The following is a 72089-nucleotide window of genomic DNA, read 5'->3' on the forward strand; positions in this document are numbered from 1 at the left end:
TGCATGCACAAGTGCACACATGAAGAACTACATGTCAATGTTTGTGTGAACATAGCTCTCCGCCACATGCTTATGCATCGGAGTCAAATGAATAGAGTTCCTTTACCGCCATGTTTACAGATATTTATGATTTACAGAAGCTAATAGGTAAAGTATTAATAAAACTTGGATATAGTTGTCCAGATGTGCATAATTAATGATATTATTAATCATATTAAGCTAACGGATAATAAGGGATGTGTGGATGTGCGTGAACATGATGAAAGGCTCTTTATTTGGAAAATTGACAAAACAATTAAATTGGATGAAATTGCTAAATGTATGTTGAAATTATTATTTGCGCAGTCTGTGTGTCAATACACATGCAGACATAGTTTTTTTTCACATGATGATTTTCACATCCCAATATATGGCTCGATTCACTAAGACCACGTCAAATCTCTTTTTGTACTTGATTAATTCCACCACAGATCCTGGAAAAGGATCAGATTCCACAAAATTAAACCAGTTCTACATTTTTTTTTGTAAATGAGAGTACTTAGCAAATAAAAATGTCTCAGCAACTCATGGTTCACAAAACAACTTAAAACTTATGTTGCATATGATTATGACATAATACATTGGGCTATTCCAGAAAATAAGCGCACACCCCCTATAGAGGAGTTCGGATATCCGGACTTTTCTATCCATCAAGCTCGGATATCCGGACTTTTCATATAGAGGAGTTCGGATATCCAGACTTTTTCTATCCATCCAAGCTCCGGAACCGGACTTTTCAAACATTTTCCTACATAGTACCGCGCTTTCGACCTATAGAGGAGTTCGGATATCCAGTCTTTCTATATGCATACAAGCTCCGGAAATCCGGACTTTTCAGACATTTTCCCTCATAGCCATACACGCTCGACCTATAGAGGAGTTCGGATATCCAGACTTTTTCTATGCATACAAGCTCCGGAAATCCGGACTTTTCAGACATAGCCATACGCTTGACCTATAGAGGAGTTCGGATATCCAGACTTTTTCTATTGGAAATCCAGATTTTCATCTTTTGAGTCTGGACTCGGACTTTTTTTGTCGGATTCGGACTCCGACACAAACAGACTTGGCTATACTCACACTCGGACACAAGGGGCAGTCATTTTCTTCGGAAAGGGAGGGGTCAGTGGGTCACTGTTTTTACTACCATCAAGAAGACAATTTTTAATCAATGTACATGTACAAAATAATACAGATATCTGGGTATTTGTGTCTGTGAATTGAAAGGGTCGTACAAATGTCTGGTATCTGCAGGGGGTGGGTCTCAAAACAGGGAAGATTATAAAAACAGTGGCCATGATCTTCTAGTAGCCAGAAGATCATAAATATAATAATAAAAAAAGGGTTAGTATCCCTTTTTTATGAAATAGGAGATGACCACCTCCCCTCCCCCACCACCACCCAAAAATATGACTCAAACTTGGAGCCGAGTCATTTGATCATTTGATCCTAAATTGGTTGGCTTCACTTATTTGCCAAGAGGTCTATATTAAGATTTATCTGTCACAATAGTTGAATCGTAATAATATTATCAATTAATAACAGAATATTTATTTATAATCATAATACATATTTTGCCTAGATATATCCCACTTCAACTTCTCACAAAGTTTAGGGACCGTTCATTATTTCTACTGGAGGGGGCTAGCAGACAGAAAGTCACTGCCGAAAACTATATGACCCCCTTCTCCGATAATAAAAACCATATGACCCCCCCTCCGCGCTACATGAAAATCATATGTCCCCCCCACACACACACACATTAACGCCAACGTAACAAGAAAAGGCATTCCCGCAGAGGGGGTGTAATTTTGATTACAGGGATGTGCCAGGCATTTCTCTAAACCATTTTTCACCCTGATATAACAGTGATGTCGGTGTGCATTTCATTACACAGCTTCATGTGCTTCACAGCTACACAGCTTTATTTATTTATTTATTTATTTATTTATTTATGTAGCTGGTGGACGCTTAAAGTGCTGGCATACGCACACACGTGATTAAAGATGCGCAATAGATGCGCCGCATGGATCAGCCGCATTCGTCACTGACACACAGGCCCGTACGCAGGATTTTTTTTGGGGTGCTGATTTTGAAAAAGTGGATTTTTTTTACAAGGGGGGGGGGCAATTTTGTGAAAAGTGGACTTTCTTCCCCAAATTTGGACCTTTTGACCAAAAAAGCGTAAAAACCTGATTTTTTGCTCATGAGATTCTGAAATTTTGGGACTTTTTGTATACTTTTTGTATACCCCCTCATGCGTCGGGCCTGCTGACACATCAGGCTGAAAAATTGTGCCTACTTCTTGCTGCTTTCGCCGACGCGGCTATGAGTATTCCAAGTTTTCACAAAAAGCACCCAAATTTACCCTAATTTGGCACATCCCCCCCCCCCCCAAATATTGGTCTCCACTGAATACCAAAATCGTTGAAAAGGACCCCAAAATCATGGCATATCCCCACATACCTTCAACCAGGTAGAACCCCACATGGGGTATTTTACTTGTTTTAATACAATATTATTTGTTTCACATGCAGTGTACACAGATTTTGGTTCAAACTGCCACCCTGTGCTCCAGCCCAGCAGCTCTGATGCTCCAGCTTTATTGTGTACTTCAATACCACAGGTCCCTGAACAAACCACATGTGATATTGATTCAAGTTACAATTTTTTGCATCAAGTTGGCAGGTTTGGAAACTTGGGGTCAAAATTATTAATTCAATTTTTTTTTATATAATTAGGCTAAAACGGCTGTAAATTGATTGACAATTTAGGGTTGGATGAAATGCTACTTTTAATGAATTTAAATCATTGAGTTCAAAATTTCTTTTGTAAAGAGGTTGTAATTTAAACAAATCATACAGAATATAAAAAATCAAATAAGTTTTAATTTCTTCATTTATCAAGCTATCAAGCGGCTGATTTATAATTTTTCAGTCTCTTAAATTGTAAATATGCATCAACTTCTCAATATACCTGTTGATACTGGGTGAAGCACAGCCCGGTACACAGTGAAGTTAGGCAAAAAAAAAATGTTGTGTTGAGTTTTTTTTAATTCCCTCAAATATTAAATAATGCTTCTTCAATTAGGGACATTTGTCAATTTTGACTTCTGGATACCTGTTAGACATCAAGTAAAGACTAGTCTTTCAATAAAATATTAATTTTAAGTGAAAAACATTGATTGTTTGAACAAATCTGTAAAAATCATCATTCAAACAAAAAATGCCGACCCTGATTTTTCAGGATTTAGGGTCGGGCGGTTGAGGGCAACACAACAATTTTTTTTTTTTTGCCTTATGCCAGTCCTTTCTCAACATAATGTAGCTTGCATATTGAATAGTGTAAAATGAATGAGTTGCGAAATCTACTTCTAAGTCCGGACTCGAGTCCACTTTTTGTTGGACTCTGACAAAAACAGACTCGGCTCGGCTCAAACTTGGACACAAAATGTCCAATTAAATCCATGTAAAATGTGAAATGATTATCTAAAATTGTGAAAATATATCTCAAATTTGATTCAAAATTGTTGACTTCACTTTTGCCCATTTTCCTAATTAATTGGGGCTGTCAAATCTGTGATCTGTCATAATATCCTACATATCCACCAAATTATTTAGATTTATCTGTCACTTCCCAGAATCAATACTGTTATCTTTAATGGAATAATTGATAATTATACAGAATTTAATAAACATTTTGACTGTATAAAAATATCTAAAACTTCTTTCATGGAGCTAAACTCTTGAAAGAGAGAAAACATGCACACAGACATGTACACCCCATCCATAGGGCTAGTGTTTGTGTTCACTACTTACGGGCAGTCACTGAACATTTGTCTGGGATATTTATCCAATTTAAGAATTTTAAAAAGATGTTTAGAATAATTGATTAATATCACACAAAACATATTTCTGAAACGGTGAATTTCTATAAGTATTAATATTATTATGAAGATGATGATGATGATGACAATGTATGCTGCACATGCAACCTAGTGACACTTCTCTAGTACCTGGCCACTTATATGTAGTGTGTGTCACACTAGAATACTTTGGTCACAGCGAGAGCATGTTTTAGGCGAGTTACAATATGGGCGAGTTAGGTAAAAGCGAGTTAAAAAGGCGAGTTACCCCCCCACAGAGTCAGGCTATTTTGAGATATTCCCATGGGTAACACTATGAAGTCCCAGTGGCGAGTTACAGTAACACTATGAAGTCCCGGTGGCGAGTTACAGTAACACTATGAAGTCCCGATGGCGAGTTACAGCAACACTATGAAGTCCCGGTGGCGAGTTACAGTAACACTATGAAGTCCCGGTGGCGAGTTACAGCAACACTATGAAGTCCCGGTGGCGAGTTACAGTAACACTATGAAGTCCTGGAGGCGAGTTACAGTATTGAGTAAGTCCCAACAGTGAGTTAAAAATGTCACAGTGTATTTTTAAGTACTGTTTTTGGCTAGTCCAAAATCAGCAAAATCAGTTTCCAATTTGCTTGAGTCCTCATTTATCATATATTTCTCTCGGCTTGCAATGATCTTGGGAATTAATAGAGGCAGTGCTACTGTTGCATGTGCATAGGCTGCCCTCTTCTTCTAGTATAAATAAAATCCAAAAAAGTTATACAAAGAAAAGTTATAAAACTTTTTAAACATTTTTTTAAAACTTTTTAAATTTTTAAACACAACACAAAGGGGCACATAATCAGTCAATTGATTGATTACTCAACTATTTTATGTACCATGAAAAATATAAACAAAATGTGATAAACAAGCAACCACTAATATAAAAGAAACCTAATCATATCTCACTACTCTTGAAATAAAAAGTCATACAAATACATTTTCCTCAACATCATTGGCGGCCACTGTGCATTCTACTGATACTGAAATTCACAACTCGCCACATGGACTTTCCGGAAATTCAGAACTCGCCGCGTGGACTTTCCGGAAATTCTCAACTCGCCACGTGGACTTTCTGGAAATTCACAACTCGCCGCATGGACTTTCCGGAAATTCACAACTTCGCCGCATGGACTTTCTGGAAATTCACAACTTCGCCGCATGGACTTTCCGAAAACACTGCAGGGGTAACTTCGCCATTTTAACTTCGCCTTTTTTTAACTTCGCCTATTTTTAACTCGCCCATAACCTGTTCTCGGTCACAGCGGACTGTTGACATGTGATACCGTACATGTAGTTTTTACCTTCGGAGTTACCTAGGGTATGGAAATGACTGTGACACTTGTGTGGGGTGGGGTTTGACAGTGGGTGTGTATAGGGAAGTCGGGGGGGGAAGTGGTGTGGGGTGGTATAGTTGTCTCATTGTAAAAGAACAGAGAAGAGTCTGACCACAGCATTACTGTGCAGCAGCTTGTGTTTACAGTGACAGTGTACATGTATATTTATGGAATTTGTTCAAAATTCTCTATTGGAATCTTTGCTATAAAATTATAACATTATAACTTAATATTCGACATGGATTTGGCAGGGGCACTCAACTTTACAAGTGACAGGTAGGGGAGACCGGGCGTGTCTGCCCTATTTTCTTCAATCTCGCCTAGAGAGGGCAATTCTCATGTTAGAAGGCTATAGTTTTTACATTTTTAAGCTGTACACTATAGCTAAATACTACCACATTTCAGTAACGGCAGGAGAAGGGTAAATAAAAATCATGATGACAGGGCGGACTTGCCCGTGCTGGGGCAAGTCCGCCCTATGGTGGGGTAAGTTCCCCCTGATAAAAAGAAAGGTTATAATAATGCAAAACAATTATAAATTTAATGCAAACGTTTAGTAAAGGGTATATTAGGCGCTCACTCTCTTCCAAAGAGTCTACTAAATTTAATGGAGGGGTATTATAATGTAAGCTAATAAATGTAGGGGACCAAAATGAACAAACCTTTATTTACAACTTCGACATTTATGGTTTTAGAGCATAAGCGGTGGTATGAGTAATACTGATACCACTTAACTTAAAAAATATGCTTGCATGTAGTTTTACCGTTCTTAAAGGTATTATTATCAATATTTTGCATATCGCCGATGGGGCAAATCCGCCCGAGTCCGCCTCATGGAAAACACAGGTCGGACTTGCCCTTCACATACAGGGCGGACTTGCCCCAACGGTACTTTTTTTTCTTTACCATGTGTACGCCTACTAACATGACTAAACACAATATGTTGATCTTTTAATTGCATAATATGTTCGCAAAACGTTCACCTTCCAACTGAATTTAAGAACCAAAACCGTCTCTGTAAGGTCTTGAGATTATTGCAATATTACTAATTTTTAAAATGTAAACTTCCTCGACTCAAAAATGTTTTTTGACGATAATAATAATATTACTCTGGCGAAATGTGTCGGACTGTCTTGTTTTCTTGGGTACTTAGCTATGATGTGTGCCAGCTTATTACATCATCATTGTACTTTTCCAGCAGTCACGAGATCAGAAACATGGGGTGGGCGGACTTGCCCCGAGGCCGACTTGCCCCGGTCTCCCCTACTATGAGTCTGTCACTATAGGCTCCATTTGAGGTTGGCTATCTTTCTATAATTTTCAAAATGCCATAAAATATAAAGAGGAAACTTTCAAATTCTCTTATTTCAGCAAAATCTAGAATTTTTCTCCATTGTTTGGAAATGTTCTACCAAATGACCCATTTTTTCAAGATGTTATACCAAATTACTCCTTTTTCATTTTGTTATACCCTGTGACCCCTTTTTAGAGCATCATTTTATACAAATAGGCCCCTACTAAGCAATGCCAGTAGACAGATACCTGTCACATAAAGTTAAATGACTCCCAACACCAAACCCCGGCATGGACTCTGACTGAGTCCACCGGACTCGGTCTTATTTTTGTTGGACTCGGACTTGGGGCACCCCGGATCGAGTTGGACTCGAGTCTAGACTCGGACACAATAGGACTCGTCTCGGTCTCGGACAAGCTGGACACTTTATTTCATTTGCCGTGTAACTTACTGCATGTAGGCCTAGTATTGAAATGTAATACAGCTTGGTCAAATTTTGTAATTGAATTTCAATAGGACCTACCGTATTCATTCCAATAAGCGTGGGCGCTTAACAAAGTCATTTTGGGTGGGCGCTTATTTTTTACCTAGTTTACATAATTTTTTTCGTAAGAGGTGTTGAATAGAGACAAATTTACGTATGTTTTAAAAGAGTCCTGAGACGTTCTAGCTAGTAGCTTTTCTGATGTAGAAAATGTATTGCAAGTTTACACAGGACTTGTAGTCCTCCAGCCATGTCACCGTATCGACGTCTATTTGTCACTTCAACATTGATGGTACCCAATAACAAATTGGAAATTTCCTGGGTGGGCGCTTATTAGGGCACGGGCGCTTATTGGAACGAATACGGTATATGTATTGGTAAAAATTGACATTATCATGATTATAATAATTAGTTACAATTACAGAATTTAGTCCCTTGGTGGTGCCAAGTGGGTGTAATTGTGAACTTAATAACACAGAAATGCATCCAAATCAGTGTAGTTTTGGTGCAAATGTATGTGAATTCACACCATGGCAGGTGAAAAACAAGCAGATTCCTCCAAGGCCAGACATAAGTCCTGACTAGGAGTGTCAGTGTTGGGTGGGGACTGGGGAGTAACACATGGATCCCGATAGAAAGCTATAGCAAGTGCCCTTAATAATTTTATTTAAGCTTGGTCCATGGCCCTGAAAAAGATAAACCCAGCCCTGGCTCCACAAAATGGTCATGAATGCTGCTACACTGTAACAGCCTGTGCACATTTGCCACCCATATTCATGTATCATATATGCTACATGTCTCATTCACACAATGACTGATCAATTAATACAGAAAAAAACCAGCAAAAAGATTTGTTCTTTTGTGGGGAATTTCAAGTTATCATGTTAAAATATCATTATTATATAGCTTTTATGTTTATTAATCATTTTGATATTCCCCATCCAAATACACTCCACTACTTGTATGCTGCACACATGTGGAACTACATGATAATGTGACTGGTGTGAGATTTTCTGCCAGCTAGCCACATCACATGTATTTTTTGTGCCCAGGCTTGGACTAGTGCATCTGAGCCAGTGTTGAAGGTCTCGAGACCGGCCTCGGTCTCGAGACCGGTCTCGAGACCAGCTAGGCCTGGTCTTGGTCTCGGTCTTGGTCTCGAGACCTGCTGGTCTCGGTCTTGGTCTCGGCCCTCCTGGTCTCGAGGTCTCGGTCCGAGACCGGGTTCGAGACCGGTAAAATAGCACCATTCTGGTCATTTAGTAGCCCTTAATTCTGCTTAAACAGTTTTCATGAATTGAATCATAAAAGTTAACTAAATCGTCAATCATTCTAATTCTAACCTCAAGACCTACACTCAATTATTTATAATTACATGTAGGCCCAATTATTAATTGTTTAAAATATTGTATAAATTCATCATAAACAAATTCAATCTCAAACTCCAGAAGGACCAGAATCCTGTAGATTATATTTACAGCTCCGTTAAAATCTATTTTAAGCAGCACATTATAGTTTGTTGCATATGCCCAAATAATCGTAATATACATCATTCAAAAAGTAGTAACATTACAGTTAATCCCAGCAAAACATAAATCCTTCTTGGTTTTCTTCATAACATTTTAAAAGACTCACAATGGTTACCAGATATGTTAAATTGTCTACTTTAGGAAAGGTTATGAAACGTTTTGAAACCGAACAAAACATGTGATTCCCTGACCTCCCCCCCTCCACCTCCTAAATGTTAATGCGTGCGGTACCATTGTTCACTGATTATATTACTTTGAAGTCCGGTCTCGGTCTCGGTATTGGTCTCGGACCTGCCGGTCTCGGTCTTGGTCTCGGTCTCGGACCAGCCGGTCTCGGTCTTGGTCTCGGTCTCGGACTGCCTGGTCTCGGTCTCGGTCTTGGTCTCGGATAGGCCGGTCTCGACTACAACACTGATCTGAGCACAGACCCTAGAAGGAGGGTCTGTGATCTGAGTCAATGAATACAGAGGTCCTTACCATATACAGAAATTTGGGGTTAATAGGAGATTTATAGGGGTTTTAAATACGGTATTAATAAAACACGGATATAATAAACTGGATGTGCATAATTAATGATAATAATTATGATTAAGCTAATGGATAATCTGGAGGATGTAGATGTGCATGTCAACTGCATGAATGATTCCACTTACTTGGAAAATTGTGGACAATTAATGTAATTCCAATTGATGTTTTGTGATAAATAATTTTTCCACATTGTACATGGATTGATTGGACTGGAATCGGACTCGGGGTCGACTTGAACCCAAGTACTTTTTGCAGAATCCGACCGAGTCCAGCAAAAAGTGATCTTGAGTCCGAGTCCACACTCGAAAGCTACATCACCTTTACCCATGGCCCGTACCCGTACCCATATTGGGAGCCGTACCCATACTCAAGTCCCAATTTCTGTACCCGCATTCGTGCCGTACTTTCAGTACCCACGGCTTCGGGCCCGTACCCGTACTCATGCCCTATTTTGACTTTGGACCCGTATCTGTACTCATGAACTGGGACCCATACCCGTACCCATGGCCTGGGACCCGTACCCGTACTCATGGTCCAAAACCCGTACCTGTACTATAAGTCTGTTTATATTCATTTAAATTTGCATTTTTTGCCCAAGTAATTCTCAGAACGTCTTGTGGCTTTAATTGCCATACACTAGACCTTTTTCGCAGTCCATGTTAAATTTTGGCAAATGAAATATAGGCTTAGCTAAATCCTGGCCGTGACAATCAAGACCAGCCTTGTACTAAAACCAATTTCAGGTTATGGATTCTAATTTTCAGAAAACACAATTTCTAAATAAAAATTATATCTTTTATTCTCAATTTTCAAAATTAACATAAAATATTAAATTTATGAACAAACTCATAGCCTATACTCAAAATTTTGAATACATAGAATTGAGCTTTGAATATTGTGACTGCAATTGTAAGAAATCATGCAAAATTGCATGTTTTTAGCCAATTTTCCCTCAAATTGCAAAACTATTGAAATTTGACTTTTATTGCCAGTTAAAACTAACTAAAGGATTAGGATTTAGCCGGGGGGACTCGAATATGAAAGTGACCTGTGCCTTACAACACTAGGGGTCTATGGCAGTTTTTGTCGAAAAAAAGAGGGCATCAAGAAAATTGGGTTCATTATGCACATGTGCAAAAAATTGGCTGTCAGTGACCCTGAAAAATAACTTTAAGCTAAAAATATGAAAATAGTCCAAAATGCACGCAAAGCATGCAATAAAAATTCCTTTAAAAGGGAAAGCCAGCCTCAATGTAGAAGAGGTCTTGTAATTAGTTTTGGTCAATGTGAAAGGCATTTTTAGGATCACGCTTACATCTACATGACAGTCCACCAAACCATCAACGATGAGAACATGCACACTGAAACAGCAGAAAACATTAATTCCTAATCTCATGTCAACTCTTTTAATTCATTACATGTACTCCAAATTGTTCTGGTCTGTTTGTTTTGTTGTTGTTGTTGTTGTTGTCGTTGGTTTTTTGTCTTTTCAGCTTTTTACCCACGATATCTCAATTTCCAATTTTGTAATACCAGAACTTACGAACTCAATATCTTCGCTTAGGAATGTCCGATTTCACTGCTTTCGATATATACACTGCCGGTTTGAGTTAACTTACATGTACATTTTATTTTAAAATAACTTAATTAATTCGCAATGTATAGTTTAAGCCTACTATATTATAATAGATAGTGGCCAGCACATTTATAAAGGACTGGTTACTCACTACAATCTTCACTCTTAAACTGTGTTTTTCTGAATGTGCTGATCATGTTGATTGCTAGTCGGAAACTCCTCTGAAGCTATGGACATGGCATCTTACATACTCCATTCTATAACAGTCTGCCTAGTGCCTTGTGTGTTTTCTCTTCAATCATTTTGTTGAATGTAATTTTATGAATCAAATAGTTATGTGTCATTTTATTTATAATAAAGAAGTTATTAAATTAATAAAGTAAGACAATTTATTTATCTATAAGTGCATGTCAAATGGGGTACATTGTTCAATACTATATGCATAAATTATGCCCATATTATAGCTAGGCCCTAAAAACTTTATTTTGCATCGGATTTTTCCGTTGAAAAGACAAAACTGATGTTTATGATAGCAACCATTTCATCAATAACATTTTGAGTCATTTTTATCCATAAAACGACACAGGATATGATAGATAACTACTTTCACATCAATATGGCCCATATGATCACAGATTGTTGAGAATCTGTGATATGATCCGAGGATATGATGAAGATTTTGATTCTATAGATCTGTTATCAACATGATATCACGCTGTTCAGTGGTCAAGGAGTAAGGACCCCGGTCAAGGACACTGATATGACATCATAGGTGATGTCAGATTTTCTTCTGCTGACCATATGATGCTATATAATTAATTAGTTCAAACATAACTTTGGTAATACTCACTCGTTTTACGCTCGTTGAAACGGCAAAACATACTTACTTTTCCTAACAAATCAATTAAAATATTTTAAAAAATTTAACCACAAAAAGTAAAAAAAAAAATCATTCCAATACCACTAAAAATATAATCTCTTGAGTAAACTGACCCCAAACCTGAAACAGGTACCAGCCCCGAATGGGCTGGCGAAAAAGTCACCTCAAAAGTGGCAGTGCCCCTCTCCCGGAACACCCGGGTAGACAATGGACCTTTTCTCTGTGGTCGGTTCATATTCAACTAATCAACTTTTAAAATAAAATGTTCATTTTATACCAGTCAGTACCGGTATAAGGCCAAGTAAAAAAAACATGTTTCTCATCCCCTACCGCTTCCTTTTTTTAGGGTAACTTCAATTTCAAAGTTTTTTGAAATTGAGTTATAACATTTTTTGAAAGATGTCTAGGAAGTTGAAATGCTTTATATAAGAAACACTTTTGGAAGGTTTTGTGATCATTAGAGGGGGCCTACCTACCACAAATGAACAATTTTTACTTGGCCTAAGGTTACAAAACTTAATCATCATCATCATCATAATTATTATTAATATTATTATTTTGGGTCATTTTGGACCTATTTCCATTATTGGTAAATAGTTGGACCCATTTCCATTACGTTCCATTTCGACTCATTACAAAATATTATTTTCAAACCCCATTTCTGAACACTCCTTTGCATATGTGACCAGCTCCAACAAAACCGGAACAAGTCGCCAGACATGTTTTTTTGAGTTATAGGCCTTTAAAGATTACATTCCCATAAAGAAATTAAATTGTGGAATTCTTAATTTCATGGTATAAACCTGTGGGACTAAGTGGACTTTCAAATCATTGAAAGTACTTATTAAAAAGAGGTTTATTTAATCAATAAATAACAGTTGAAATATGATAATCCCTATTCAATAGGCAGAAAACTAATTAGCCCATTACTCAGAATTGCAATTTGGCAAAAATATCAAGGTATCATTTAAAAAATTATCCATATCTTGAAAAGTATTGATGCTATGAAACTAATTGGCCCATTACTCAGAATAGCAATTTGACAAAAATATCAAGGTATCATTTACAAAATTATTCATCTTGAAAAGTATTGATGCTATTTTATAATTTTGGTATCATTTTAAAGCTTATTGTCTTGTGTTTACATTTTTATTCAAATTATGAAATGTCAAAAATGCGACTTGTTCCTGGTTTTGTCAGTCTTGGGTCACATATTGATATCATGATTCATGATAGACTGGTATTTAGGGGTGGTGCAATAATTATGTGTACCCGGGGTGAATTATAGGGGGGCAAAGATTTTTTGGCAGGCCAAAAGGGGGGGGGCAAGCATTTTTGGCAGGTCGAAAGGGGGTCAAGCGATTTTGGCAAGTCGAAAGGGGGGCAAGCAATTTTTGGCACAGATATTTTGGGCACCGTTTCTATATTACGCCCTAAAAGGCGTAGGGAAAACGTTACTGAACACTTTCAAATATGCATAATTTCCTGCTAAGCTCTTTCGCATTATATGTTAAGACAATTTAAGGTTTTAAATTCGGGTTCCCCAAAATCTTGCATGTGTAAGGGGGGGGGGGCGAAAAAATTTTTGGCACGTCAAAAGGGGGCAAAGGTTTTTGGCACATCGAAGGGGGGGCAAAGGTTTTTAGCACGACCAAAGGGGGGGCAAGCGATTTTGGCAGACCATTTTGAGAATTCACCCCGGGGTACACATAATTATTGCACCACCCTTACTAAATATGTACAATTTACTATAGGGTTGATTGTCACAGCATACAAAAACACCCTATAAAACATGTTTTTGGTATATAGACCTATAACCAATAAAACATTAAATATGACTTTTCAGTATAATAGTTTGTGTTACTAGCAAGTTGGCAAAACAGGATAATATGATCCCAAATTCTGGAATTGGAAGTAGTCCTATGACTCCTATCCTTCAAGCAATAAACTTCCTCGAACTTCCATAAACCCCTTTTTGCAAAAAAAACCTCCTCATGGAAATTGTTACAAACAAATTTGTGTATTTAATTATATGACATATTTAATAGGTGTAAATAAGTATTATATATATGCAAAATGCCAAAAGCATTTAATGCCAATGCCATAGAAAGTACATGTACTAGTATACTTAGTATACATGCAATTTGTATGTCAGTGCAAATACTCCACCTTAAAAATCAAATTTCCCGCTACATACAGTATCAAAGAGCTAGAGGTTAAATAGTGGTTGGCTCAAGGTTAAAGATCAGATATACAACCCTGCTCTGCCTGTGTCTGTGATAAAGCATAGTCTAATACACGCATATCAGATTACTATCAGAAGTGTGATTCAAAAATCATGCAGTTGGTTTATATGTCTTGTTTGTTTGTTTGTTTACCCAGGTTGGTCCGTGAGGAACACATGCTAATCCATGGAAAACCATGGACCGTTCCAAGCTCATACAAATGCACAAGCCTGGATAGCCAGTGTAGGCTAATATATGCATGCTGGCCTAGATAGCTTTGATAAACAAAGCAAGAAATGGAAGAAAATAGCTAGGAAAAAGAGAAAAGAGAGAAGGCCACTCCCAAACACAATTGTACAATTTTACTCTTAGCCCTTACTTCGTGAGAAAGGAAACTGGAATAAGAAAGGAATTTCAAAAGTTTTCAATAGTACTTTAGTAGCCCATTAACTTCAATAATAAACAACATACACATTTGTACAGCTGTAAATTAAATTCACAATCATGTCAAAAATAAAAATGACATTTATTTAATATGTAAAAATATAAAAGAGAAATTATAAGTCCTAAACTTTTAAACCAGTAAAAAATCAACCATGTAGGCTGTGGCTTAATTTTTTAATTTTTGTTGCTTTTATCATAATTAATGTCTATCACCTCAAAATATTTTTTTTCTAATAGACTATTGATCAAATTGAATGCCACTCCTCTACAACCCTTGGAAATCTGAACATTTCCTACTTGTCGCTAAAAAATCAGGACATTTCATGATTTTCATCGTATCTAAGGCCATCCATTATACTCCTTGAAATCCGGAATTTTGACATTTGTCATTAAAAATCCGGACTTTTTCAACATATTTAATGTCATTCCTCTATACCCCTTGGAAATCCGGACTTTTTTACATTTGCACTAAAAAATCCGGATTTTTCAACATATTTGATGTCACTCCTCTATACCCCTTCGAAATCCGGATTTTTTCAACATATTTGATGTCACTCCTCTATACCCCTTGGAAATCCGGACTTTTACCCACTTGTCACTAAAAAATCCGGATTTTTCCTCATATTTAATGCCACTCCTCTATACCCCTTGGAAATCCGGACTTTTTTATGTTGAATCCGGATTTTTTCACATATTTGATGTCACTCCTCTATACCCCTTGGAAATCCGGATTTTTTCAACATATTTAATGTCACTCCTCTATACCCCTTGGAAATCCGGACTTTTACCCACTTGTCACTAAAAATCCGGATTTTTCCTCGATTAATGCCACTCCTCTATACCCTTCTGTACAATATGAAGTTGGAATTCAAACTTCAACATGAAAGTGGTTAAAATTTCCGGGTTATTTTCACTTTTTAATGAAGAATATGGAAATCCGGGTTTTTCTTTGATTATTTGTGACCGGAAATCCAGACTTTTGTACAGTGATAAGCTTGGAAATCCGAGTTTTTCTCTCATTTCAAATTCACTCCTCTATAGGGGGTGTGCACTTATTTTCTGGAATAGCCCATTTCTCTTATAAATGTTTGTTGGTGCGGAATGTAGTTTTATTCATTTATGACATCAAGAGTGTATTAATAGCAATTAACAACAAATTAATGTTTACACCAATAGCAATAGCTTTGTTTATACCCATACCCATAATGGGACCCATACAAGAATTTGAGTCCCAATTTCCGTACCTGATGTACCCATGGCCCGTATCCTTACCCATACTGGGACCCGTAGGCCTACCCGTACCCGTACTCGAGTCCCAATTTACGTACCCATACCCGGACCCGTGGCTCCGTACCCGTACTCGCACCCTATTTTGGGTTCGGACCCGTACCTATGGCTAGGGAGCCGTACCCATGGCCTGGGACCCGTACCTGTACCCATGGTCTGTGCCCGTGCCCGTACCCGTACTCATTGCTTGGGACCCATACCCGTTTTCAGGGTCTCAATACTACAAGTCTAAGTCTGTGACATACTTTACCATGACCGATGATACTGAGTCAGTCATCAAGTAAACACTATCCACTTGAGGTATATGCATGTCTATCATGATGCATGCAGTCATGTCTACAGTAGAATTCACCACGACCTTTGCAGGACTTAAACCCCATTAAAAGCTATTAAACCAAGATAACACTCATTGAAAACAGCTCAACTGATTAAATCAGATCTTCTCTGGTTGTACACATGTTTCTGTTTTACCTGTGCGGTATCGCATTGAGCTGGTATTATAGTTTCAGTTGGGTAACCGATTATAAAGGAAACGCAAGGTAACAATGGTAAGTGGGCCTTTGTTCACGAAATGAGACAATAGTCTGCATATTGTTAACCAGCATTCTTGAAAATGAGCAACATAATGATTGTTGACTTAACACGGTTTAGCTAAAAATTTAGGACATGTTACAAAACTATATTTTCTAGAATTTCAGAGAATACTTTAAATGTAGCTTGTACCGTTTTTTTTGTGGCATCCTTCAGAAGTGAGCGGTCCGTTACCAATATTTTCGGTCAAATCTCCATTCAATTAACACGGGAGTTGGCTAGCTATGCCTTGCCCTCACTCATATTTTACCAAAGTGCGAATATTTCTGAACATCTAACCTATCTGTAATTTTAGGTCATGTTAGAGAAATATATTTGCTAGAAGTTTGGAGAATACTTTAAATATTGGCCGGACAGGCCGGTTATTTTTCACACAGTGATGTTAACTAGGCAAATGCCTATACTTCTAACATACACTATTTGTAAAGGTCGCGCGTCAATGGTGAGAACACTGTGTATTGTGTATAGGAAAACGGACAGTAACCGCAGTATGTTATAATGCTAGCTGCAATTTAATCGTTGTAAAGAAAATCTGATGTTGAAACAAAACGAGTTTATATGTTTCCTCATTCCTTTCTCAACAACACAATCATGTTTCTTCTTCTTCCGTATAAGTGCCTCCCTCATATGTATGAGTTTTATCGCACTGCGTACAGACAAGCTGTACTTATTTTTTACTCTGGAACCTAGAGTACATGAGTGTACTTTTGAAGTCAACAATACCGGGATGATCCCCTGCACTTTTCGAATAGCCTGTGCTGTGGCCTGTGACGTTCTTTAACGTTGTTTGTACTCTATGATATTGAAACTGAAGAGAATATTCATCATTCTTATTCAGTGGCTGCGTCTTGTAAAGAATTCACGTAATTTGATTGGTTTTCTGGTGTATAATATCTCACAATAGTTGATAGTGATATTAGTCAGGTAGCGCAGCAAGAGCCACGCAACGCCGCACGCTTGTTGCTCCTCAATGATCGCTGCGATAATGCGTTACGCATAATACATGTGCGAGAACTAAGAACGCGATTCGGCGGCTTCAGATGTTCGTGATGGTTTCGTTCATTAAAAACAACGGGGATGTCCTCACAAAAGTAACTTTATTTTTTTCTGAAAAAGGCCATTTTTTCTCGCAAAAATTACATTAAAAACTGAATAAGAATGAGAATAAACTAGAGGCAAATGGTGGTCATAGACCACAAACCTAGCTGGGGCATGTTGGTGTTGTGGAGGTATCTGACCCCTGCAAAATGTTCCAAAAATGTTCCCCTGTCATGAGGCTTGTTGTCACCGAGTTTTGAGTCCGGTACTCCTCACAGATGTCCAGAAAATGCAATTCTAAGATTTGACCCAGATGACTATTGACCAGACCCCTGCAAGATGTTCCATAATTCACCCCTGGTCATGAGTTGTCACCGAGTTTGAGCCCTGTACCTCTTACAGATGTCCAGATAACGCAATTCTAAGATTTGGCCCCAGAATGATGTCTTTTGAGCTGACCCGTGCAAAATGTTCCAATATGTTCCACAGGTCATGAGGTTGTCACCGAGATTGAGCCCCACTTTTACAGATGTCCAGATATTGAAATTCGAAGATTTGACCCCAGCTGACCTTTGACCTGATCCATGCAAAATATTCCAAAATGTTACTCTTCTCATCAAGTTTATTGTCACTGAGTTTGATAAAAAAAATTCGGGAAAAAAAAATTCGGGAAAAAAAAATTCGAAAAAAAAAATTTCGGAAAAAAAAATTTGAAAAAAATTTGGAAAAAAAAAAAATTAGGAAAAAAAAAAAATTTCGGGAAAAAAAATTTCAAAAAAAAATTTCGAAAAAAAAATTTCAAAAAAAAAAAATTTCGGAAAAAAAAAATTCGGAAAAAAATAATTTCGGAAAAACAATTTCAAAAAAAAAAATTTCGAAAAAAAAAGAACAAAAATTTCTATTTCCTTCATTCTCTTCAAAAAAACCCAATTTCCTTAATTCTCTTCAATTTCCATTAACTTCCTCAATTTGCCCTCATTTTCCCAAATTTCGGACGAAACTCTTTTCCAGTATGGGGCGGTATAGGCCCTCCCCTCACCAAGTATCATAGCCATGCGACAAACAATGTAGACGTAACACCCGACGTAACAGCATTTTTTAGCGTTTGTTACTAACGGACTAACGGACGGACGGACTAACAGACGGAGAGACATGGTGACTTATATAGAGCTGCTACCCGCAGCTAACACCCGCAGCTAAAAACAATGATTCAAAAAGGCCAAACCATATCTTCACAAGTCAAATAATTCTTACATAGCATCAAGTCAGGGTTTCATACTCAAAAGGTAATGGTTTGTTTCCAGCGGAAGAACCCGAACGATTACAATACCTAGCTGGGGTGTAAACCCCAACTATGTAAAAAACATGTGCAATTTCACTTAGTTGCCAGCGGAAGAAAACGGGAAGATTACAGTGGTTTGTTGCCAGCGGAAGAACCCGAACGATTACAATACCTAGCTGGGGGTGTAAACCCCCAGCTAGAAAATAAATAAGATTTGTCTTTTGCCTATCAATATTGTGTCATAATGGATGGGCTGGCCAATATTTTTATCGTAGTGGATGCCGGCTGCGCCGGCATCCACTACTCAAAATATTGGCCAGCCCATCCATTATGACACGATATTGGATAGGCAAAAGACAAAATCCCATTTTTTATTCTCTAATTCCTCTAAATTAATCAATTAGAAATCCCATTGAAATGTTTTTAACGGGCAAAGCAGTGCACATTGCGAATATTTAGAATCATGACCATGCCCATGTAGCCCAGCTTGCTTGCGTAATGTTATGCCTTATTTGGCAGGTAATAATTCGCTGTTCCCATCAACAATTCTCCTCTGTCTTCAGCTGTTCACTTTAACCATAGACCCTGCTTTAACTCCACAAGCGTTCTTAATCCCTTCCCTCCTTCCGCTGTTCCATCTATTCCAGTCCAATTCTTCTTCCTGATTGTATATACCTATTATCAACCTCTCTTTCCCCACAGTATTGAAAGAGAGATGACAAATCACAAATGGGTAAGTGTTAAAACACTTAAGTCTTTCCAAAGTACTTTTTTCTCCACACCCATATTTCACAAGCTTCCAGTTTCATCACATGTATCCTCTTTCTGCAGTGTCCATGTCTCAGCTTCATGTCAGGCCACACTCCAAACTACTGACTTTCTAAATTTACAACTCGCATATGTCCTTCTTGTAAGCTTTGGAAAGCAGAGTTTTCTTTTGTTTGTCATGCCAATCTTTGCTCTAGTATTCGGGCTCTAGTACGACTCTTCCCATGCTGAGTGAATTGCTTTTTCTGCTGTCCATTTATGGTGATGCTTAAAATTCGGCCCACATCATGTCTCCACTACTTTGAACTTCTTTACATGAATTTTCATGTCATATTCTTTCAATCTTCCATTCAAGCCTTTCATCAATCTTTGTAGACCTGTACCATAAGACTACCATACTTGCTTTGCCATCTGCAAATAGCACATCATCCAATAACTCCCCTCCAAAAGTATACACTCTTGTGTTCTCCCCATCCTATTTACTCTACATATCATCTATCATCAATAATGCAAAAGAGATCAGTTACAGTCATCGGTTACAGTAGACACCCTTGACACACTCCTCTCCCATCTACTTGGGTTTGAAACTCCTCTGCCACTTGTCCCATGTATTGTTAGATTATTTAAAATATTCTGCCACTTCAGTCAACATGGCCAACTCCAATCCCCTTCAGAATGTCAGACAATGGTTGTCTAAGACTGCATGTCTCAAAGTTTACAAAGGAACCCTACCAAAATTGCTTCCTCGACCTACTGGGGTTTTCCAAGCTTTTCCAATACAAGTTTCTTAGCCTTTTACAAAAATGTTGACTTTTATCACTTGGAGGGTGCAAAATCGATGCATATGGCCCTCCCCCCCCCCCCTTCCCCCCTTGTCCCACCACATGCCTCCTCCCCCAATAGATCCAATCTTGAATAGGAATTTGGTTCATGATTAATCCAATCCGGATCAATATGATGATTAGAAAAAAAAAGTTTTGCAGCCAGAGACACAGTATACATACTAGTAGATGTAAGCCCTACTTGTAAACATGTGCGAAGTCCCATTGTAGACATAATACTCCTCATGGGTATACGAGCGTAGATGCATTAATCATGACAGGTTTTTGAAAAATATCAATATCAGACAAAACACTTAAAAAGTTAGGTGTTTTTTCAGGTTTTTTATGTTTGAGTGGTTGGGTGTACCTTAATTTTTGTTGGTGTCCCCGTATGTTAGCGTATGTGTGCAATGAATGTGTGCGTATGTTAATGTTGGGTGTGAGGGGGCGGGGGGGCAGGTGTAGCGCACATGTGTACTGTTTGTATATATTGTGGTGTGTGAGGTTGGGGTATGTGAGTTTGTTGATGGGGTGTCGTAAGTTGATGGGTTGTGCAGGGTAGGGGTGTGTAATATATGTAAGTCGATATTCCATTGAATTAAACCTATCAATGCATTATTTCAGTGTAACCGTAACCTTGGGGGAATAATACAGAACATGAAATGCTTTATCTAATTGGTAAGACATGGTTGGGTGTGTCATTTTGGGTGCCCGGTGTTTTGTGTACACCGGTGTGTGCACAACTATATGACATGTAAGCTTGAATTTTTAATCACATTAAACATACAGAGATAATTGATAAATAAAAATTCCTTTAAAAAAGGAATGTGGCGCCCAATGTGAACTTGGACGTGATATGGTGAATTCCATGGTGTGTAGATTTGGTATTATAATGATTTTTCTAGGGAAGAGTAGAAGATGATCAAATGCAAGAGAAATGTGTTTGATTGGGGAAGGTGTTCTGACAATCCAAATATAAACTTAGTCCACCTCAAATGACCTGTAACAATTTGTGATTGACATTACTTAATTCACCTCGGATGACTTTGATCTGACATTCAACATTTTCGCGCTTACACCAATCATATCCATAACAATTTAACTCTTACAACTTCCTGTCAACTCTCTAATTTAAAACTTTAAATTTCTGTCTGTTTGCCTTTTCTGTCTTGTGCCATTTAGTACACTACAGTTTGTTACAATTATTATTAAGATAAGCAAACATTGCTGGGTAGATAACAGGATTTAGTTATTTACTTAAGGGGGTACTACACCCCTGGCCAATTTTGTGCCTATTTTTGCATTTGTCTCAAAAATTATAGCGCATAGGTGACAAATAAGATATATGTATTATAGGGGCAAGGACTACAACTACTGCGCTGAAAATTCAGCAACTCAAGGCAAGCAGTTATTGATTTATTGATCAAATATTGGTTTTCCCTCATTTTTGACTGTAACTCCACAACTGTTATCTGTGCTGAAATAAAATTTCCAGTGCAGTATTTGTAGTCCTTGCCCCTATAATATACATATCTTACTTGTCACCAATGCACTATAATTTTTGAGAAAAATGCAAAATTGGGCAGGGGTGTAGTACCCCCTTAATCCAATCATGGAGTAACCGCTATATAGATTCTATGGTAATTAGCAAACAAAAGCCATCAGTTTAAGAAGCCTCTTATCACTATGGACCACAAGAGTCTCATCCCAATGGCATAGTCCAATAACCTCAATTACATAATCATAGTGCAAAATTTGACCTCAAGTTGCAGAGTATGAGTTTGTGTACAAAGGATGAATGTACACATGTATTAGGGTTTAAGAACTGTTCCCATGATAGATGAGCATGTTGTGGATCCTAGTGTATGGTCAAATGTCACCGTCTATCGGGTTCTAAGGCACACGGTAAACTGGTTGAACGCATACAAAGGTCAGGATTTATTTGGTGTTTTGATAAATCCTAATTTTGTATTTTAAACAAAGAATATATGCTCACCATTTTATCCCGTGCATATCAGAAAACAATAATAAAATAAAATCCAAGCAAATTGTGGTTTTATTTCTGAGCTGGGCATAATTTTAGCAAAACAATTGCGAAGGCAATCTAGCAAGAGTGAAATTAGAAGCCGTTCACAAAGTCATGCCTATATTGTGGCGCCTCCGTAGAGGGCGCCACAAAAAGTGTGCCATTTTTTTCAGAAATAAAAGATATCGGTACTTTAAATGATGTTTGTGTGTGTGGAGTGGGGGTTGTCAACTTGTCTGTTGGGGTGACGGGTGGGATGGATGTGTGTGTGTGTGGGGGGGGGGCTGAGGTGCGACGGTGTTGGGGTGACAAGTGGGGGAGGTGAGTGTTTTGGGCCCATGTCTCTGGGTATGTTTAGGGGTGCATGGTGTCCCTGTGATGGTTTGTTTAAATTGCCTGAACTCATTGAGATTCAAAATTTTGAATTATATGGACTTATTTGGAATATTTGGGAATTAATATCATGGACTTTTGGGGACTTACGGGATATATTAGGAGTTATTTGGAATTAGTGTGAATAATACGGACTTACAGGGATTTACCGGGTTTATTTGGAGTTACTTGGAATTAGAGGGATACTTGGGAATTATTAGGAGTTATTTGGAATTAGTTCGGAATAATATGGACTTATAGGGACTTACCGGACTTATTTGGAGTTACTCGGAATTACAGGAATATTTGGAAATAATATGGACTTATAGGGACTTACCGAACTTATTCGGAATTAGTTGGGAATAATATGGACTTACAGGGAACATTTAGGAATTACTGGAATAATGGGAATTACACCCTGTCATGGGGCCTGAGATGGAAAGTTTCGTCACGGTGTAAATCGACACATCTTGGTCAAATTTCTCCGGTATCAAGATAAAATGGACATTATGAACGAAAAGAAGGAGAAACTTAAGTATGAAAATTATCACATGGTAGAGGACCTAACGGTCAAGGATTTAAAGGAGAAAAGGCGTTCTCTGAACGAGTAAAATTACTGTATAAGAAGAAAATTTATTTCCGGTTTGTCGCTGGTTACTGGAGGGACAAAAAAGGAAACAAGGCGCCTTTTATGCAGATGATACATACGGTCGAGATTATGGAGAATATACAGGCCCAATACACAGGAATTGCCGGCACACTGAACAACGAGACCATAGGGATGATCAGCGAGACCTTGGTGATGATCAACCAACTGGAAACGAGTTAGAATGATAGCTGCACCCCATGATAGACTAATCTTAACACATTATTATAGACACAATACTGTTTACAAGTATAATGAAAGACAGTTTGATAGCGGAGTTCCGCATCAATAAGTGAATCTCAACACCATAACTGAAAGTTTAAAGCGCAAACAATGAAAATAAACAAACATTAAATATTAAGAACTATTGAAAGAACTTTGCTATAAAAGCAAGGTGAACTCTTGAACTGATTGGTGAACATTTTGTAATATTTTCGGATGGGTAGACACCCGCTAAACTGATCAAGTAGATCAGGATTTATCTTTTTGATTACATTTTTGTAATCGTTATTATTTAATATTATTATTTTTATTATTTGTACTTCTTATTTATGTCGTGTATAAATGTTGCATCTCTGAATGTCCGTGGGTTGAGAAATGTAAAAAACGTAAAGCAATCTTTATGTATATGAAGAAGAAAAATAGACATTATATTCCTTCAGGAAACACATTGCTGTAAAACTTTAGAAAAACAGTGGAAAGGAGAATGGTCAAGTAATATTGTTTTTAGTCATGGAACAAACGACAGTAAAGGTGTAGCTATTTTAGTAAATCCAACAATTACATGTACGTTTGACCAAGTGATAAGTGACTCGGAAGGAAGATTCATTTTAGCAAAAGTTAGTATCGAAAAAAAAACCTTTTACCTTTTAAATGTGTACGCTCCCAATAATGACAAAGATCAAGTTATCTTTTATGATCAGTTAAGCAATATTATAGAAAAACATGTAATTAAAGAATACTTGATTATAGGAGGCGATATGAATTTAGCTATGGATATCACTTTGGATAGAAAATCTAAAAATAATACTATTAAGGATGAGCATAAGAATGGCCGAATTTACCTCAAACGTCTTCTTTTTAAAAACAATTTAATAGACATTTTTCGTACAAGAAACCCTACCAAAATAGCTTACACATGGTCAACACGTAATCGCAATTCTGCATCAAGGATTGATTATTGGTTTATACCTCAGTCGCTTAAAATGAATATAGTAGATTGTAATATTGTACCAAGTATTATGTCCGATCACCAAACAATTATTATGAAGATTTCTTTGAGTGATACCGAGCCTCGTGGGCCGGGTTTTTGGTAGTTCAATAATAGTCTTCTAGAAGATGTTGATTATCATAATTTAATTAAAAGTGTCATTTCAGATGTTAAACGTGAATATGCTAACTTAAATGATCAACAATTTTGGGAATTTATGAAGTTCAAATTACGTATGGAAACCATATCATATTCAACCACAAAAAATCGAGAAAGAAATGCACGTGAAAGATCTTTGAATAAAAGATTAATTGATCTTGAAGAAAAGATAAATAATGAACTTCAAGAAGAAATTGTACACGAGTATGCCGAAGTGAAGAAAAACTTAGAGGAAATATATAAATACAAAGTTAATGGTAGTATTGTGAGATCAAGAGACAGGTATTATGATGAAGGAGAAAAAAGCTCTAAATATTTTTTAACTTGGAAAAAAGAAATGTTTCAAAAAAGGGAATTGATGAATTACTTGTAAATAATGTCCTTAAAACAACATCAAAAGATATTCTTGGTGAAATCAAAGTCTTTTATGAAGATCTTTTCTCAAGTAAACAAGATGGTGAAGGTTATGAAGATATTGAGGAATATTTAAATCAAATTGAGATTCCCAAGCTTTCTCCACAACAGCAAGAGCTCTGTGAAAAGCGTTTGACTTTGGACGAATGTTACAAAACCTTAAAAGATATGTCTAAAAATAAATCTCCTGGGAGTGATGGTTTCTCTAGTGAGTTTTACCTATGTTTCTGGGATTTGCTTGGAAATATTTTAGTTGACTCTTTAAATTTTGGTTACTTAAATGGTCAACTTTCAACAACGCAATCACAAGCAATAATTTCTCTTCTACCTAAGCCTGGAAAAGATCCAAAGCTTATCAAAAATTGGCGTCCAATATCATTATTAAATATCGATTACAAAATAGGTACAAAGGCAATTGCTAAACGAATGGAAGGTGTACTACCAAGTATTATAGGTAATCATCAAACAGCCTTTGTCAAAGGTAGATATATTGGAGAAAATATTCGTTTAGTTGAAGATATTCTGCAGTACACAAATGATAACCACATTCCTGGTATGTTACTTTTTGCCGATTTGGAGAAAGCTTTTGATTCTGTTGAATGGAGTTTTCTTATGGCAACCTTGAAAAAATTTAATTTTGGTCCAAACCTGCTTTCATGGGTAAAATGTTTTTATTCAAATATTAAAAGTTGTGTAATAAATAAGGGTTTTCTACTGGTTGGTTTGATCTGACACGAGGTGTTCGTCAAGGATGCCCGTTATCAACAGCATTATTCGTGTGTGTGATAGAAATGTTGGCTTTAATAACTTTGAAATGTAAGGATATTAATGGCATAGAACTCCCAAGTGGGGTGGAGCTTAAGTGCTCCTTTTTTTGCAGATGATGCAACCTTTTTTCTATCCGATTCAAAATCTGTGGAGAATCTTCTAAGAGAAATAGATAAGTTTGGAAGGTTGTCTGGTTTGAAGATAAATTTGGAGAAAACAGAATTGATGAAGATAGGAAGTCTTAGACACTGTAATGATTATGTTTATGGTATTAAACCAACTAAGGAACCTGTAAAAATATTGGGCTTATTTGTTGGTTATGATAGTAAAAAATGTAATGAGTATAATATTCAACCAAGACTCACAAAATTAAAGGACAAATTAGATCTTTGGAGACAAAGAGATCTAACACTTAGAGGAAAGGTCTTATTAGTAAAAAGTATTGGTATTTCACAAATGACTTATTTAATGTCCACAGATTATGTGAGTGGAAATGTGTTATCTGATGTTCAAAAGATACTGTATAACTTCTTATGGAGTGGAAAACCAGAAAAAATCAAACGTTCTGTTTTAATTGCACCAAAAGAAAGCGGAGGAATAGAGATGGTAAATATATTCAATACAGACAAAGCATTAAAGATAATGTGGCTAAAAAGATTTTTGAGTGAAGGTTATGCACCGTGGAAAGATGTCCCAAATTATTTCTTTAATAGAATGGGAGGTCTGGAGTTCCTGTTACAATGTAATGTTGATGATTCTGTTTTTCCTGCAAATTTCCCCAGTTTTACAAAGAAGTCATTTTAAGCTGGCAAAGTTTTAAACAATGTAATAACAAAGAAACAATCAATTTGGAAGATGTATTGCATATGCCACTAAGTTATAACAAGTTGTTTTCAAAAGATGTAAACAAGTCTCTTAATAGAGCTCGAACAAGACTAATAAAGATTAAAGATATATTAGATGATAAAGGTTCATTTTATTCATACGAAAAGCTTTGTGAAAAATATGGACGATGTATTGATTTTGTAACATATTACGGTGTTATAAATAGTTTACCAAGGGAATGGAAATTAGAAATAAAGAAACTTTCTGAAACAGATATGGGAAAACTTAAAAGTATTGAAAAAATATTTCGTTAGAAGTAAAGAAGTTAACAACTCGTGATGTATCTAAACAATTTAACATGTCACAATCAACAAAACCAGTAAATCAGAATTATTATGATCGTTTGTTTGATCATTTGGGTAATCTAAATTGGGAATACATTTGGACATTACCTTTTCAAATTACCACTGAAGAAAGAATGAGATTTTTTCAATATAAAATCCTTCATCGAATAATTCCAAGCAATAGTTATTTAAAGCTTATTAATCTGAAAGAGAACGAAAATTGTCATTTATGTCAAAATAAAGAAACAATTGATCACATGTTCTGGGAATGCCATCAAATAAACTCTTTTTGGATGGAGATAGAGACATGGTTAAATGGAAAGATACAGACTCGAATACATCTATGTTATAAAGATATAATTTTGGGACTGGAAGGACATTCAAGGTTCAAAGTGCTTAACTATATTATTCTGAGTGCTAAGTATTATTTATTTAGGAACAGGTTTTCAAATGAGAAACCATATATCGCCACGTTCTCACATTTTTTAAGTAAAAAAATTGAAGAAAAAGCTTGTTTTCAGAGAATAAATAGATTGAATATCTTTCGTATGAAATGGGAAGGTTTTGTGTAAGAAAATAATGTAACAACAAAGTAATTATATATAAATATAACATATTAATTATTATTGTCTTTCTCATGTGCCCACGGACAAACAAAGTATTTAAACGAATTTAAAAATATGCATAATATTGTATTGTACTAGTGATATAAGAGATGCTTTTGTATTTTGTGTGTGTTGTTTTTATTCTTTCTATCTTTTGTTTATTTTTTCTCAAGTTATTTGTCTTTTGTCCTGTTTAATCTAAAAGCAAAATTAATAAAAAAATAAAAAAAAAAATTAAAAAATTAAAAATTAAAAAAAAAAAATAAAAAAAAAACTGTTTTATTTTTGAGTGGTTATAATTAGGGCATCTGTTCAGAGTTTATGCTTTACCTGCTTTTAAATTTTTGTGTATAATTGAAGTTTTGCAAAATAAAAGGTTGTTAGAACAGCTTAAAAAAAAACAAAAAAAAAAAACACGATTATGTCAGCAACTGAAATGAAAACCGAACTGCTTTCCACAAGTTTTAAGTTTCCAACAAAGAATACAGACAAAGGTATCGGTAATGACGTCAATCAAGGGCTTAGCCAGGATGATAGGAAACCACGTGACCAAAACCAATCCTAAAACTCATAACTTGAAACAACCAAATTCATTCGAACAAACCATCAAAAAACAAAAAATAGTAAAACAAGTTTGTGTGAATTGTTTGCTTTTGATCTTGTATTGTTTGTCTCTGTTTATCTTTTCAGATCTGGTTAATTAGTTACTCATGTTCACAAAGTGCTCACAGAAACTATTGACTTGATCACATGGAAACTTCACCAGTTAACCATATAAATGCACGGGGGTTTCTCGTTGTATTTTCTCGCTTCGTCTTAACCTTCCTGAAAGCTGGAGTCGATAAATCTTTAGGTGTTTTCTACATCTCTTTCATCACCGATCTCAATTCTACGTCTGCAATTGTTGGACTCTGTTGTAGCTTGTTTGTTGGATTGGGAAATATATTGGGTATGTAAAAGTAGGTTGGTTGAAAATAAGTCAATAAGTCCTAAACTTTATCACACGAAAGAGAGCCAGTCGCGTCGCGTGAAGCTCACTTAGCGAAGTTAGCGTAGTGTATTACCAAAATGACCAAAATGGTCAATTATCGGGGATTCATAAAATTTCGGTTTTTGCTAAATTTTGACAAAATCAATTTTTTTAAATGGTATTTTTAGGTTTTAAATGCAAAAGAACAGTGTTCTGTAACCTAATGCAACAAAAAACATTAAAATGTGAGTTTATTGGTCTTTTATAGCTGGTTTTGATTCAAATCTCCCCCCCCATTTTCCGGAAAATAACGAAGATTTCCGGAAATCAATAATTTGAGTTTCTCGACAACGGAAAAAGATATGAATGTGAAACAATGACCAAAAGATGTATTTTATTGTATTTAAGGGGGTACTACACCCATTGCATTTGTTTTTGCATTTGTTTTTGCATTTTTTGAAGAAATGAGAAAAAACAATTTGACAAAGTGGTATGCAAAATGAAGGGGCAAATCTTCTCGTTCTATTGGCGGCATCGGTATCAATATAGCTTGCATGCTTTTAAAGGTAGAAGCCAAAAAGTGGTACATTGACAGTACGGCTGCATATCGCTGTAATGCTCCCAACTGCGTACATGTATGCTATTTTATATCCATCCACAAATATAATATGAGTCTCGCCGCTGAACAATGCTGAAAGAATATTCAGTTTATTTGCTCATCCGGAGAATTATAAAAATCATAAACATACTAGTGGTTAAGCCGAAAGCCGTGTATCAAAGACAAAATAGGACATAACTGCTCAACAACACAAAGTTCTCAATCTATTACTAGGTTCTTTTTAGCTGTCACAAACGCCTCGGCGATATTGTAATTAGATTAGCATTGCCCTATTATGTGTGTTTCAATGAGAGCTTCACGATACATCATAGAGATCTTTGATTCGCAAGCTAGTTACAACAATTGACCAATCACCCTAAAGAATTTCATCACGACATCAAAACCAGTCAAAACTTACGTTTATAGACGTTTCATCAACCATCGGTTGACTTCATCAGCAGTGTTCACGTGGGTATTAGGAGTGGGGACCCTGGGGCGCGAGCAGAGGGCGGCAAAATGGAAGGGCGGCAAAAGAAGAAGGGAAGGAAATAATTTTACAGAAAAAGGGCGAGGAAATTGTCCAAAAATGTTGGAAAATTGTGAAATAAATGTAATTATAAATACAGTTTTTGAGGCTGGCTAGCGTCTATTATCCTTTTTTGTTGTTCTTCAATTTTTCAAACCATCGAAAAACAAAAAGGTCAACCTTTTTGGGCTGTCGAATGAGAGCGGCAAAGTTCACATTTTCTCATCCCCTGTGGTCCTGTGTGATATTGATACAGCAACACTCGGAGTCTGAGCAGCATCATTCCCTGTGCCAATGTTTTACCTAAATAAGATGGGTTGGTTTAGTCCTGGGGGATGCTATCATGCACTGTTTTGTCCCCATGATGACATTATCTCTGATTACAGTACTGCTTCCCCCAAGTGGTGCCAAACTCTCCATTTGAGGGGGTCGAGCTCATACATTTATCCTATGATTCTGTGATAAGTGTTAATAGCGGACTGTGTTACAATATGCTTTTATGATAAAAATATACTTTTGCGTCTAATTTTTACAAGTTTAGGTATTTTGTCCAGTATTATGTTTACATGGACAGATTACGTATCTAAATATTTATGTGCAGGTCCATTTACAATGATTTTGGAAGGGACTTTGAATGTCAGACAAATGGTAGCAGTAGGTGGACTATTGTCAGCTGTGGGATTCGGTATCTGTTGCGTTACTCCAAACATACCGGGCCTGGCATTTGGAATGGCCGTGGCAGGTCGGTAAAGATATCTCCTTTTATCTCCTAATTAAATTTACATGTATTTGCATATGTTTATATAAAGGAATATATTTCGGACGTACGCACAGCGTCACCATCAGGTTAATAATTATATTTGTACAGACGGAATCACGTGGAAATGTAAACGCACCATAAACACTAGATTACAAATAAACTGGATTAATAAAATAAAATTCACGTCTAGAGATATCTTCCCCACTTCCATTTAATCAAAAGAGTCATATTCATAATCCTATTGACCAGGATAATTGAAGCTTGCACTCTCTCATTGTGTCTATAGAATTGTCAGCCACAGACCACACACAGTTTAATTCATACAATACATACAAGAGCTTATAATTTGAAAAGACCGCCACATAATGATAATTTTATTCATAGCATGTTACAGCGTTAAAGTATTTCTGGTATCTATTCCTAGCTATAGGCCTAATGAAAAATGTATGTTGATGGTGTGCATTTTCCATTAATGTGTCAATGTGTGATTATAATCTCAAATCATAAAAAATATCCTTTTATTTTTGGTCTTGTTAAAATCCATAGTTTGGCTTGCAGTTGAATATATGTGCTGAAAGAATAGGGTAATCTCTTGTCAGGGGATTGAACTTCCAGTCAGGGTATTGAAAGCAAAAACTGAAAATCTATCGAATTTTCTTGAGTTCAAACGTTAAACAGAATAATGAGCTCGCGCAGATCGTAAAAATTTGTAATTTCAGAGATATGTGGAAACGCTTAATTCGCAGTGGCAATGAAGCGTACCTTTTTATCGTCCACGGGCGTGTGCAATAGCCTGGGTAGCTCGGCCTATCTCGAACAAAATCGCGATGCGTGGCTGTTAAAGAACTAGTGGATTCGCTCTACTGTCACGGCAATTTTTGACACGAAGATAACAGGGATGATGACGCTGTGGTACTTAGACATTCGGACATACCGACATAATATAGACTGGTTCTATTTGGGAAAAATCCTATTTTCGGCCAATTTGGGTAAAAGTTGGCAACCAGCTTATTGTTGTTAATTTGGGTATGCTGAACTCGAATCTGTTGTCTGCCAAGCAATATTTTGAGACCGTCATCCTGAACAAGAACCCCAAATAACCCCATAGGATTTACGTCATGTAAAATTATCCAAATAGCGTTTGGGAAAGTGGCCATTTCAATTACTAGGATTATAATTAATTTACCATTCCCTAAGCTACTTTATTGTTATTGTATTACAGGTGTAGGGCAAGCTTTTACACAAGTCCAAAGTATTGAACCTCTCAACTGGTATTTCCCTCAATTGTTTGCCACCGTAAATGGTATATCTTTGACTGGAGGTGCGATAGGAATGATGATTTTACCACCATTATCTGAACGGCTTATTCGGGAATATGGATGGCGCAGTACTCTTGCACTTATAGCGGCATTTTCCCTCAACGCAGTTCCTGCCAGTGCTATTTTTAGAAAACCTTCATGGGTGCGTGACGAACAAAGAGTCGAAACGTTGCCTGTAAAACACGAAAATTGTTTTCAAAATTGTATAACGTTGTTGGGAAGCAAACTAAAGGTGAAACTGTTCACAGGGTATCCAGCGTTTGCCACATTTCAAGTCATATTCTTGCTGAATGGCTTGTTGTATACTACGTGGGTTATTTTCCTTGTTCCTCACGCAATAACAAAAGATCTTTCTCTGAATAAAGCCGTGTATCTTTCTACTATTGGGGGCATAGGTCTTTTATTAGGACGACTTGGAAGTGGACTACTAGTTGATCTGAAAGTGATTTATGATATTCATCTCTTTATTGTATTAATGGTTTCATTGGCGGCGTGTTTCATTTTAGATTTAGTCGCAAAAACATTTTGGCTTCTCGCGATATTTGCGTTTATCGTTGGAATATGTGTCGGTGCCCAGTTTCCATTAGCAATGACTCTTGCTAAAGCAATGGCTGTTGAGAAGCAATTTACGTTGGCGGCAATTGCTTGGACATATCAATTCGTGGGTATTGGAAATATATTAGCAGGACCAATAACAGGTGAGTTGGATAACGTGGCCTCATTATGCTTTCCGTACGCATGAAAAACGAATAATCCGAGAGGTTAGTTTTAACATCGCACCATGACAATGCCTGAAAACTGGGTGATGAATCGCCTCTCTCACTATATGTGGCAAAATCATTTGTTTCATTCGGTACATATTAATGATGTATATTTCTGGAGTAGAAGGAGAACAGAAAATGGCTAATTTTGCCAACACATGTGTGGAGGTGGGGGAGGGGATCTATGTCCTCGTCAAGGTTTTGCGCACATTTTGCTCAGAAAAATAAACCAAAGCAAAGGCACAACCTTAAAGTTATTTAAAAACTATAATTGACATGCAATATTATGACTTTGAATATTATGTTTTGTTCTTTTCTTTTCTTTTACTTTTACCAATAGGAGGCCTAAAACAAGTTACAGGAGACTTCACTGCCGCTTTTGTTGGACTAGGAGTATTACATGTCTTCATCAGCATAGTGACAATATTCTATGCTAGGAGGAGAAGAAAACAATATACATCTCTTTAGACGGAGTGGGTTATTCTAATGGCCTAGTTTTCAATCCATTTTTGTAGTTATATAAAATAAATATTTGATGCAAATGTCAACGGACTTTCTTTGATCAGCAATGTTTAATAGTGCAACAACCTGAACTCCTGGATACCACACAAAAGCCTAAAAAGACGGGTTATTTCTATTGGGGTCCATGATAATTTATATACGGATATTAGAATCAGATTCCCTCCTCCTTAACGGCTACTTAAAACCATAATGTACGATCTTTTAAGATAAATTTGGTTATCTTTTTAAAACCTGATTTTCTGGCATATCTGTAATGTTAACACATGCCCTAACTTGCACCTATTTGGATTGAACCTAGGGTGTTGTGCTTGTAGAGAAATTTTGAATTAAATGTATGTTCATTATTTTGGTCCTTTTAAAAGGACCCAAAAAAGAACAAAATTAAAATTTGACCGAAATCTTATATTATGGATTTAAGGCCATTGAGATGGCAATATTTTTCCGGTTTTAGCCACTGAATTAAAAACCTGCAGTCTACTTCTTAATACTAATACATTGATATTGGAAATTTATCAGGAAAGCCAATAATTGCATTTATATTTCCATTTGTCTTTCCGTCTTGAGATAAAGCAACACACACTAATATGTGATGCGATCAAGCAAAATCAGTCGTAACTCGGAAATATTGATTTTGAGATATAGCCAAACAAAGGAAACTTTTCCTTTTGTTTCCTGTTGTTTTGGAAACTCTTTAATTGCACATATCTCTGGAACTGGTTATTCAATATCAATGGGGTTTTCTGCAAAATCCAGATTTGTAAATGATTTTTACTATCATATAAGAAACTGAAAATTGAATTTGCTTGATTGCATCACATATATGAAAACGTTTTTCCCCTCTCGGGAAATATCATGCACAGGGGACAGAAATGATACTTTTTATATGTCAATCCTTGGGATCTCCATTATTAAAGGTGTCAGCTAATTATCTTAGTGCATTTTCATTGCGAGCTTCAGATAAGGCTAATAATATATCAAAACGAAAGTTTTTGACTTTTTCTCCTCATGAGCAAAATCATGCACAGGGGCGGAAATGACACCCTTTGATTTTAAGCCTTAGGGGCTTCATTATAAAACCCATACAATTCCTTCTTTGTCTCAGTTAATATTTATCTCAGTGCATACGATAATGTACTTTTTTTCCACCATGGTGGGATAATTCTGAATTGACACTTAATTTGGGTGTACTTTGTCTTGGGTCCAATCTCTATCATGGAAAGTTTGCTATATCTTTCTAAATATAATGATTGTTTGTTCTAGATTTGTGTTTTAGCATTTCATATTTGAAAGAACTAATGTTTAATTGCAACATTTCTAAACCACAAACCCAAACTGGGTGCTATAATGTACAAGATTGGGCTACGAGTATACATTTGACCAAGTTAGCAATAGGTAATTGCTTCATTTTGCATATGCATGACTTTCTCATTATACTCAAAATCGGATTTTATTATATTAAAGGAAGTTGTTTACGTGCATATAGACTCCTTCACAGCCGGTTTCTGTCGTGTATGTTTGCGAGTGATCCACAAGCAGACTGGGTTGTCAGGGACTACAGGACAAAATACCTGTTTTTGACTATAACAATGTAAATCCGCTATACTGATAACACAACGAATTGGCAATCTGAAAATAAGCACTTATTTTGTAAACAGATGATACTCTGTGATTACTTATGGATGGAAACTTAGGAAATTGCTGTTAATGGAATAATTGATATATTAAACATACATTTTGTTTTGTCAGCGATGAAAATACGTTCACAAATACGGTTTTTAGGAACCATTTGACATTAAATATTTTGAACAATTGCTCTATGAAAAATGCACCCCTGCTGATCCAGGCTACTGATAAGCTGTCAACAAGTGACCACTGCACTAATTCTACTATTATAATGAGCAATTATCTGACCAGACAGGAACCAAGCTGGGTATAACATGTATAAGGTGCCCAGGCACCTGCACTGTTAACTAGGGTTAGTTAACATCACTAATTGATGTTGGGAGTGACACTAGTGGGGGGGGGGGGGGCTAAATACCAGTAATTGGGGTAGATAGTGGCTTTGGTTTTATACATTTTGGTTGAGCAACTGAATCAACACATTCAGAAAATAAAGATTGATTTGAGCCAGGAGCCTGAGGTGGACTAAGTATATATTGTTGGATTGTCAGAATGTTCAAAGTCATGTCATAAAACGTAATCACAATTAAGCATTAAAACCATCAAGGTCGTATCAATGTTAGCAGTTACTGATAAAAGATATTTGGATTGTCATGGCTGGTTATGATCACCGGCAGCAAACAATCTTAAAGTCGTCTGAATATAGATTGTTGGATTGATGCGAAACTCGGGTGGATGTGATTTCCATTGATCCCTTTATTTGTACTAGTATAAATTAAGTATAAATTAAATGTAGACCTATTTAACACACATTTTTCAATGTAAAATTACGAAACATGAATTTCATCCATGGTGTTGTCTTTTTAAAGACATTTCTTGTTTATCTTTGACGAGTTGTCAGGCATAAGCCTTTATTATACAGATTACGAAAACCACATATTATACACATTTTTAAATGTGTATAATATGTGGTTTTCGTAAAATCATTAAAATTTACGATAACGATAATGTACTTGCGAATATTTAAATATGACTGTGACGGATTTGGGTGAGCCCGGGGGTTGGGAGGTACCCATTATACGGTGTCCCATCGACGCCAAAAAATAAAAATAACAATAAAAAGTAATATTAAAAATAAATAAATAAATAAATAAATAAATAAATAAATAAATAAATAAATAAATAAATAAATAAATAAATAAATAAATAAATAAATAAATAAATAAAAGAAAATAAATAAATAAATAAATAAATAAATAAATAAATAAAAGAAAATAAAGAATTTGTTTTGAGAGATAATTTTTTAGGGGCGAATTTTTTATTTTCTGTGATTTTTTTTGTGATTTGTGACTTTTTGGGCACAACGTACGGTTAGCAGTTACAAATTAAAAAAACAAACCAGCATACTTACAGTAGGGTACTTTGGCGAATTTAGCTTTACCAACACATAACACATTCAGAATTGTTTGGAAAGATTTCATGATTACATCTTGGTGTAGATTATTCATCCAGTATTTCAAAACATTATTTTGTAAATTAAATCTAATACTGGAACTGAAATTTGCAACTCACTTTGCTACGTTGCGTCCGAAAATTTCGGACTTCGTCAGGCATCTGATTGATGATGTTGTGATGACGTCAGGTGTTGTGACGTCAGACGGCCCAACGTTACGAGACGTCACAACACCTGACTTCACAACACCTGACGTCATCACAACATCATCAATCAGATGCCTGACGAAGTTTTCGGACGCAAGTAGCAAAGTGAGTTGCAAATTTCAGTTCCAGTATTAGATTTAATTTACAAAGTAATATTTCATGATTACGTTTTAATCCAATGGCCATGATGGCGACGTCAGAAATGGGGATATCGCGGCCCCTGTATAAGTCAAGAAATCTTTCTCTAAAAACCTTAGAAATCTCAAAGCTTCACGGTTTATGCATTGCAGTTAAGCAGGTCACTCCAACGTTTGGAAATGGAAGAAAGAAATCAAAGCCTACTTGCTTATGTATATAGAAGATGACAAAACAGGTTTTATTAAACCCACGTCGGCATGGGCGTCAATCCGGGGTGGGGGGGGGGTGACGGGTGGCACAGGTGGGACATGTCCTGTCTCCACATTTTGGCAAATGTCTCCTCCCCCACACACACACACGTTTCGGCAATACTTCCTTGTGAGTCAATACCGTAAATTATTACAAATATTGGTGTTATGACGTCTAAAACGACTAAATAAATCTTTCCTTCATGGCCCTGATCATGGTGTCAGTTCCATGGTTCATTATAAATATTCTGCATGTTTCTCTAAACTCTTTATTTGGAATCAATTTATATAACACCCATGAATATGAACACATGTGGATCCCTGTTGGTGGGGGGGGGTGTTTTCTGTTTAAGTAACAAATTCGGTTTCCCAGCGCGCGAGCTCATAGTTGCGATACAAATTTAATGCTTAGTATTCATCATCTTTATTCAAACAATTCAAACATACAAATTCAAATGAATATATCAACAATTTCACGAATGTAGTCAAAATTACAACAAAAACAAAACATAAACAAAAACACTCTGGTTAGCATAAAGGGATAACTGGATTAATAAATAATTATTTATGATTTACATTCATTTGAATGCACATAAGCAGAAAAATCAGCAAGTTGCACTCTCATTGGTGACCAAGGGCCCCTATAATATACCCAATCTACTTTACGCATCAGGCATCTTTTTTTGTTTCTGAAATAACTACTAGGGGAGCTAGGACCACCTGCTTTGCACCCCCACAGAACCGAACCAAACCAACTTTTTTAGTTTCCTGAGATGACCCAAAACATAATCAGGATGTTCCCAAAAATATAAATTGGCCCCATGGGGGAAAAGGTCATCGAACTTTGCATAGCGTCAAATTTCAAATGTGCTCAAATTGTGTTAAACACCATTCCATTGCATTCCTCTAGTCACACGGATTCAGAAAATGTATAGTTTGACCTATTTAGTTATAACCAAAACGGGCCAAAGGTCACGTTTTTGGCTCTATGGGTCACGTTTTTGGCTCTATGGGGTCAAAAACATCAAAGTGCTCCGATTTTGCTAAAAGAGGTGTCAAATGTTCGTTTAGATAAACAAATCAAATAAGGATATGATTGCACCAATAGATTTTAGGGTTGGGATTTGGAGTTAGGGTTAGGTTTCCAGAAGAAGGATCAAGTTAATAAGGCCCCATATAAAATGTCTTTTTTACAAGATTTGCGAGATTGTGATTGAAACAACCATTATAAGCTATGAGAAAAATGTCTAAACCCTTTATTAAAGACGGAAACGTTATCGATAGCACCTCGTAATGCAGCAACAATATTGACAATGGAAATTATCCACAGAGTTAAACCATTTATATGCTAGTATTTGATCTACCTTGCCTAAAAAATACAAGATGACGGCAAAAATTTGATTAATCACTGGTGATTGTTAAATTTTATGTAAGTCGCCTGGCATTAAAGAGAAAATGTTAAAAGATAGCGACAAATTTAATCAAATCAAGAGTCCAGTGCACAATCGACATTTTACATGTAAACACTCGAGTGTATGACACAGTACCAAATCTCACGAGGTTTTTAAACCCCGTTTGCAATAGTCTCTACATTTCCCACATTAGAACGATCCTTTTTGGCAACCGTTATTCTCTTCCTTGTGTACGTCGGACTAAATGGGATATACTGTGTCCATTTCCACTGTCGAAGAAGTGTCATACCAAATGGAAGTTCATACACATCCAAGGAGTTTATTCCATAGTCCTCTTTGGACTGTTGTGAAAATGCAACTAAGCCTCTTTCTTCGATAGTTCCTAAAATAATGTCAAACACATAGTTAAAGGCCTGTATAAATTGGTTTAAAGTGAATAATAAGTCATTAAAATAGTTATCAAGGATTTTTTTAATGAAAAATTTGCAAAATATTAACTGCCAATATTGACGAAGTTGAAGTTGTATTTAATATACGGCTTTCAGCTTTACCACTAGCAGGCTATGTTAGCACGTCTATGCTAGTTGCAAAGAATGTTTCGGAAGAGCAAATCACTGAATAGGCCTTTTTGGATGATTACCAACATTAAAGTATAACTTTGAGAAAGCCTGATACTATGCCATTCCTCTATCGATGATGTCGTTGAACCAAATTTTGCGAAATATGAAAGGATCCACTATTTTAATTTCGACAACAACTTTTAACTTTGCTCTACTTATTTTTTAAGAGCAAAAGTAAGTATCAATGGACTCCATAAACTTCAAGGTGGCCGAAATTGCTTTACTGTCGACATCAGTTTATTTCGGCGATTCGGCAAGAGGCTATTGCTGAAAGCGTCTTAAGTTCGGCAGTATATAGCTTCTTGCCGAAATCAGCTTATAAACCAGGTCCCTTAAAGCCTCTCTCGAAATTAGCCAAACTGGTGGATCAAAATGGTCGTACCAGCCTGCGTGGCGGAATATATGCTTATATCATAGATATGTATAATAACCCTACAGGTTTATGGGTTATCTTACTTTATGTGATCGATGGGAACAATAAAATACGACCAAATTTCAGGGTAAAGTAACAATAGCAAAATAGAGGGTGGGACAGGATTGCTCTTGCTGTTTTAAGAGTTACAAACCCCTACTAATGAGGCTAACTCTAATCCTAACACTAACCCAAATCCTATACCCTAATCCTGATAACCCTAATTCTTATTTAAACCCTTACCCCGGGCATATAGCGTGCAAACCCATTTTAATGGACCGCCGTGCGTATCTGTTGTATGACAGTTGGCTAGGATGTTTAACCAAACAGTTCCGTATAATTTAGTGTTATCGAAGGGAGATTTGACATGTCAGCAGTAGAGCAATTTCAGCGCAACTTTCATTCCCATTGTTCACAAATATAAGCGCACAAGATAGTCCCAAAATTTGCCTAAGGCATTTGAGTATACTACGGGAGAATTTAAAAATAAAGTAAGTTTTTATGTATCCATCACCGAATTTAAAAATACAAAAGTGCCTTACCAGGTATTATGTTATCCAGGATGAATGCCAAAAGACCACCAATAAATATTCCAGTAGTGAGCAGAACAACAATGACTTGATCTAATTCAAGGATTCCTATGGGTACAAACATTGAAGATTATGCAATTTGGGTAAAACACGAAAAAATGTATGTGGAAATGTATTGGGGTTAAAGGCTTGTGCCTTGATAGTGGATCCTAGTGATAGCACCAACACATGTCATAATTAAAACGGATGAGCTATCGTACGTTATTGCATAATGTAGTGAAAACAGTTCGGACTATTGTAACAGCAATATAAATCTAAGCATGTAGTAGAATTGGTAACGGCTAATTAAAAAAATCAAAAACATTAGATATCAGAAAAAAAACACGAAATGATAAAACGACGTGGTTGTCAGTTAAATCTGATCACAGATGGTGGCAATACTCTAATCGATTGTGATATTAATGTTTATTATTATTATTATTATTATTGTTGTTGTTGTTGTTGTTGTTGTCGTCCGCCACAGGACCTCCAGCCCCTCACACGCACCGGCGGCACCAAACACAAGATCCAGCCCGATATGGCCCGAAGGTCACCCCCATCCGTCCTCCCAGTTCCTCAATCCCTCCAGGCCTCTGTCCAGGCCAGCAGAAACAGCTCCGGGGCTGTCTCTAGACGCAATCTCACAGAACAAGGTAGAACCACCTGAACAGAGGTAGAGCCGGTCCCCAAACTCACCACCCAAGTCACCAATGAAGACAGAGAACAAAAATGGGTGGGCCCAATACTGACCCCTGGGGAACCAACGCAATGACGGAGAAAGCACTTGATGACTGGCCAGATAAGACAACCTTGATGGAACGACCCGTCAGGCAGTTGCCAATCCAGGGAAGGACCACAGCGAGCCAGGACCACCATGCCAGACCTCGTCAAATGCTCCCCTAATGTCCAGTGCAATCAGGCGCACCCCGTTGCCTCTGTCCAGGGAGCCGAACCACCCTGGGTCAGTACTGCAAGGACACCAGCCGTGCCGCGACGCAGCCCAAATCCAAACTGCCCATCCGATATCAGTTGGTTTCCAAGGAGGTATTTCTGAAGTTGGTTCTGTATAACAGCTTCCATGACCTTGCTGATGATGCAGAGCAAAGGGATGGGGCGGTACATAGATGGATTAGTCTTCGAATCTATCTTGTGAATAGGGATGACAGATGCAGTCTTGGTGATTACTTAGTGCTTACCTGTTTGAATCAATTCTCGATTATTTCCAGCCCAATATGGGATAAGCAAACCCATAATCAATGAGAAACCGATAATAAGCAGGTTACGAGGCGAATTCAAATCTACATATTGAAGATTAGATAGTCCCACAGCCAATACCGTACCTAAAATCAATAAACGATACATAGCAGAGTTAGCGCAAATGGGTAGTTTTCGCGTGCACGGTAACTTTAATTTGGCAGGGATAACTTTATTCAGGCCGCCTTTTACAAGTTCAACTCTATATAAATCTATCAGAAATATACTTTCTTTGGAAAGAAAGAATAGTGCTTCAATAGATTTATATAGAGGTGAACCAAAGATCTTTAGTAAAGCTAGATGAGAATTAGTGTACGTGTTCACGTAACCTCCTTCAACTCATTTGCATAGAATAGGATACCAGGATCGCATTCTGATTCGTTGAACTTCTAATTAGCATATTTTTGGATACCTCCATATTTGGGTTTACCTAATTAATTATTAATAACGATTACCTGGTTTACATCACGACGTCATTAGAGCTTGTCACTCGTCAGATTCGAAACACGAAAAACATTTGCACTTTTCTTTCCATTAATGTTATATCGTGAAATACCATATAGCGGAGGTGTTAGTTTTTTATTTAAGGAAAATATTCTTGGCGATGACCCCATGTTGACAATGGCTAAATATGCTGTATTAGTTCTGGAAAGGGTCCGGCGAAGGTGGGCGAAGGTCCGCCATTTTTTTCTCTTCAGATTTTGAGGTCATTCAGTACACTTGCTTACCAGTCGTTTTCATTATCCTAACTACAGTTTGCACATTGAAAAGTGAACTTCGACGTACGTGATGCGAAAAATTCTTGCCGTGCCTTTTTTGATTCATTTTTCAGCCGGGACGGTTACGTTTGCGGCCACGCATTGGTATAGGGATGACCGGTTCTTGTGTATATTAGAATTCTGTGAGGTGAACCAAAAAGTAACCTGAAAAGCTGCCAAAGTTCCCTTTACGATAAAACGCTGGCGGTTACATGCTAGTAGAAGGTTAGAAATGTTATTTAAGGACACCATAGTGATTCTTCTATCAGTTTTACTATGGAGCCATTATTAAAGGAGGAAATAGGAAAAAGTGATCTCGCCCAGTAATGGAACCTAGGACCAGCGCCTAAACAATAAGCGATCACTCAACCCAGCCTAATTCGTACAAGTCATTCTATATTCTATGAGTAAAAAGGTCACAACTCATCTAACTGAATAACAAATTACTGAGTAAATTGTACCCAACATTGAGCCAATATCAATAAATAGTAACCTTAATGTTGGGTACTATTTATCAATATGAGTTCAATGTTGGGTATTATTTCTTCAATTTAAGTAATTTTTACTCATTTTGTTGAGTTGTGATCTTTTTACTCAAGTTGAGTAAAATATTTCCAAGAGTGTAGTATCTAGAGTCGATGATTGATACAATACTTCGAGTGTACAATAACGGATATCGAGCTCAGCCAGAAAATAAGTTTAGGAGGTAGTAATTTTACGTCCTGATTTCGCAACATCCATCAACATGGCGAACATCCCTCACTCAGGGATATGGCAATGGTCAAATACTGGCAGATGATAAACACGTCCAATATGCGACAAATTGATTAATTTAATTACTAATTAATTATGCGATTCTGAGCTTTGCAACTTGGGAAAAATTGAAAAGCTCTTTTTATCTGAGCCAAACTTCACAAGAAAAAAGATCAACATCCGCTGCTATATGTAAAATTCGACGAATTTTCACGAAATACGAAACCCAGATCAAAGGTGATAAAAAAAACCTGTTATACTTTCTGACCTCTGTTTCGTATTTTATAATCATCGATCTTGTCGTAAGTCGTAGTCTTGTAACAAAATGACGACTTTATACTGATTCAAAGCGTTATTTTAGTAAGAATTGCATATCATATGTACCGTATACATTGTGCTGTCAAAGTTCACTGCATTTGATACTGCATATGACATTTGATATGACTTCACGCGTTTACATACAGCGTTCACTTTACCCAATATACAACTGAAGCATTGCATTAGAAGAATCGTCTATATAGTCCAACTTCAAATATTTTGTAACCAACAACACCACTGCACATTCAATCAAGTTTAGCTGCCTTATTGGATAGTGTGTCAAGTAAGAAGAAGTCAATAGCAAGATGCATGTATTTTACATTATGATGTTTCTTTCGCGAAGATGGTCCCAACAAACACAGATGGATTGAACGGGTCCAATGGCGACGACAAGGGGCCATATTGATATTTGCTCCCCCACTTGGACTTTGCCACTGTCCGAATTCAGCTTTTCTCTACCTCTACCCCTGCAAAATAAGTCTTTCGCATAGTTTGGAAATTATCTGATTTTGATTGCAAATTCACAAACTCATTATTTACAAATAAATTTAGGTATATACATTACATATTTGATGTTTTCTTACCAAATAAGATACAAAGCATTCCTCCAACAATCGGAACTGGAATACTAGAAAAAAGCGCAGTGACCTTTCCGAGCATGCCCACGACTATAATTATTAATGCACACATTTGTACGACCACTCGGCTTCCAACCTACAGAGAAAATGTAAAGAAAACCGGTTATGTATAGTCGCGACCTGCCATTTCAACAACAATATACTATAGGTTAATAAATGCGTATCAACTGTTGGGAGTGAAATTGTACAAAATAATGCACGCGTACTGAAAGTTGATGCATCAACATCTCAGCTGCCACATGAATGATTTATTTAGAGGTTAATAACTGCGCATCGATTATTTGGAGGGCATTGTGAAAAATCTAAACATTTTGCCTTTGGAACCGAGGAATATCCGATATTCCTCATTCATAACCGTCACTTTGATCTCTTCACTTTACAAAATAACACAAAATCTTGCACAAAAGTTTGTAAAAATTAATGATTTTTACATCTTTCCTTTCCAAAAATCGATCAGGCTAAAACAGGACGACCAATAACAAAAGTGCGTATCACAATCTGTGCAAATATGGTAGCGAGCAAAACAAATACGGCCGCCAGCGCGCGCGTAGTTTGTTCGCAGTCAATTGTGAGATATTAATGACCTCAATTTACGTCCGCCACGATTTCACAAATAACTAAATGTGATTGGATCGCACGCATCGCGTTTATTAATGAGGTTATGAATGAAAGGTACGTTCTCAATGTAGATCCTAAACGGAAGTGTTGAAGACTTATTTAAATAAAGTTGTTTAATTGCAACCTATAGGCCTATGATACAAGGTATGTGTTAATCTCACCCTTGTGAGACCAACAAGACCAGCATTCATGGAAAATGTAGTTGTTCCATTAGCTGTACCCCATAATCCAGCCAATAAACAACCGATGCCCTCGACTCCTATTCCACGGTTTACAGCGTGAGGCGGCGGAGGAGATGCACCCGCCATCCTTGCGGTAGCATAATAATCTCCTAATGACTCAATGACGGAAGCAATAACAGCTGAAAACATACCAAGTACTCCAGCAAGAGTTATAACTGGTAATCCCCATTGTCCTGTTGATTAAGAAACAATGACAAAGTACAGAGTGTAAATAAACGTGAATCTTCCAGGAAAGAACAACATTGGAAAATGGATACGTACAACATATAAATAGAGTGTCTAGAAATTAGACATGTCTTCAGTAATATAAAACATAAGAAAGCGTGGGCAGACTGAAAGTGGACACCATCATAAGTGCATATTGCATGGTTTTGCAGGAGCAGCATTTTCCTTTTCTACGAAGCCGTTCATTTACAAAAGAATTTGATTGTATGGTTTTATTGGAATATTCAGTAGATTTCTATATTATGAAAGCTGTATTTCACGAATACGCTGGTGGATAAATCGCCCGAGGTCATCAAGCGACTGCTAAAAGAAAGAAAAATCTCTCAAACAATGAACTCTGCCCTCGGTTGATGACATTATGGATCTCCTTTATTCTTACCACAACATCTCCTTCAGGGGCAAGATATACAAACAATTCGTCGTCCGTATCACATATAGAGCATTGCAGTTTTTGAGAAATTTATTATTTCAGTACTCTTAAAATATACCATCTAGTTGAACGAATACCATTCCAGTCTAAAGAAGACATTCATCAAGTTAATATAAATGCTATTTTAGTCATAGGTGCTTCACTTTATTTGAGTAGTCATCAAAGCAACAAAAACGTTAATATATGTTGAACGGCAAAATTACACAATGTAAGACGCAAATAACACCGTTATATTTCAATGCGACAAAATACTTCAGCGTGTGAAACGGCGAAAACACGATTTTGACGCAAAAATACAAATACGACGGCAAATACGTCGCTCTGTGAAACGGCGATTTTTACGAATGGCAAGATACGTCACTATCCAGTTGATAACCTCACAGCCACCTCATCAACACCGATCCAACGGCGTTTAGCAAATACTAGGATAATTAATTAATTATCTCAGTAATGAAGCAGCATCTATAATAGTTAGGATTTGATAATTATGAAGAGGGTTGTCTACTTTCTTCATGAAAATGTCAAAAAATTCGAATACGTCAATTTGTGATTCGGCCGACGAATTGTTTGGTGGCATGGGCAGCCAGGTGTCTTCGATCACAGCCAACCTGTATAATAGCTACCCAGCAAACGCAAAACGTTTTCGACTTCATTCACAAAATGTTATAAAAGGTTGTCAGATAATGTTTAAATGTCGGGTTATATTAAGGACATATAAAGGGTATAAAACGTTTTCATAACATTAAAAACATTTGTTGATCTACTGCAAATATTCTAACATAATGTTATTTAAGTGTTGACAAAATATTTGGCGAAAAATGTTTGCAAAAAATATTTTACAATAACATTTTGAACACATTTTTAAAATATTGTTGTAGTGTGTTTTCATACAAAACCTTTTTAAAACGTTTCCATGACCTTTATATAACCAGACATTTAATGTTATTAAAACGTTTTTATCTAAACCAAAACCCAAAATATAACATGTTTAAAACGTTTAAAAAACAGTTTTGTGTTTGCTGGGTAGTGTTCTTAAAGAGCAAGTCATCGTAACAGTCACGATGGAGTGTAAGGAAGGATGTTGAAGAGGTATGTCGCTGATATCCTTGAAATAGTCAAAAACATCAAGTTGACAGCCTCACAAGCCACCTCAACAACACCGATCCAACAGAAAGTTTACCTACGAGAATGAAGAAGAGGACCGCATTCCGTTTTTATAGTAGACACAGTCATCGTCAGAAATGAGGATGGCTCAGTCAAGCTACTGGTTTACCGCAAGGATATCGACACAGACCAAATGACCAATATCTGAGCTCCTACCCCTATATATCAAAAGTTGAGAGTAATACGCACATTGCTGGATAAGATCATCATAGAAACGCAAGTCAAGCAGAAACAGGAAGACAGCATCAGAAAGACATTGAAGATGTGTGGCTACCCACAGTGGACTATTGAGATTTTTTATTAAAAATACCAGGGACAACCTTCCAAAACCACCAAAGATCCTCCTCAGCAAAGGACTTGTAGTGAGTTCATGTGGAAGGCGCAGCTAGAGAGCTATTCGGATGTATAATAAGAACAATATTGCTACTGCCACGAAGCCGAACACGTCTTTGAGGAATCTCAGAGAATCTCAACCTGAAGTCATGAATAGAGACGAAGGGCATATCACCATGATCACGTGCATGACCCCCTCCTGAAGAACACGCCACCACGGAATGGAGGTTTGTTACCACCAGCAAAGAAGATGAAAGGATACTGAAGAAATATGTCAGGTCAGTATCAAGACAATTTTGGGTATTGTAAGAAAGAGACCCCAAAATATAATTATCTACAAACCTGATGAATCTCATCACGAACGAGAGAAATTGGTAATATATCAGACGTAGCATTAATAATAATTTCTGTATAATCAGTTACTTTAATCTGCGCTTACCTGGATAAGGTATGTAAAACCACGAGGCTTCTTCTATAGCATACGACTTAAGGTCTGTTCGCGCTGCGTAACCGTAAGTGGATGGATTCTCCGGGAAAACTCCACTTGTAGTGCAAATTAAGGCAATCATCCATGTGAGTAGTACACCAAACACAATCTGATAAAAAGAAGAAATGCATTTTCCAATGATTCCATATGAAAAGTGTATAAATTAGGGACATGTTAGGTCCTGAGTACTGACTTGGCAAGTCGTAATCTTGTAACAAAATGACGACTTGATGTGCTCCAACCTCAACAACCTAAGCGTTATTTTTGTAAGAATTACCTGTCATACTGAAGTACCGTATTAGTGCTGTGAATGTTCACTACATTTGATTACGGCACATAACATATACATTATGACGTCACGCGTTTACAAACCGCGTCAACTTACGAAAAACTAATCCTGTAAATTGCGGGAGAGTGAGAGAATGTGCGTGTGCGTACGTCTGGTACATGCAGTGGGGTGGGGTAGGGTGCATGTGAATGTGGGTGAAATTGAAGATTGTGTTGACTCGCATACAATAGTTACCGAGAACATCTTGAAGATCGGAATCTTTCCTGCAATGCTACACTTCCCATGTTTCCATCCGAGGATAGGGATTTCAATTTTACTCAACAATTGAGAGAATAATAAAATCAAAACGATCGTTCTGTTTTAAGACAAAGGATGTAAAAAACTTTTGGTATATGTTACTGTAGTTCACGTAAAGCATCTTGGCATTTGAAACAATTAATATAATTTTTCACCTGGTTCGCCGTCGCAAATATTAAGGGACACAAGTAGAAAAGTAGTCCCGGCTGGAAATCGAACCCACTGAAAACCTCGTAAAACTGAGGTTCCAGTTCGATTCCAAGGCGGGATCATTTTTTCTACTTGTCTCCTTATTATTTGCGACGGCTAACCTAATTATGTTTAATTTATCTAATTCCCATCGACCATGCCACTGTTTTGTCATGTGAAAAAAATATCGTTGGGTTCGTTAGCCCATCCTGTTTGGAATCTTAAGAGAGGTCGAAAGTCCCATACGTCGTAATCGAACGCTCGTCTAACTATTCAAAATCAATCTCAAAATCAAAATCAAGCAAGTATTAAAGAATTTTTCTTTCTGTTTTGCAATCTCATGATATATTAAAACAGTCAATGATATTGAACATACAAAGGAAAGTCTCTATTGATATGATCCATTTTGTTTGTAAGAAATCATTATAATAAAGTAACAGTGAGGTGTAAACATTTGACATTCATAAGCACCTCCCAAAAAGTAATTAAGGCAATAACTCAAAATCTATGCATCCAATTTTAAAACTGAAATACCAAAAAGTAGCCCAGTTTTGTTTGGCAAATTTTGATGCTTCAGTCGTATTAATTATAGCCCAAAATGTTTTGTCATCACGTGGTCCTGCGACCACGAAGACTCGTTGCTCGTTGTTGTCAATCGGTAGAGACCCCAACTATGTGAACACCCTATACACACTGGCTAATGTCAATGCATGTGTGCAATTGGCGTCACTCAGTTATGTTGTTTGTGGCAGAAGATGCATTTAGAATGTATTTCGTCTCGGACTGGAACCCCTTAATGACCTTTTACCCCAAATCTGTGAACACCCTATACAATGCACGTGTGCAAGATACAATGCACGTGTGCAGGTGGCGGCACTCTGCTTTTTTGAAAAAGCATTTTGAAGATTTTTTGTCTCGGACCGAATCTGACCCTTAATGAACTTTGCCCCCAAATTGGTTAAAACCTTATAGAAAATGACCAATAACAATGCTTATGTGCAAGTGGCGTTATTGTACTATGTAACTTAAGACAGAATTGGATTTTTGAATGTTTTTATTTCAGACCGTAAAATGATCTCCTTAGTGACCTTTTGACTCCATAAACACAGGCTAATGACAATGCAAGTGTGCAAGTGGCACCACTAAGCTATTTTTATTTTGTAGAAGAAGCACTTTGAGTGTCAGAAATCACGTTTGTGGCTCCCTTAAACCCATAATATGTGGGCACTGGTTAATGTCAATGTGTGTAAGTATGGTCACTGTGCGATGTTACTCGTAGAAGAAGCATTTCGAGTGTCGATAATCACGTTTTCATGGCCGTAAACCGGAGGTAGTGACCCATTAATAACTTTTGAACACATCTCTCGGACATAACTGTGGTCTTGCGACCATGAAGACAGTCGTTCGTTGTTGTCGACCGGTAATGACCCCTTAATGAACTTTGACCCGAAATCTGTGAACACCCTAAAGACACTTGCTAATGTCAATGCATGTGTGCAGTTGGCGTCACCAAGCTGTGTTGTTTGTGGCAGGAAATGCATTTTGAAGGTATTTCATCTCGAACCGGAAATGACCCCTTAATTTTTTTGACCACAAGTAAAAAAATACCAAATCTACACTGGTAATAGCAATTCATGTACAAACAAACCGGCTCTCAGCTATGTTTTTCCATGGCTAATAAAAATTGTTGACGGTATTTGGTTTCAGATCGGATGTGACCCTTTAATGACCTCTGACCCCAAATAAAAGATGCCACAAATACATTTGGTAACAACAATTAATGTGTGAACATACCGTCACTGTGGTATGTGTTTATTAGTTAATACAAATTTTGAAGGTATTTGTTTTTAGGTCGGAAGTGACCACTTAATGACCTTTGACCACAAACCTGTAAACACCCTATACACACTGACCAATGTCAATCATATGTGTAATTGGGGTCACTCTGCTATGTTGTTTGTGGCAGAAGAAGCATTTGAAGATTTTGTTATCTTGGACCGGAAGTGACCCTTAATGAATTTTGCCCCAAATTGGTTAACTAATTATAATGCTCAATTGCCAGTGCCTGTTATTCGAGACAGAATTGGATTTTTGAATGTTTTTTTGACGTTCAGATCGGAAATGACCCCCTCATTGACCTTTGACCCCAAATCTGTGAACACCCCATACACACTGGCTAATGTCAATGCAAGTGTGCAAGTGGCGCCACTGTGCTATGTAAAAAAAAAAAAAAACATTTTGAATGTCGAAAATCATGTTTTTAGCTGTAAACCAGAAGTTGTGACCCCATAATGACCTTTGACGCCAAATATGTGAACAGCCCAAAGGCACAGCGTAACAACGATGCATGTCTGCAAGTGATGTTACTATACGATGTTGATTGTGGGAGAAGAAGCGGACTGACAGAAGAAGAAGGATTGGTGGCGGAAGACAATAAACAGATACAAATTCGTAGAATTTGACAGAACTCAATAGACAGTTACACCTCCATCAGTTATACTCGTATATTAAAAAGACCTAACATTTTTGGAGAAAAAATTGGCACTTACAATGCTGCAATACCCCAATGTTGTCCAGCCCTTGCAGCTGCAGGAGCCACCACACCAAGACCAACCAAAGTTACTACCGGTGCAACGGTCACTGGACCGATGAACTTTAACAGAAAGCCAATAATACCAGTAAAGCCAATCAGAATCTGTAGAAAAGACGCCCCTATAATTGCACCTTGAATCTGCAAGCGAAATTGGAGTGATAGTGATGATAACGGTGATGATAGCAATAAGGTGAATAGGAGATTAAATTGATGACCATGTTGACGACGAAGATAATGATGATAATGGTGATGATTTTAGTGACGATAAAGACGACGATGATGATGATTATGATGACGACAACTGTTGTTCATAATGAAGACGACGACGACGATGACGACGACTATGTTGTAGTTGTTGCTGTTGTTGATGAAGATGATGCTATGATGATGAAGTTGATGATGATAATAACAATAATAACTAGACAGGGCATGTGTGGTCCTGCGACCACGAATACAGACGTTAGTTGTTGTTAACCGGAAGTGACACTCTTAATGACATTTGACCCCAAAACTGTGAACACCCTATAGACTCTGGTTGATTTAAATGTTGTGTGCAATTGGCGTCACCTAGCTATGTTGTTTGTGGCAAAACATGCATGTTGAAGGTGTTTCGTCTCGGACCGGAAGTGACCCGTTAATGGACCCAAATAAAAACTACATATAATTTTACACAGAGGTCAAGTTCAAAATTGCTCGGACTTTCCAATGGTTAAAAGGACAGGCAATGTGTTCCTCTAGTCATAAGGATTCATCAAAGGTATCGTTTGACATATCTACGATGTACGGTTATGGAGTTATGAGCAAAAATGTAACATTGTGACATCATAAGTCTAATTTTGGCACCACATGGAGCAAAATTGGAAAATGCTCCGATTTTGTTGAAAACGGTCCCAAATTATTGGCCTTTCCATGATAAATCAGAAAAATAATAGTTTGCGCTATGTAGGATGTTTCGTTACCTCAGGAGCACATCAAAATAGACAATAGCTATTGAGTCGCATTGAGTTCTATATTGAATCAATTTGACCTTGACAATTTGTTGTGTTACCTGGATAAGAAAGCACCCAAGATAGTTAAAACTATCCTTTTTATGATTCCTTGCACCAAGACAAATAATTTGAGACCAGTTTCATCAAAATCAGAGCAAATATCATCCCCCAGCGGGGCAAAATTGGACCTATGACGTCACAATGTTACTCTTTTGCCCATAACTCTATACCCGTGCATCATAGATAGGACAAAGTATACTTTTTCTGAATCTTTATTAAGTTTTGAACAGGTCTAAGTAGTTTTGAACTTGACCATCTGTGCAAAGTTCAATGACCTTTTTCTGCTAGAATGAGGGTACTGTTAAAATGCCTCCAAAGCCTCGATTAATTAGCACTCTAAGTACTATTCATCTGCCAAATACGGCAAGTTTAACATGATTTGCACGATTGTATTGCATGTAAACTGAAATCAATTGCACTATTGTTGTAATACCATTTAGTCGTTCGGCAAGTGTACAATCCTTTAAGTTTCAGAACATTCAACATGGAAAAATGAAATAATATTAAAAATACAGATGAGAAAAAGCATACTTTTAATCAAGTATACCGAGTCTAATTATATTATATTCAAATTGTAAACTCCAGAGGTTTACAGTTTGGACATCACGCATATCTTGACGAATACAAATACAGTATTGCCATATGTGTTTTGCTGTTCAATAATAATAGTTTTGTTTATGTACAATATATAATTTTAATACTACCTATTATATTTTTTACTAGCAGTCATCTCCTGTGCTCTTAAAAAGCATGACGTTGAATTATAGCATTGTAATATGCATCATAAACCATATCATTGTGGAATAGTTGAAGGGGTCAGTCAGTCACAGTCACCCACCTTTCCCAGTACTTTTTGTCGAGCACATCAGATACACCAAATTGGGTTCTGAAGAATGTCCTTCCGATATCAAACAATTTTTATTATATAAAATAGATATAATAAAAACTTTATATTTTGATATTTAACAGTCCTTGAAGTAAACTTTATCAATCTAATGATGTGTACTTAAAGTGTATGTACCTAGGAGAAACGCCGTTTAAAATTTAGGGTATTGGGAAAAATACGAAAGGTCAGCTATAGAGATGTTTTGTCAATTAAGGGGTCGGTCACCTATTTTTGTAGGACCTGAGAAGCTCTGAGAGCACATCAGACACACCAAATTGTATTCTGAATACTAGGAATGTTCTTTTGATATCAATTTTGTTTGAAGTTCCCGATATAATACAAATTTGTATGGCAAATAATTTGTCATAAAATTTGTACTATATCGCGAATTTCAACAAATCAAAATTATTTGATATCAGGAGGACATTCCTCGTATTCAAGATGCAATTATATGATGTGTCTGGTGTACTCTTAGGTCTCACACTTGTAGTGTCTCACTGTGTCTAATTAACAGCCTCAGTGACAATAAGAGCTTATTTTTTATTAGACCACATAGTTACATACATACAATACATTCAAGAGCCGAAGTTCGGCTGGACTAATTGCTGAAAAACAACAGTTCAGTCGAAGTTCGGCTCGACTCAAAAGAACAAATTGGTGAAAACGATAGTCCAGCGGAAGTTCAGCTTGCTGAAAAATAATAGTCCAGTTCGGCTGGACTAGGAAGAAATTGCTGAAAAACAATAGATAAGCCGAAGTTCGGTTGGGCTAAAGAAATTGAACAGAAACAATAGACAGAGAAACCAATTGGACAGAAATCATGGTAGTAATAATACTAGTTAAGGAACGCACCATTCGATTTTCAGAGGGGAGGACTTGGGAGTTTCAGTTGGGCGGAATTTAGTTTTTTGCCGCCGTTAGAGTTGGGATGGGGAAATGTAATTTTATACTCATCATTTGGCGAATTTTTGTTGTCTTACTAGCGGGCGAAGTTTTTTGTTCAAAAAAATCCCCCTCTCCCGGGAATTCGAATAGGTGTTCCCTAATACTATTATTGTTTACTTATGTAATGATACCTTACGCATCCTTATCTGCCAAACCTCTGTATAATTATCCATTTCTGCTTTTGTTGAATTTGCTGTAATTGAAATTTGATATAACGGTTACTCTATAATGCTGGATGCCTTGTTTCATGTACCAGACTATACTCAAATTCGACAAACATTCTCTCACCACCTTCATTATTTACAATAAAGGGGTTGGTGGGGTGTGGGTGTTCCGTGGGTGTGGTGTGGGGTCTGTTTGCGAGATGGTTCTATGTTTAAATGTGCAGATGCGTGTTGATAAATGTGCGTGAGTTGTTTTGCCTGGAAGAATAAGCTATTGAATCGTATTAATTATTTATTTGTTTATTTATTATACTTTATCACTGGCACAGAATTACAAACAATTATATTGCACATAAGATGCATCAAAATTTACACAATTATAAATGGAACTAAAGACACTAAAGAAGAATTAGACTATTTATAATATTATCACTAATGAAAGTATCGTCTTTACCCTTCCTCGTAATATACCTACATGTTTGGCTTTAAGGTAATACACTATTTTAAAGTGTTGCGATTTGGTAGTTCACAACATCTTGCGAATGGTAATGAGCTTTGGCAAATATTGCATTGCTCATTTCCTTGCGAGCGTGTAGAAGAATTCAAATATCACAGAAATAATTTTGTAGGTCCTGTGGTTCTTGAGTTATGTTGTAAAGAGGGCTGAAACAACAACACTTTTGTAAAATGTACATAACTCATTAACAACAATAAATTAAGCAAGTTTTCAAATTATATAATTTGTAGAATGAACCTTTGCAAAACATCAAGGTGTTATTTGTCAATAATTTATTGATCTAGAGAATGAAAATCGATTTTTTTGGTTGCTTCGACCAACAACTCCTCGTCTACCCTTAAAGGGGTACTACACCCCTGTGGTACATTTGTGACTATTTTTGCATTTTTCTCAAAAAATAATAACACACTGGTAACAAGAGTTATGTATATTATTGGGGCAAGGAATCCAATTACTACACTGAAATTTCAGTGACTCAAGACAAGCGGTTCAGTATATATGATAGAAAATGAGGTACCACCTATCGGTACCTTATTTCTTATTATAAATAACGAACCGCTTGTCTTGGGTCACTGAAATTCCAGTGTAGTAATTGATTCCTTGCCCCTATAATATACATAACTTTTGTTACCACTGTGTTATTAGTTTTTGAGAAAATGCAAAAACAGTCTTAGTCTATCAGATCTGTACTAAAGTCAGAATTATTTTTGGCTAGGGAGAGAAACGGACTGGATATCTCAAGCTATTTCATCAGATAGTCCCTCGTAGTATAGTATACCTATGGCAATGTTAGTTTAGGTTTAGACTGTCTGGTTTGTTGGCTAACCCACTCTTGAATCTTAACTTTGGTCAAACTGAAAGGATTTTATTTATTATCAGACCAAAGTATTTACGTCGGCCTAGGAATTGGTTTAACTTGTGATTATAAAGTTAAAGAAACTAGACCTGGAAAAGAAAGCAGGAACTTTGAGAAAATGATGTCACATAAGATTTAATAACTAAAGAACTACTTGATGTAGGCCTCTAAGTCTAAAATTTTTGTGCGTGTGTGTGGGAGAATTTTTAAGATATACCTATGTAAGAAAATATACGCACGAGTTATCGAGACTTGGCATTCGTCATATGTGTCCAGAAGGGCAAATGCTGGCACAAGAAATGCGAAACTTCCTCCCTGAACAACGGGCAATCTACAAAAAATGGCAACAATTAATCCATCGGTGAATAAAGATCAATGATCCGCTGCAGACTGCAACTACATGTAGGTTTCATGTAGGTTCACAACCGGAAGTGACATAACTTCCCACCAGTTATTATGTTGGATAATCCCAACAACGCTGGCTTTGAAAAAAATGCAGTGATTCACCGATGAAACTGTAAGCAAACACACTAGAAAGTTTTTCACTTGACTTTGTCAAATTTTGACTCCTTTCCTACACTCTATACCACCAGGAAACCTTACTGTGATATTTTGACGCGGTTGTTTGATGTGATCATTTATGAAACATTCTAACAAAACATTATATAATGTTCAGTTTTAGACCTAGACAATACCAACAACTATCACACTAATATGTACATATATTTCCAGCTCTTTTGAACATAGAATTTCCAACTTATCCACCTTTTTCTGCTTTTTGTGGTATCTTTTATTCTGTATATTATTATTCTTAACATTTCATGATAAAAAGTTTTAAAAACATTTTTGTTACTATTTGTTACTCTTTTTTCTGATGTTTTAATGCCATTATGCCAATATCTACCCCTTGTAAAGATGAAAACACGATTTATGATAAATAGCGTCATCAGTGTTTAATTTTTCTTTAAAATGACGTAGTTTTACATGCTATCAAACAACTGTGGTGACCTCATGATCACATTCATAAGCACAATTACCAAACCTGATCAACCAGCTTCAAGATCACAGATCAATTAGGTTAACAGAATAGTCAACACCAGGTCATGAGGTGTGCACAGCCGTTCCTTGATACCTTGCTTAATGGAGAAATGCTAGGAATACCTCAGTGGTTTCACATTATTTTCCCATTTTTACGTTACACATGGTTCATTGAAGGACTAAATAGAAAGTAGCAACAATTTGTACATAGCGTAACATAATTGAAAACACACAGACATTTACGTACGCACCTAACGCCAAAAGTAACTTGCAGAAATGTGATAATTCCTTCTATGAAAAATGCAGTCGACATGAGTTGACTAACCGCCAGCTGGTCTTGATCCATGCATAGCGGACCAGCAAGTAATAGCGGTGCCGTGATAGCTCCACCAAAAACGTCAAAAATGCTGAAATATAACGACACGGTGGTTAATTAAAATTAATTTAAACGACCGATTATAGTGTGGACTGTCCAAAATTCCCACCAATTCTTGCTGTCAGCACACTGCTGTTGATTGACCTGGGTTTTAGTTGCACAGTCAGTTTACAGCCTGCTGTACCAAAACAGAGAACTGCGTGTCAAAGGTCTGGCGAAAATAAAGTTCGTCATATCGACTGTAACCCGTACGCCAACCCCAACCTTATCCCTGCGCCTATAGCTAACCCAATTTCATATTCCTCAGATTCCTCAGATTAAATAGATGACAGCACACTGCGGCCTATAAAAGCCTATAGACATTGTGATATTTTGTTCTATATGTTATATTATGACCAATATCTTTTACCGTATCTGTCCATCTGGTAATATCTCTAATAATACTAATCATCCTGACTAGAGAACCCTACATGTGAGAGAGTGAGATTTTCATTATCTACTGAAGTGATTTTGGACGCGATTACGTAAGTAAAGCAGGGCTAGATCCTGGTGGCGATGGTTACGACGAATCCAACAGAACAAGCAAACGCTTAGGAAGCTAATAAGGAGTTACGATCCCTCACTGAACATGCTGAGATATTTAAAAAATATTTTAAAACATTGGAAAGAATAATTGGGCTTATAACGGAGCTAGCTCATGGTAACAAGAAAGATTCGTATCAAGTTAAAATGTTGAAATATTTGCTTGGTGAAACGGGCACAGATATTTACAAGACAAACATTTGATCAAGTATGCAACCCAAAGAAAAATGAGATATTAGAACGCTACAAGTTCTTTACAAGGAATCACGGTGGCGCTGTGCCCGGGCGCTGTGGCACGGTGGTGCAGTAGTACAAGCTCTACCTCGCAATCGGCGGTGCCATCGTGCTGTGCACATGGGCAAGGCCTCTCTCTACCCATGGGTGAAATGGAGAGCTGATAGGAATATTGTTCATTGAGCGCATATATTTAGGAAATTAGGAACTCAAACATTTGACACGTGCAAAGGGGGATCAAAGATTTTTTGGCATGCGGCGGGGGATTTTCGGCAGGCCGAGAGGGGGAGGGCAAGCAACTTTTGGAACATCATTTGAAAATATGGCCCCCGGTGCTCATAATTCTTGCACAGCCCCTTGTCTGATAAAAGCATGCCATTGTCTTTTAATGTTGTTTCATAGAAAATAACAAGCATGTAAAATTAATGACTCTAAATACTTCAGGATATGGCTGCTATCCATGAAGTAGAAATTAGGGCACAGTGCTGGTTGGTACCTTATTTGCTTGTCAAAATGGTAGCCAAAAATTGGACCACAAATATTACGTTCTCATAGACTAAAGAGACGCATAAATTAAGACTGCTTTAAAGAAACAATTAATTTTTGATGTTATTATCATGATTATGCAGGACATTGGTACAAGCACACTACTCCTTGTATACAACAGTAATGATTTGTATCATTTTAAAAGACGGAAGATGTGATGTTATGTTCTACAAACATTGACCAATATCGATGTTAATGGTCTGCTGTATATTTCCATCATGTTTGTTTATGTTTTATCGGTCTCTGTCCATAATATGTATCTCTTACAGTACTAACCATCCTCAGTAGAGCATCCTACAGACATAATACAGGAAATGCTCCATCTGAATTGTATTCCCTATACTTTTATACCTACCTGAAACCCAAGGACAATAGCAAGGTACCAAGGTGGCCGTTCATCCACATCAAAAATCACGATCTTCTTTTTCTCCATATTTTGTCTCTCGTCAGCATTTTCACATTGAACCTCGTCATTCAGATCAACAATTTGTATCGAATTATCTACCTGCGTAGCCATGGAATTACTCGTTAATCGTTATCTAGTTGAATACAAAATATAGGAAAGGAACAAAAATATTGATTACGATGCAGGCCCCATTCAATCACATACACCAATAGAAGCGTTTTTCACCGTGACCGGTTGACCGCTATATGGAACCACGGTCCCTGATTGAACTCCCGGTTGGTAGTGTAAACAACACACAATAGACGCCTTCACCATGTTCACTCAACATGCACGAAGATAATGAATATGAATAATTCATGTTCGACCCCTTGGATCATGTTAATTAATATTGGCAAATAACAATGTTGTTAGTTTTGCGAACTTTGCCTGTTCAATGAGAGTATAGCGCGCTCCAATACATCTGGGCACAAACCAGGCGAAAACGATCCAGTTTAAAGGGGCATTTCGTGATCCACAGCATCATCCCCCACTTTTCTCAAAAAAAGTTGAGATTTTTATATCACTGGAAACCTCTGGCTACATAATGTTTATGTACAAAATATTTCTTGCAGATTAATTCGTTTTGCAAAGATATCGTGAAATTTGAATTTCGTTCTGGTGCACCAGAACGAAATTACAACGCATTGTCTATGGAGCAGTGTAATACGTACATAATCATGCATAACTCGCAAACGCAAAATCGGAATCAACTGAAATTTTGGGAATAGGCTTTTTTCGTGGATATGTACTGAAAAATTACATAAAAAGAGGATGCTAGGATCACGAAACACTCCTTTAATGAAATGGCGGACGGGTATTCCCATCAGGCACCAGAGATATGTTTTTTCAAAGAAAGTCTACTAATTTGATATGAAATGACATTTTGCAATAGCAAAGTAAAAATTAGGACTTGCTGTCAATAATATATGACAGGAAATATGTGACAGAGGCAAGGTGTGAAATACAAGTAGTATTTGAAGTTACAATAACCTTTGATACCCGACCTGACCTTCCATCATGGCGCCTTATTCGTCTTATGTATTTAGTCCAGCCGAGCAACGGCTGGACTCTTGCATTTCAGCGGTTTCTGCTTCTTCTTTCTGTCTGTCAACATTTGACATAATTGGCTCTAGCTCCCTAATTATTTGACTGATTTTAACCAAACTTCGGCAAAGGCTCCACTACCCCAGCCTTTACATTTGACATGACCCTTTTGGGGTCAAATGTCACGCATGAGTAATGTTGGCTAAAAATGCGATTTTTAACAAAAATGCTTCTTCTTTTACAGATTACATGGTAGCACAATGAGACTTGGTCATCGGCATGGACTATAGTTGGGGTCTATGGGGTAAACACAGATTTGGGGTCAAAGGTCTTTATATGGGATTTTTTTCTGCACATAACCAAATACTTTCAAAATGCTTCCTTTCCTACAGAATGGAAACTTGGCGTAATTGGAGTAATTTGATATGTCTCTTAACAAGGCCAATTTTAATTTTGGGGACATCTTGACAATTTTGGGGGACTATGACCTAAAAACATGGGCTGGTTTAGTCCTGGTGGATACTATCATGCATTTATGTATACCACATAATGTCATTATCTCTGATATTGCTTTGCCTCCCCAAGTGGTACCAAACCCCATTTGAGGGGGTCAGCTTATACACTGTAATATGATCCTATGATTCTGTGAAATGTGTGTATAGGGGACTGAGTTGCAATCTTACATAACACTGTACTTGGCTTTTATGCAATATTATATAGTATCAATATGCTAGTAAAAGATAAAAATATACTTTCGTGTCTAATTTGTACAAATAGGGACTAACATAAGAGCTATTATTCTCACTACTATGTTTACATGGCCCGATTACGTATCTAATTATTTATGTGCAGGTCCATTTACAATGATTTTGGAAGGGACTTTGAATGTCAGACAAATGGTAATAGTAGGTGGACTATTGTCAGCTGTGGGACTCGGCATATGTTGTGTTACTCCAAACGTACCGGGCCTGGCATTAGGAATGGCAATGGCAGGTTGGTAAAGATATCTAATTCAATTTTTATTTAGGTGTATTTACGTGGTGTTTTTTTTATAAAGGAATGCGGACGTAGACATTCTGACATTGTAAACAATACATGACAATCAGTGCGCGTAACGATCCGTGGCCAATAATGTATGCTAATTAGTTTATGACAGTTCCCGTTTTGTAAAGCTCTAATTTCTTTATTAGGGTGTGGCAAAACCACTTTTTTCGGATCGACTTGAGATTTTGCTAGGGTCCATACTACTACTGCGCGGAAATGATTAGTAAGATCAAAGCATGTTTCGCCCAGGCAGTAGATTTTCACAAAATCCCAACTTATTTGCTATTTCTAACTGCTTAGAGAAATCAGTAGCAACAACCTGGGGAAAGTAGGCATTCAGATGACATCATAGCCAATATCAAACCCAATATCAAATTGGTTAAAAATATTTTTTGCTAATATTTAGTAAATATTGATGATACTTGAGTTGCTAAATGAAGGGTATGTGTAGCATCATGGGGCATGTCCCCAGTTTTACTCAAATTTCACATTTGTTGTCTTAATTGTTAAATTAAATTTAAATTAAATTTTGGATTTATATAGCGCCTTTTCTCCAGATCTTAGAGGACTCAAAGCGCTGTAATTTCGCTGCCATGGTGATCAGATCGCATCAACAAGGCCGAACGGCGCAAACCTATCCGCACTTAGATTGTAACATCCACCAATTATCGGTACAGCTCCCCAAATTCCATTGGGTGAAGGAAGTTTTTGATAAACCAAACAACTACTCAACGATTTTTGCGATACAGAAGGAAAAATTAACCGGAGATCCCGGAGAAAACCTGCGAGAACGAGCATGGAATCGGGATAAACCAAGTGCACATAGGTATGAACTGTAACATTACCAAATATAAACGATAAATAATTTTCGGGTATCCATGTCTTGATCAGAGGTCAAAAGGTCACATGGCCTTCAAAATTACGGCAATCGGTTGTCACATGACGTTTTAACCCTTGGTCAAGTCAGAACTATAAAATTATTTCTCTCTATATTTTGTTTGCTTCTGCAGTTGATACCTATGCAAAAATTCCAAAACTATGGCAATTGACAACGGGGGAATACTCCATAATACTACCCTCCCCCATAATTTGGCAACTGTAATACCCAAGATATTTACCTTCATACCTGCTGTAGCGAACAACAACTGCAGGCATGTTAAACCGTAGACAGAAGTGTGCAATAAACTGATTTTTCTATATAGAGTTATAGAGTAAGAAATAGCAAAGTACGAACTTTGTAAAAATCTACTGCCTATGTGAAATATGCTCCGATCTTACTGCAGCACAATAGTAGCATGTAGCCTTGTAATATTCTCCGAGAGTTCCAAGTCGATCCGAGGTATAAAGTGTTTTTCGCCACACTCTATTCTTTATATTATGGAATCGGATAGCAACGTTTGCACAATATTCTTGTGGGACCTGAGAGAACATCAGACATATTGCATTGCATTCTGAAAACGAGGAATGTCCTTCTGATTTGTTTTGTTTTTTAAACGATTTCAATGGCAAATTATCAAAATTTGATATTTGATATTTTGATATTTAACAGTCCTCGAAGTAAACTTTATAAATCTAATGATATGTACTTAAACTGTATGTAGCTGGGAATGAAAAGTCGGCCATCAATTGAAATGTTTACCTTTATCTTTGATACGAAAGGTTAAAATTTTCAAAATCAATTGAGCCCTGTTGACCTTGTCCTATTTTTTTACGTTACCTATGTAACTCGAAGTAAACTTTATAAATCTAATGATATGTACTTAAACTGTATGTAGCTGGGAATGAAAAGTCGGCCATCAATTGAAATGTTTACCTTTATCTTTGATACGAAAGGTTAAAATTTTCAAAATCAATTGAGCCCTGTTGACCTTGTCCTATTTTTTGACGTTACCTATGTAACTAAACATCCAAAACAAGGTAGCTTTTCTTAGTTTGATTCATTTTTGCCAAAGGAACAATTTGATACCAGTTTGATTAAAACTGGAGCTTTTTTCAACTGCAAACGCCTGTGGACCCCAATATTTGACCGTTGACCTTTTTGCTTATAACTCGAGAACTGTATATGGGAGGCACGTGAAACTATACTTTTCTGAATCCTTATGATGACCTTATGATGTTTTGACCCCTGCAGAAGCGGCCATTTTGAGTTTATGCTACTTGGATTTTCGGATTTTCGGGGATATGAATGGTGATGTAAATGGGTTCTGTTGCAATTACAGGGTGATTTAAAATGAACTGTCTCCAACTTCAAAAATACAATTAAAATAATACTTACATTAAAATCATTCCTTTTAATACAAGCTGTAATAGGTCAATATGTTTCCTATTACTCGTGACGAAATCATGTCTTTACATCTAATATATACAGCCTGTCTCAAAAAAATTGTGCAAGTGAAAAGCGCCCTCTGTGGCAATTAGAAAATACCGTTGTGACATAATGCTTACATCAACGGCAAGGGCATAGTCTTAGCTCTCAAATGCCGTTTAGTCTGTTCGATTTGCTTGTTTTAATCTCGAGATATGCTTACTTAACAACGAAAGGGTAAAATCATAATTGTGCCACTTTTACTAGGGAGGAATGTACATGTAAATCAATGTAGCATCAAGTTTATCAAGAGTTCCTTCGTGAAATCAAAAGAATGCATCAATTACACAACAATACAAAATTGTTTTTAATGTTTTATCATGATAAAGATATCATGATTCTCTTTCCACTTACGACAAATTAAACGATAAATACATATTTCACATTCTGCTGTAAAATTAAATACGTGTGCATGTCAATGATTTTACCATGGTTAATACTGTTCTTTTTGTCATTCAAGACATGTTAAAAGACAAACAAATATTACACACTTGTTAATGAACTTTGACAAGTTCATGAAATTTGACAAATTAATGAAATTAGACAAAATAATGCACGCGAGCTGGTGTTGATGCGTCTAATGCACGAGCTCCGAAGGGGAGTGCATTAGAGTAGACGCATCAACATCAGCTATCATTGCTTTACATGTACAACCCTATTCCCTATTAAAAGTGGCACAATTGTGATTTTACCCTTTCGTTCTTAACTAAACATATCTCGAGATTAAAAAGAGCAAATTGAACAGAACAAACGGTATTTGAGAGCTAAGACTGTGCTCTTGACGTTGATGTAAGCATCATGTCACAAAGGTATTTTCTAATCGCCAAAGAGGGCGCTTTTCACTTGCACAATTTTTTTTGAGACAGGCTGTAGTTGTGAAGAAAATAACATTCTTAGAAAACACACCAAAAACAATAACACTAACTGTTCTACAGCATTTTGTGCTCATTCAACTGATGTCGCACACAGTTTCAGTTCAACATAAATTATATGAAGATAATATGATATAGCCTAAATGAAATAAAATAGAATGCTTACCAACATCTAAATCAATTCTTATTGCAAGCTGTAATAGGATAGTAGCCTTAGGGTCTTTTTATCTTTTCAGTTTCCGTAAGTCCTTTGTTCAGATACGAAAACGCAAGGGATTCAGTAAGTTTACTGTAATCTGACTTCATTGTTACCTTTGAAGTACCAATCAGCTTATTTCAATAGAGGCGAAAGGTTATGTTAACACCAGTGTTTTTAATGGTCTAGCGCCCTCTCGTCTTTATAACATTGGTAAATTGATCTACATTAATTGACAAAATGTTTGCCAATCCGAATGACAAAGTCCACTTTTTTCTGTAAAAACGTTGAAAATAATCCCTTAAAATCACAAAAGGTCCGCTTATGAGCCTGTCGAACCCCAATCCACAGTGTCGCCCTTTCCTCGTATCAATGTCTATCTCCCTAGCTTCCTGCCCCCCCCCCATGATCAGTCTCCCCACTCCTCCCCGGTCCCTACTCTCTCCTCTCGAGTTCTTCTACTATTTCTAGTCTTTCAGTCTCTCCCTCTCCTCTCTTTCTTCCCTCCCACTCTCACTTGTTCAATCTCAAGTATCTCCCTCCCTCCCTCCATCCCCCTCCCTTGCGATATTTATCAGTATGATCCATGACTGAAAATAAGCTCTGCAAAAATAAACATTTAAAATAAACCCGGGCCTTGCATATAGACGCAACCAATAAGCTTGCCATTGGTGCGAATGAATAGAATACATTATCTTTGCTCCAATGCAATTCTTTTGTATTGCATTTCAATATAAAACATGATTACCAAATCACCACTTTTACGCGCCTCATTGGGAGATATTTGACTATTTTAGACGCTCATTTCATCGCCAATATGAAAGACTTTTGCTTATAACTTGGCAACATGGTTAGTATATATTTCAATGCAAGACTTTTTTACGAGCCACTTACGTCTGGGCGTAAGTGCATATACACCAAACACAAGTCAATTGAAGCCGTACAATTTACCGCGAATTTAGGACCGTAAAATTTAGACTCTTCATTTGTCTAGATTAGCACCCAACCGCACATCTCAAGGTTTTATGTCAAAAATCAATATAACTTACCAAAACGAAAACTGAAATTCACGAGCTTCAAATTTTCAGTAACTAACAAAAGGCTAGAATAAAAGATTGGTCACACCTGGGAGACAACCACTTCAGAATAACAATGACTTACAAAAACTGCTACGGATACGGAAACAGAAACTGAAAAGATAAAGCGACGGTTAGTAGGATATGTTTGCTAATTATTGGTGAACCCTCTTTACCAGGGTATGGCTATTGCACCAGTACCTTTTCTATTTTAATTCGAATTTCCCTCTACAATTTCAAGTCAATGGAGCATTTGTTATATAATACAGTAATCTTAGAAAACCCGAACATCAATATTATTGATTTAATTATGTGAAATAATATTTGTCTTGGTGTTTGCAGTACATATAGTCATGATAGTTGCATTTGGTTAATGAAGCATTTTAGGAAACAGATAAACTTAGGTCTGTGTGTTGGTCTAAAAATGGGGTGATAACTTCAAAATGCGATATCTTCTAATTAAAACTACTTCTTATCACAATTCAAAATTTCTATTGCATGACATGTATCACTGCTTTCTTTAATAATTTATTATCTTATGTACAAGCTCTGCAAATACATGAAAAAATGGTGAAGTTGGTTACAGTTCTTTTTCAATCACCATGTAGTGGTGAGTTAACCGCTTATTTTTTCTCAATTTGACTAGCCTAATATCAATTACTAGGATTTTAATTAGTTTAATTAGCCATTCACTAAGCTATTTCATTGTTATTGTATTACAGGTGTGGGGCAAGCTTTCACACAAGTCCAAAGTATTGAACCCCTCAATTGGTATTTTCCTCAATTGTTTGCTACCGTAAATGGTATATCTTTAGCTGGAGGTGCGATAGGAATGATGTTTTTACCACCATTATCTGAATGGCGTATTCGGGAATATGGCATACTGCAGTTACTGTCCGTTTTCCTATACACAATACACAGTGCTCTTTCCCATTGACGCGTGACCTTTACAAATAGCCCTACGTTAACAGTATGGGGATATGACTAGTTAACGTCGCTGTGTGAAAAATAACCGGCCAATATTAAAAGTACTCTTCTAAAGTTCTAGAAAATATAGTTTTTAACATGTCCTAAATTTTTAGCTAATTTAGATGTTTGGAAATATTCGTACTTTGGTGTTTTAGTTAATGTTATAGGTAATAGTACATTGCCTAGTTAACGTCGCTGTGTGAAAAAAATAACCGGCCAATATTAAAAGTACTCTTCTAAAATTCTAGACAATATAGTTTTGTAACATGTCCTAAATTTTTAGCAAATTTAGATGTTTGGAAATACTCGTACTTTGGTGTTTTAGGAAGGATATGTAAACGACAGATAACACCAAAAATATGAAGAAATTATTTCTAAACCGTGTTAAGTCAAAAATCATTATGTTGCTCATTTTCAAGAATGCTGGTTTACAAAAAGCACGACATTGTCTGATTTCGTGAACAAAGCCACACATAACATTGTTTCCTTTCGTTTCCTTTATAATCGGTTACCCAACTGAAGCTATGAATACCATCTTTATTGCGATATCGCACATGAAAACAGTCACTTGTGCACAACCAGAGAAGATCCGATTTAATCAGTTGAGCTGTTTCAATGAGTGTTATCTTGGTTTAATAGCTTTTAATGGGGTTAAGTCCTGCAAAGGTCGAGATGAATTCTACTGTAGACATGACTGCATCATGGATGGCGCAGTACTCTTGCACTTATAGCGGCTTTTTCCCTCAACGCAGTTCCTGCCAGCGCTATTTTAAGAAAACCTTCATGGGTGCGTGACGAACAAAAATCTGAAACGTTGAGAAGTAAATTAAAGTTGGAGCTGTTCGCAATGTATCCAGCGTTTGCCACATTTCAAATCATATTTTTGCTGAATGGCTTGATGTATACCACGTGGGTGATTTTCCTTGTACCTCACGCAATAACAAAGGGTCTTTCTCTGAATAAAGCCGTATATCTTTCTACTATTGGGGGCATAGGTCTTTTATTAGGCCGACTTGGTAGTGGACTTTTAGTTGATCTGAAACTGATTTCTGATATTCATCTCTTTATTGTGTTAATGGTTTCATTGGCGGCGTGTTTCATTTTAGATTTAGTCGCAAAACATTTTGGCTTCTCGCGATATTTGCGGTCGTCGTTGGAATATGTGTCGGTGCCCAGTTTCCATTATCAATGACTCTTGCTAAAGCAATGGTTGTTGAAAACCAATTTGCATTGTCAGCAATTGCCTGGACATGTCAATTCGTGGGTATAGGAAATGTATTAGCAGGACCGGTTACAGGTGAGTTTGATAACTGGGCCTCATATGCTTTCCATATACTCATGAAAAACGAATAATCCGAGATGTTAATTTTTAGTGTTTATAACAACGCACCGTGACAATGCTAGAAAACTGGATTATGAGTCACCTCTCTCACTTTTCGCGTTAAATAACATTCTTGATATTTGGTAAATATTAATGCTGTATATTTCTGGAGTAGGAAATGGTCAAAAAGTGGCTAATTTTGCTAACAAATATGTTGGGGTGGTGTAAGGGTCTATTTCCCTATTCCGTCCAGGATTTGGGGTAATTTTGCTTAGGAAAGTATACCGAAGCAAAGACACAACCCTCAAATTATTTAAAATCTAAAATTGACATGAAATAATTGATTTATATTGAATATTATATTGAACATTTTGTTTTGTTCCTTTCTTTTACTTTTATCTAAAACAAGTTACCGGAGACTTCACTGTCGCTTTTGTTGGACTAGGAGTATTATATGGCTTCATCAGCATAGTGACAATATTCTATGCGAGGAGGAGAAGAAACCAATATACATCTCTTTAGATGGAGTGTGTTATTCTGATGGCATAGTTTCAATCCGTGTTTGTAGATATATAACATAAATATGTAATCTTTCAACCCTTTCACAACTTCAGCTGTGTAGCTTACAAAAATTCCCGCTAAAAAGTGGTTCTTTTAATTTTTATAAAACTACTATAGATGATCACCAGACTATAATCAAGCGCCTGACACTAAATAATTTGAATGGCAAAATGACCTGTCTCATCCGCACTCCGCAGACAATTTGGTTCCGCTCCATCGAAATCAAACCGGCCACGGAGAAGACCAGCATCCTTTGTGTTTGTTCATTTATGTATGGAGAGCCATTCTTGGAAACCGTAAGACTTAGGCTACGCTCTCAGCTAGAGTCCGACGCTGCATTGTACTGGAAATACCTTTTCTGTGAAATCGCTGGATCAAGGAAAATAGACACTGGTTGAATTGCTTTATCGTTTTGCGATTTGCACGCCTGTGATCATGGCTTTATCCGCAACTGTCTCGGCGGCCCTCATGCACTGGACAACCTTAATTCTTTAATGTAAAAGAAATGAAAATACAAAACAAAAATGGGTACAGATATTTGTCTTAAATAATATAAAGAATTTTAAGAAACATACCGGATATAATGAATATATTAGTTGTTTTATATACCTTGTATATACACAGAGAAGATGTAAGAAAGAGAAGGTTGATCCAACTATCCTCAAATATGTGTGAGACCACCCATTTAGAGTATTAGAGTAAATGATGAATCCCCCTATTTAGCCGCTTAACAATAGAATACCACACTGGGAATAGACGTAGGTCCCTATAATATACATATCTTACTTGTCACCAATGCGCTAAATTGACCAGGGGTGCAGTACCCCCTTAAGCAGGTCATATATATTGTATTTGTTCATCTGTGTATGGAGAGCTCGAAACACCATCGGTGTTAGGGCGTAATTCATTGAAGTCGTGTTCACACGGTCGGACATAAGTGAGTTATTACCGGTAATAAGTGACTTAGAACCGGTAATAGTGATTTATTACCGGTAATAAGTGACTAAAGTTCGATCTGACTTGTACTCACCGGACAGGTATTGCAAGTACTTTCATAAATATGCATTGAAATACCTAACAAATTATTCATAACAGTTACGTAATCAATATGAAATCGATATGAAATTTAAAAAAATACATTACTACTACGATAATGCGGACACTCTTCACTTGCAAACCATTTTTTTTTCGTTGGAAAAGGAGCCACGTGAATAGAGTGCCCTCTCAATCAAGGATGTGTACTCTGTGCTATAAGGTTCTGTTGTTCCTTGTCCGGAAATATGTACGTGTATCGTGTTGTGTTCAGGGTCCGTGTTTTTAAAACTCCCGCCACATTACAATAAGCCATCGGACAGTGTACTAGTCATATGGAGTTTGCTCAAGCATAATAAGTAGGCCAGTTCCTTTGTGCCTCATTAAATATATGGGACGCTATTGTAATAGGTTGAATTCGTTGTTCGACGTCAATAGATAAAAGAGAGGCCTTGAATCACAAACTTGTGGCTCTTATAATATTTTCACAGCTGCTACCATAGTGGATTTCATGGAGGCGGCACTTACTAATTCATAGCGCTCAAATTTTCACCAATGATGTTTTACGGTTTATCGTGCAAGGGTGTTAATCATGGTATCCATCAGATGTGTGTCTTATGAAATGCCGGCTTCGTCCAAATTCAACATTAGATTCTCTTGAAGTGACTACAGTTCATAATGTTATGATGTTTTATTACATAAATCTACAAATAAGACGGATATTATACAGCATTTTGATGTTGCAGTTATGTCCATACCCACTGACTATTGATGGGTACCAATCATTTTTATACACCCTGTATATACCCGTCTATGCAAAGTGCCTATTTCCGTCTTTGGAGCTATCCTTGGATGACCACCGTATGATTAACACTGTTCCACCCGTCTACACGAAGTACTTTTTCCTGTCCCTGGATTAGGGGTGTTCAGAAATACTTTGGTGGGGGGGGGTGGTAAAAAGGGAGGGGGCCAAAAAGTTGTGGACCTTAAAAGAGGGGGAACAAAAAGTTTTAGGTGGTAGGAAAGGGGGGGCCAACAAAGTTTTCCGCTTTAAAACCCAAAATTTTCTTCAAAGTAGGGTACAAACATGATTATGTATCAGTCTGATCAAAATACAACTAAATCAAGAAAATATTGCAAATAAATTGGATTTCTTTGCACGCACACACTTCATCAGTTTACTATTTCTCATTGCAAAATTATTTTGGTACACATAGGCCCCGGGCATAGGCCCCATGGTTAGATTATATACCATAGGGCAGCCTGGGTGGGCACAGGCCCGGGGCACAGGCAGGTGCCACGGTCTTTGAGGGTCAAAACGGATGCCTGTGTAGGCCTATATTTGCGTGATTTTGACCGAATTAATCTCATATTTGACCATTTTAGCTTTTTGCCTAAATTAGTTCAATTTTAACAATATTTGACCATTCAAGCTTCAATATGGCCAAATTTTTTGCGTGGATCACGTGCATTAAGTACTATCATATTAATTGCCACGGATCCAAATTATGCTGCTGTGCCTATGAACCTCCAAATAAATCCCCTATTGCACTTATCCCTCTAAAATCAGATAAACACCCTGATTTGGGACAAATCTAAATTAAGTATCAAATGAAAATTTCCAAGTGCTTGTATTTCATGCGCAATGCACCGGGAATGTTTCAAACATTTTCTTTCCTCACATGAGACCCATATGCCACACCACTGGAAACAACACTATTTAAGTATAATCTTTGTTTTTCGATAATGGGGGGGGGGTCCAAAAAGATGTGTCTGGCAAAAGAGGGGGGTCAAAAAAGTTTAGCGGTCCATCGAGGGGGGGGGTCAAAAAGTTTTCGAGCTAAATTTTTGAGTTAGACCAGCCCCCCCCCTACCAAAGTATTAATGAACACTCCCTTAGCCTCGGTTCGAGGCTTTAGGGCGCTTGGATAGTATTTATTGTTTGTTTGTGTGTATGTTTTGTTTGTTTGTTTTGTTTCTCGATTTATTTTTACCCTGATCTCTGTGAGTCTTGTCAACCCACCTCTGCTGTAAGTATATCGAATCGGCCCTGCTTACGTGGTTGTCATGGTTTAGAAAAGCAGGGAGCTGGGCTAGAAGTAACCAGATAAAATTGCTGATCCCCATTTACATCACTTATGGACCGTTTACAACACTTGTAAGGGGGGCCTGATGCATAAAAATTTCATCGCGAAAATTTTTCGGAGCTCCCCCTTTACAGACCTCAAAAATTTCAGGGCCCCCCTTTTTGACATGAAAATTATGGGTCAACCCCATAGAAAAGCATTCCAGGAAAATTTGTGGTCATTTTTTTCAGGCCCCCCCCCCTTAGGAGGGTCAAAATTTTCAGGGCCCCCTTTTGCATCAGCCCCCTTACAAGTGTTTGTGAACGGTCCCTTAACTGCTCTCAACAACTACAAGTTCTCAATTTATTATAGGCTCTGTTAGTAATCTTTCTAGCTGCCACGATACTTACAGCAGAGGTAGTTGGAAAAGACTAAAGAGATCAGGATAAAAATAAATCGAGACGCAAAAACAAGCAAAAACAACAACAACAACAAAACAATATTATCCCAACGCCCTAACGCTTCGATCAGTGGCTATCCCTGGTTGACCAACGTATAATCAAACCTGTATAATTATCCGTTCTCAACACGTAGAAATAATAATCTCACTTTGACGACATAAGTATCTCGCCATGTAAACTTAACATTAACTGGATGCCGACTTGGCAAGATAAGTATCTCGTCATCTGGATGGCACTAAAAACGTTCCGTAACGTATTATATATTCCTCCTTTTTCATTATGACATGTGCCAAACCATAACATGTTCGTGCACTTCGATTTAATTAAAGAACTTCAATACTGAAGAAGGAATTGATCTATTATTTAACTCAATTTAATGCTCGTGTCTTAAGTGCAGTATCAATTAATTTGTACAAATTCAATAATTATTAATCTATCAAAAGCCCCACACTGACAAAGTAGTGTTCACAGAAAATATAAAAGGACATTCCTCGTATTCAGAATGTAATTCGATATGTCTGGTGTACTCTTGGCTACCACAAAAAATAATGTGCACACGTTAAAATCTGATTCCGTAACAGAACGTAAATTCAAATTTGACTATATTTTTCCTAAGCGAATGAATCTGCAAGAATTATTTTGCACACAAACATTGCCAGATGTTTCCGGTGGTATAAAATCTCCAATTCTTTTAGGGGATGAGGCCGGCTGTGGATCACGAAATTTCTTTTCAATTTGATAAGAACCGTCGTTTTAAAGCAATTCACTGGGCTTTTCCAATTGAAATCCATACATATGGAAGACATTACCTTAATCTCCCACACAGGGTGTATATTTCAGGTAACACCATTTGCACTCACTGTTTGTGTGGGTGATAGAGGAGGCAGGAGCACTGTTATTGGTCGTGCTTGACAAACTTGGCCTGAAACATCATATTTTGTCACACATTCACGACATCTGTGATCTGTATAGTAAACACCCAAAAATATAAATAGTCTCAGAATGAAACTTCTTAAAGATGTATGCCGTGATAGACGTGGACTGCAGTGACATGATGAAATATTAATTAGATTAAAACCACTCTAACCGTGGCAAACCCTACGCACTGATGGTATAGCCTCTTAATGGCAAACCAATGTAAATTATAGAGTTTAATGAACCATGAATATAATGGAATAGTGTCCTTTACATTTTCTATCAATTAACAAACAAGTACATATATTATTCGATCTGGTCTCGTTCAGGAATATTTATATGGTTACTGTCTTCAGAATAAAAGCTCAAAATGATTCCGAAATACAACACAGGCTGTTTAGTTTTCTTAAAC

At 36.9% G+C, this 72089-nt stretch overlaps 2 protein-coding genes across 2 annotated transcripts; one reads left to right on the plus strand and one right to left on the minus strand.

The window, feature by feature from the left end:
- Positions 1 to 28145: 28145 nt before the first annotated feature.
- Positions 28146 to 32797, plus strand: LOC140144635 (monocarboxylate transporter 12-like). The gene is made up of 3 exons (XM_072166448.1): positions 28146 to 28344; positions 31472 to 32266; positions 32670 to 32797. The coding sequence occupies exons 1-3, from the start codon at positions 28146 to 28148 to the stop codon at positions 32795 to 32797; spliced, it is 1122 nt and encodes a 373-aa protein (XP_072022549.1).
- A 5222-nt stretch (positions 32798 to 38019) lies between these two features.
- On the minus strand, positions 38020 to 57827 carry LOC140144636 (solute carrier family 23 member 1-like). Its single transcript, XM_072166449.1, has 7 exons — positions 57666 to 57827; positions 46702 to 46858; positions 44030 to 44283; positions 43197 to 43326; positions 40726 to 40869; positions 39503 to 39598; positions 38020 to 38310 (listed from the first exon to the last, which is right to left on the minus strand). The coding sequence occupies exons 1-7, from the start codon at positions 57825 to 57827 to the stop codon at positions 38081 to 38083; spliced, it is 1173 nt and encodes a 390-aa protein (XP_072022550.1). The 3' UTR covers positions 38020 to 38080.
- Between the last annotated feature and the right edge of the window lie 14262 nt (positions 57828 to 72089).

The sequence above is a fragment of the Amphiura filiformis genome, unplaced genomic scaffold, assembly GCF_039555335.1.
Source record: "Amphiura filiformis unplaced genomic scaffold, Afil_fr2py scaffold_68, whole genome shotgun sequence".
Taxonomy (NCBI): domain Eukaryota; kingdom Metazoa; phylum Echinodermata; class Ophiuroidea; order Amphilepidida; family Amphiuridae; genus Amphiura; species Amphiura filiformis.

Excerpts from the sequence above, each read along its gene's own strand:
- LOC140144635 (XM_072166448.1), top strand. The coding sequence starts at position 28,146 with ATGGAAACTTCACCAGTTAACCATATAAATGCACGGGGGTTTCTCGTT. Across the intron at positions 28,345-31,471 it reads TGGATTGGGAAATATATTGG|GTGTAGGGCAAGCTTTTACA; the intron begins GTATGTAAAAGT and ends ATTGTATTACAG. Across the intron at positions 32,267-32,669 it reads ATTAGCAGGACCAATAACAG|GAGGCCTAAAACAAGTTACA; the intron begins GTGAGTTGGATA and ends TTTTACCAATAG.
- LOC140144636 (XM_072166449.1), bottom strand. The coding sequence starts at position 57,827 with ATGGCTACGCAGGTAGATAATTCGATACAAATTGTTGATCTGAATGAC. Across the intron at positions 46,859-57,665 it reads CTATTGTCCTTGGGTTTCAG|ATTGTGTTTGGTGTACTACT; the intron begins GTAGGTATAAAA and ends TCTTTTTATCAG. Across the intron at positions 40,870-43,196 it reads AATGCTTTGTATCTTATTTG|GTACGGTATTGGCTGTGGGA; the intron begins GTAAGAAAACAT and ends TATTGATTTTAG.